Source organism: Juglans microcarpa x Juglans regia, chromosome 4D (assembly GCF_004785595.1).
Source record: "Juglans microcarpa x Juglans regia isolate MS1-56 chromosome 4D, Jm3101_v1.0, whole genome shotgun sequence".
In the NCBI taxonomy this organism is placed as follows: domain Eukaryota; kingdom Viridiplantae; phylum Streptophyta; class Magnoliopsida; order Fagales; family Juglandaceae; genus Juglans; species Juglans microcarpa x Juglans regia.
In genome coordinates, this window is record NC_054600.1 from 18,883,219 (window position 1) to 18,955,307 (window position 72,089).

The 72,089-nt window shown below is 35.8% G+C and overlaps 2 protein-coding genes and 1 long non-coding RNA gene across 5 annotated transcripts; 1 reads left to right on the forward strand and 2 right to left on the reverse strand.

The window, feature by feature from the left end:
- Window positions 1-32,245: 32,245 nt before the first annotated feature.
- On the forward strand, window positions 32,246-44,007 carry LOC121260630. Of its 2 annotated transcripts, XR_005939759.1 has the most exons (16): window positions 32,246-32,411; window positions 32,532-32,609; window positions 33,118-33,201; window positions 33,304-33,420; window positions 33,615-33,683; window positions 33,793-33,919; window positions 36,278-36,350; window positions 36,530-36,646; window positions 37,969-38,097; window positions 38,219-38,237; window positions 38,448-38,532; window positions 38,719-39,047; window positions 41,909-42,024; window positions 42,110-42,203; window positions 43,106-43,232; window positions 43,591-44,007. XR_005939759.1 is itself a non-coding variant. In XM_041162569.1 (15 exons), exons 1-15 carry the CDS (start codon window positions 32,322-32,324, stop codon window positions 43,172-43,174), a joined length of 1,596 nt encoding a protein of 531 aa, XP_041018503.1. In that variant the 5' UTR covers window positions 32,246-32,321; the 3' UTR covers window positions 43,175-43,337. The 2 variants fall into 2 exon arrangements, 1 of the variants encoding a protein (XP_041018503.1); XM_041162569.1 differs by lacking the exon at window positions 43,591-44,007 and having other exon boundaries at window positions 43,106-43,337.
- Window positions 44,008-47,806: 3,799 nt separating this feature from the next.
- LOC121260552 (protein indeterminate-domain 12-like) lies at window positions 47,807-52,197 on the reverse strand. Of its 2 annotated transcripts, none has more exons than XM_041162477.1 (3): window positions 51,005-52,197; window positions 50,520-50,925; window positions 47,807-48,865 (listed from the first exon to the last, which is right to left on the reverse strand). In XM_041162477.1, the coding sequence occupies exons 1-3, from the start codon at window positions 51,168-51,170 to the stop codon at window positions 48,034-48,036; spliced, it is 1,404 nt and encodes a 467-aa protein (XP_041018411.1). In that variant the 5' UTR covers window positions 51,171-52,197; the 3' UTR covers window positions 47,807-48,033. The 2 variants fall into 2 exon arrangements, with proteins under 2 accessions (XP_041018411.1, XP_041018412.1); XM_041162478.1 differs by having other exon boundaries at window positions 50,520-50,916; window positions 51,005-52,196.
- A 14,924-nt stretch (window positions 52,198-67,121) lies between these two features.
- LOC121259162 lies at window positions 67,122-67,688 on the reverse strand. Its single transcript, XR_005939523.1, has 3 exons — window positions 67,357-67,688; window positions 67,215-67,294; window positions 67,122-67,160 (listed from the first exon to the last, which is right to left on the reverse strand). It is a non-coding gene; the product is annotated as an uncharacterized LOC121259162 (long non-coding RNA).
- Between the last annotated feature and the right edge of the window lie 4,401 nt (window positions 67,689-72,089).

The following is a 72,089-nucleotide window of genomic DNA, read 5'->3' on the forward strand; positions in this document are numbered from 1 at the left end:
TTTCTACATCCTCATTTCTACTCCCTTCTCTTACTTGGTTAGCTAGATCAACAAACTCTTTGTTACTACCAGGATTTTGTAGAGAGGATAAATGCTTTCTTCAACTGTCTTCTAGTGTAGGACAATAGTAAAGAGCATATGCAAGATCTTCCACTCCCCCACTGCAAAATTGATATCTATCATCTGTGAGTACTTTCCTCTTCTTTAAATTGTTTTTTGTTGGTAGCCTATTTTTGCATGTTCTTCAAGCAAACACTTTTACCTTATTAGGGATCTGTGAGTACCATAGATCTTTTCATAAACATCTCTGCCTTACTGCATTAGAAGTCTCTCTCCTTCATGTTTTTGCTTCCCAATCTCTTTGAATAGTTTATAGGCACTCTTCACTTTTTTTTTGGTGCCCAAATCAGTTTATCTTCTTGTTCCCCTGGGCTAAGAATAATCTTCAATATCTCTACCGCAACTTGTGGGGGTAAGAGATTTCTAGCTCTTTCCAAATCTCACCACTTTGTGTTGTTATCAATGAGGTTGTGAACTGTTTCCTCTCTGATAATCTCTCCCTCATCATTCATGCTTTGGGTTAAATTCCTAATCCCAAGTTTCCAATAGTCAGTCCAGATGTTGATTGTAGCCCTATATTAGAACTTGCTTTGCCTCCCAAATACCTCTCCAAGCATAAGATGGGTTTTGACCCAGCCTTGTATAAAGGAAGCTTAGATGTGGGAATTATCTAGTTTTAAAAATTTTATGTAGCGGAGAGGATTCATCTTGCATAATTCTCCAATATTGTTTTGCCAGTAGAGCCAAATTAAAAGTTTTGAGATTTATGAACCGCATCCCACCTTTTGGTTTTGACTCACACATCTTCGTCCAACTTATCCACTGGATCTTATGTTGATTCTGTCTTTGTCCCCTTCAAAATCTAGCCATCATATTCTCTAGATCAGTGTAAAGATTTCCTGGCAGCTTAAATTAACTCATTGAATAAGTTGGTATTGACAGTGCAACTGCCTTGATGAGTATTTCCCTCCCCCCTGTGATAAAAATCTCTCCTCCCAACTTTGTAGCTTTTGCCATGTCTTATGTTTTATGTCAAAAAAGGCCTTGTTCTTGCTTGCCCTACCACAAGTGGCAGACTTAAGTATTTCTCATATTGTTGAAAACACTGGACTCCCCAAAAGGATAGTAGTTCCTCTTGCTGCACTGCACTAATATTCCTACTAAACACTATAGATGTTTTCTCTCTGCTGACCCTTGACCATAATCTCTTTCATACTTCTCAAGTAGTTGTTGCACCTTTACATTCTCTTGCATATCAGTCTTACAAAACAAAACACTATCATTTGCAAAAAAATATATGATTAACTCTTGGAGCTCCTCTGCATACTTTAATGCCTACGATTTGTTTCTCGGCTTCAGCTTGTTGTAAAAAAGTTATTAAACCCTTAGTGTACAATAAAAATAGGTATTGTGATAAAGGGTTGCCCTGCCTTAGTCCTCTAGATGGTGTGATTGGGCCTTTTTGGTTCTTCATTAATCAGAATTGAAAAGGAGACAGTTTTAACACATCGTGATTAGCTTCACCCACTTTGCATGAAATCCCATATTTTGCATTGTTATTTCTAAAAGAATCTCATTCAATTCTATTATACGCCTTACTCATATCAAGCTTTAGGGATATGTAACCAACTTTGCCCACTCTTTTCTACCTTAGGAAGTGAGTAATCTCATAGGCTACTAAGATATTATCTGTGATTAGTCTACCTAGGACAAAAGTACTTTGAGAACTAGAGATCACATGTGGAAGGACATGCTTGAGTCTGTTTGCCAAAACCTTTGTAATTAGCTTATAAACCACATTACAGAGGCTTGTAGGCCTAAGATCTGCAACTCTCTCAGGCTTCTTCTTTTTAGGAATTAGAGTAATGAAAGTATGATCGAGGGAACTAGGAAACATACCACTGTTTAGAGCTTGTAACACTGCATAGGTCATTGACTTACCAACAATATTCCAGTACTTTCAGAAAAATATTGGTGCCATTCCATCGGGTTCTGGGGCTTTGGTAGGATTCATCTGGTGCAAGGCCATACACACTTCTTCTTCAATGAATACCTGAGACAGATAATTATTCATGTCTTTTGTTACTCTTCCAGATAAGCCATCTAAGAAGTCCAAGCTCCCTCTTTGATTTGAGGTAGTAAAGAGATCTTGAAAGAAGCCTAGGATCACTTTATCTTTGTCTTCCCCGACCTACCACGTAAAGAGATTGAAAGAAGTCCAATCTCCCTCTTTCTCCGAGAAGTTTATTATGGAATTTTTTTGTGTTTTGGTCCCCTCTCTTAACCATAATGCTTTTGATATTCGTCTCCACATGATTATTCCCTCTCCAACCAGTTTTGTAAGTTAGCTTGAGCAGCTTGATGTTTATCAAGCCTTATGCAATAAGGATCACTAACTTGAATCTGTTGGAGCTTCTGCCTAGATTGTTGAATATTATTTTGTATTCTTCAAAATGTCTTCTTGTTAACCTCTTCTAGTCTCTAGCTGCAGCATGATATCTTATTCATCACTACCCCCAAGTCTGCACTAACTAGGCCTTCCTTCCATGAATCTGTTATAACTCTTTCACAATCAACAGCCTCCACCCACATTGCCTCAAATCGAAACAACTCTTTATCCTTCTTATTTATCTATCACGACTCAACTGCATAATAATTGGTATATGATCTAAATATGTTGCAGTGCCATGGATTACACTTGTTGTGGGAAATTGATTAAACCATTCTAAATTTGCAAAGTATTTGTCCAACCTTTCACTAAAGCTTTTATGTATTCATCTTCTATTGCACCATGTATATTGAACCCCTTCATAGTCCATATCATGCATGCAAGTTACAGTCATCCACCAAAGTTCTTAAGTCAGCCATATGCCTTTCAGGCATCTCTCCTCCACCCTCTCTTATCTTTTTTGCTCAATATTTCATTAAATCACCAAACACTAATCATGCCTAATCTCTAGCCACCTTTAAAGATCTTATGAGCCTTCAAGTCTCGTGTTTTCTTGTTGTGTCTAGATACCTATAAATACCAGTTAATTGTTACTCCCTTTCATAACCCCCATCTTCTTTTACAAAAGCATTAATATGAGAATTTGAAATTTTTTTTATGGTAAGTTGGATTTCCTTCTTCCACAACAAAGCAAGACCTCCACTCCTTCCTTCACACTCCACTGCCAAGTAACACTCAAAACCCAACTTGAGTTTTAGGGACTCCATTATCCTCACTGTCATTTTATTTCTTGTAAAAATATGATCTTGGGAACTTCCTTCCTAACTAAATCACGAAGGGCTCTAATTCTTGTGCGTTCCCAAGCCCATGAGAATTCCATCTTATGATTTTCATTGCTCTCGGTAGGGTTGGGAACGAACCTACACTGATATGATGTTAGTTGCTTCCATCTCATAACTTTTCACCTTGTTTTTCTTGTGATTCCTCTGTTGGTGTTCAAAAGGATAAACTTCCTCCCCATAGTCTTCTTTCCTATGCTTTTGAGAACCTTTCTTCTATATGTTTTGGTTTTGCCTTCTTTTCTTAGTCGTTGCCACCTCTTCCCTCGAGTGGGCTTGGATTTTGTAATAAGTTGGGTTATCGGGCCTTCGTCAAGGGCCTAATCCAAAGCTCTAGCAACACCCCTCTAACTTTTAATTCACTCTTCATTTTGTTGCACGTGATCCACCCTCTCTTTTGGGGCCAGCTTTTCCCTCTCCTCTTACATCAACACTTCCTTTCTCATTATTGATTCAGTTTCCTTATTTTTGGCAAGTTCTGATTTTTGGAATCCCCTTTGATTCTCTTGCCTTATGCTACAGGTGAGTGAGTGCCTCATTCTTCTCAAGAAACTTTCCTACCATAGCTCGTAATCCTCCCTCTATCACACCTCGGTAGTTTGCAATATTAATGTGGCAACCTGTTTCATAACTGGGTCAAATTCAAGCCTAATCCTTTGAGCAAATATATTATAAAATCTTCATCCTCCATAGGTTTCCCAACACCCTAAGGGAAAGGGCCAAGGCCTTGGCCTTGTGCAAATATTCTTCCGATGAGAAAGATCCATTGGTGAGAGCTTGAAACTCACCACAGATCTGTTGGATCTGATCTCTTGTATGTCGACCATACAGAGTCTCAAGAACCACCCATGCCTTGTGTGATGTTTCACAGTTGATCACTGGAGAAAGATGAGCATCGGTTTGGGTGGGAGTCATGTACTGGTTGGCACCCGTGTTTGGGTACCAAGATTGGTGGAGGGAGGGCAATGTACTTCATTTGTAACGTAGCCAAGAATACCATGGCCTCTAAGAACTAGAAGTACCTGGGCTTTTCAAAGGAGGTAGTTGGTGGAGGCTATTTCCATAGGAGGTTCTTGCATTCTCCCTATGATGTATGGGGCTCTATGCCTAATTCCTCTTATGATGGACTTTGTTTTTATTTAGTGATTATTGATGAACATTCTTGATTCACTTGGTTATTTCCAATTGTGATGCCCTTAAATTTTCACTCAGGATTTGGTGGACTCTAAAGCGCATGGACGTGCAACACAAGGTTACTTGCTTCCATTTATGACAAATAAAGATGCAATGCACTTAGCATGCCTTTACAATATGCAATATTCGCAGCAGAGAATTTTTTCTTTAAGAAATACTATATACTAGAAGTAACATATCCTAAAAACATAAACATACTTCGTAAAATCCACATAACAGATGTTCAAAAGTTACAATGAATGTCTAAAGATCTGTAACATCATGAGTACTGGAGACAGCGTTCCTTAAGTACATGTAATGACTACTAATATATATACTAGGCTAGTCCTTCGAGTAGCTCGCGCAACTCGGCAAAGGAAGTCAACAAACTATTGATGAAACAAAGCATCGAGGCTATAAGCTTCGTGTCATTGTGTTGACTCCTAATTGGCCTCCTCTAGTTAGGCCTATAATCATCAAGCCGAGCCAAGTCGATTTTTGGCGAGCCGAGCTCGGCTCAACTCAAAATACTCGAGCTCGAGCTCGAGTCCGAACATGAGATTTTTATTTAATATTTGTTTGAGCTCGACTTGGTAAGCTAAACTTCCAACTCGAACTCGAGTTCGTCTAAAAAACGAGCTCGAGTGGAGTAGAGCTCGAGCTCGGTTTGAATTATTTGTTTTTATTTTTTTGAATAAGATTTAATAATTAATAAATTAGATAAATAAAAAAATAAAAAATATAATATTGAATTTGTACAAGTAACAAGTAGAACCTCAATTGAATTATAAGATTTTAAAGATTTATAAATAGTTAATATCTAACTAGTTGATATTTATCCATAATAACAATATATTACATGTCTACATAAGTTATTAATACATACACATAATATGATAGCATATATATATATATATATATATTTCATATATGGTTCCTACATACTAGTATATGAAATTATTAAATCTTATCAACTAATTATTGTACAAATTATAAAATATACCTATAAACTATATTCAATATATAGACATAAGTAATTATGATACATATTATATATTTAATTATAAAAGTGTTATGCTTATATTGTTAGCTAATACATATATATATACACATAGGTGTATGTATATATTTATCAATATATAAATGAATTTTAATCGAATCGAGCTAACGAGTTGACTTGGGCGTAAATGAGTGGGTCTTAACAAGTTTTAGCCAAGTCAAGTCGAGTTTTATGGGGTATGTGTCATTTACTAATTGAGTGGGTATCTGCTTTCACGAACGAGTTTTTTTTTTTCACTAGTCGAGTTCGATTCAAATTTAATCAAGCAAGTAGTACCGAGCAGGCTATTGAACATACTGGTTCATATACAGCCCTACCTTTAGTCGACCATCGATCGCGTCTCTTGGTCCTAGCACATGATCTACCATTTCGAAAGGAATATTAGTTGGGACTACTAAGTGAGATTTGATTACAAATATTAGCAAGTTAACAAATAACTTTGACTAGTCGTGTACAGATGCATGCATAACAATAAAAACATGAATGTTGACATGAACATGAATAAACGTGATGTGTCTTGGCAAATTACGTGACATGAATTGACATAGATGAGATCTGACGTGAACTGAACTGACATGACATGAACTTGGACTATACGTAAGATGAAGTGACATGAGAACTGAACATGACGTAAACTGAAACAGAACTGATCCTGAAACTGAATATGAACTTGGAATCTTGTTCCCATAATAACTGCTTGATTGAACATGAATTGTGGATGCTACACAGGTCCCCTTGAGTGTGTGCCCTTGCCGATACCGCATTACATAACAAGTATCTACACTAGCTGTGAGTACATTAACATACGCATCACACCAAGGGTATTTGCACCAGTTGCGAGTACGTAATGTATGCATCTTGTGACAGGTATCTGTACCTGCATGAGTGTATATAATATGAATATGAACTGTGGTTGGCACCATCGGCATTGGCGCCTGACTTTGCTCTGGAAACCCGTTACTTAGGCCCAATTCGAAGCTTGTTGATGATACTTTGTCAACTCAGGAAATTTCATACAAGTTTAAACACTCTAGCATGAATAATGAAGTTACACTAGGATACTATCTCATCCCAGTACTTCGGGTCTAATAAATATAAAAAACTCAACTGACTTGAAAATACTATTTTTCATGACAAACTCCAAACTCGTAACATGACGTGGTGTGAAATGAAATGACAAATGATATAGCTTGACATGCATGTACACGAGACTAATGATATGACATAACATGATGCGTAACAGATAAACATGACATAATTATGATGTGCAACAGTTAAGCATGACATAACGTGGCACAACGTGCAACAGATAAATATGTATTGGAAATAAATCATGACATGTCATAACGTAACATGTACATATGCATAAATAATATAAATGATGGTTTTTCTTACCACCATACAAACATAAATACCATGAAAGTATGTTAAAGGCTAATTTACAGAGATTGAAATGTGACGAAATCAAGTGTGAAATAATGGAAACTATAAGGAGGCATTTCTGAAGGTTAGAAACAATTTATTAGTATACTTAGAAAAATAAAATTTCTAACTTAGAGTAAAATTACCATTTTACCCTGTACTTGTGGAAATTTGACTATTTTACCCATAACTTAAGGATTTTATATCCTAACTCCAAAACTCACCAAAATTTACATTCCTCATGTAAAGTATGTCCTAAATCCAAATATCTAATTAAAAGAAAATTAAAACACAATATAACTACAAGAACCAAGCATAGGCCGAAACACACTAAGGTTAAATCGTTGATTTTTGTTGCAATTCTTTAATATCATGCTAGGACATTAACAAAACACATATCATAAAATCCATAATTTCCTTCATGCCAAAATATCAAGTCTTTTGACCACAAAGAACAACCCTTGATGTTCTTGGTCTATCATTCTTCAAATCAACTTCAAGTACTCCAAAAGTTCAAAAACATATTCTTAACATAACCATAAATCATTTTTAACACCCCAATTAAAAATACCTTAGGCCTTGACCCTAGTAGCTTTGACCCTAGCTAAGTAGAAGCCGGGCTATTTACGAGTAGGAACATTTTTGGAGCTTGAGTTGGCAAAGAGGGCCGTATGCTTTGGGTTTAATAGAATTTTTAGAAAATTCTAGTGCAACATTAATTTTGATGAAAATGAAAGTTTTGGAACTTGATTGGTTTAGTAGTATTATTTTAGAGATTTTAGTACAATATTATTTATGTTGGTGATATAAAGCCAAGTGGTCAATGGAAGAATCACACATGGCATGGGCTAAGCAATTGGGTTAAATGTTGGATGGATTTAGAGAAGACCCTAGAGTGGTTTAATAAGGGCCCTAGTTTACTAAAATGAGATGGGCTAAGGATAAACACAAAGACCTTTGGCCTAACATGGGAGAAATAAAACTTTAGACCATACTTGATGGACATAAGACTTTAGGGCCCTAATTCACTAAGGATGTGATGGGCTAAAGATAAGATGTTAAAAAGTCTTAGACCCAACTTGAGAGATATAAAGTTTAAGCCTTTCTTGGAGGATATTAGAAAATATGCCTAATGTAAAGGACATAAAGCCATTGGACCTAACTTAGTAAGAGTGAAGGCCTTTGACCCAACCTAAAAAATACCTAAGATTAGGACCCAACCTAGTAGGCCTTTGACTCCATGTATAGGCCCCACAAATCTGGATATAAGGTCTAGATAATAACCCACTCCAAAGCCCACAACCAAGACTTGCACATTTGGCCAAACAAAAGCCCAACCCTTGAAGCCAAAGTCTTATCTTTTATTTTATTCTTCCAGTTGGAGCCCACATACACCATACCATGGGTTTTCGTTAAACTCAAGGTGAACCACACGCTCCTAGGGTTCCCTCCCAACCATGGTTAAGCTTCTAACTTGAGTTAAGAATCACTACTTATCTCACACATGAATAGTAACCCACACCATGATTTTTGCATAGTTTTCTTTAAATTATTTTTTGTTTCACATTTATGATCTGAAATCTTTGGATTTTATAATTTTTTTGAATCATTCTTAGACAACCCTTTAAGATTATAACTAACCCAAACCATGCCAATTGGAACCAAGCCTTGACAATGCCAACACAACCACCAATGGCACCCTTGGTGCAACACCATGCACACCTCATCAAACCAGCCCCAAACCCATGCCTCTTCCACAATTTTTCAAAGGGTTTTCTACACCTCTACCCGTCATGATGTCCCCTAAAATTAGAACTAATAGTTGTCAAGAAAAAATTTCACAAGCAAAGCCAAAAATCCAACTATTTCTCCTAGGAAGTGTAGTTGAATGCAAACCAGTTGCACCTTTATCTTTCATGAATTTTCTGAATCTTTTTGCCTCACTTCCCCACGCCACCACCATAGTCTTTTTTCTCCCTTAGAAGTGCTTCAAAGCACTCAAGTGCTTGCTTGACCAATTACCTTCCCAAGGCAGCCCAACCGATTGGCACAAAGAGAGACACACTTGAAACCACTTGGCTAAACCATCACCCATTTCGCCCCTTGCTTTTTTTTTCCCAAGCACCATCACTTGACAGTCACTCATGCCTCTCTTCTTCACCTGAAAAAGCCTTCAAATTATGGTCATAATTTCTCCAAATTAGACCAAGTAGATGGTACAAAAGAGGATAAAAAATCTAGACAACTTTGAAGGAACCCAAAACCTTTGGCCATGGTTTGATTTCTCTGTGGATTTTTGTTTTATTTTTCTACACCAATGCAGCCCACTGCAACTATGGCCTTCTTCTACCTACTTTCCAAGGTTTAATCATGCATCTTTAGGTCATTATTCAGATGACCAAGCCATGACATAAAGTTGAAAATGCAATCAACACACCACCTCCCACACACACCAATCACATTCACTTCCTTGGAGCCAAAACCATCGCCCCTTGCCTCTCACCCTCCATTGAGTCCTATAAATATCTCCCCTCATCCGTCACTTCTTCACACAACTCTCTCTAGCTTTCCTTTGGTATTCTTGAGAGCAAAGCATTCAAAGTGTGAGAAAATTTACAAACCGAGCTTGAGTGAGGTCTTGGAGCGAGTTGAGTTTTGAGAGATCAAGGGCCATAAATTTTGGTAAGTGATCTTGCCTTATCTATTATTGGGTGTTAGATTAACATGTTAGGCTTTGATTTAGAGCATGAGAATAAGGATTTCATTGGTTTATAAAAGGTTTTACTCAAGGTGTTGCATATCTGTTCAGATTTGATTGAATAAATTGTTTCGAGATGAAGTTTTAGTCATGACATGTCTTGATATGATTTTATATGCTTTAGTAATGTCTTGAGAGATTTATTGCAGATTTAAAATTGAAGAAAGTAGAAAGAGAAACTAGAACCATCATGCATACACATGGTTTGAAGGTTTTTGAATGAATTGGTGTTATTCAATGCGTAAGTGTTGGGATGAACTCATGTGACATTATTCTAAGTTGTAAATATGTTTCAAGATCTGTTTTATGGATTTATGTTTAATTAAATTGGATCACACATGCATGCAAAGAAACTATAGGTTTGAAATCACAAAAAAGTCACCAAATTGCATGCCACGGGTTGGATGATTTTAACATAGTAGTTGTTTGATTTTTGAAATTCTAAGATCATATATGGATTTATAATATAGAAAATATGAGGTTTGTGAAATTTGGTAAATTTTGGAGCCAAAATATAAATAGTAAAAATTTAGGATCTTAATAGCAATTTTGCAAAGTATATGGGTAGTTTTGTAAATATTGATTGATGAATCCTTTTGTTTATAAAAATCTTTCTTAATGGTGCAATTTCTAACTTGGAATAACTTTGATTACAGCCACACCAAATTCCGAAGTACCTAAGAAGTTTGCAAGTTAGTTTCTAACTTATTTTTAGATAATTTATTTATGAGTTTTGTATAAGTGTCACATTCATATTATAAATGTCATTTAGAGCATGAAACATCATTGATCATTTGATTATTTTCTTACAAGAAATGTGAAATTCTCATCATTTTTGCATACGGCATTTAAATGTCATTTTTGCATGAAGCTTACTACATATGCACATGTCATGAAATATATTTTTCAAGCATTTCATAAAAATAAATTTTGTCATGATCCCAAATGCGAGGATGATAAATTATCCTAGTAGAACTTCTCGGTTCATTCTGGAGTGAGTAAAAATGGAGTAGTAACCTCATGCGTTGACAAAGAACCGTAAATGGGTTTCGAAAGGATTCTTTTCAAAGAATGCCGGAGCGAAGTCGTATATGGAACCTAATGTTGTGGGTGCATACGTTATGATGTTATATTATGATGAAATATTATGACCAATGCATTGAATTATGAAGTCTGCAGACAAAAACATAGCTTCAATATGAGTTGTACTACAAATACCGGCAGGTACTCACAGTGCATATAGGGAAGCTATGACGATACCATACGTTATGTTATGTTAATGATGACTTTAATAACGATGAAATATTAATTTTTTGAAAGTGATGAGATATGAAATGTTCTCTTTCGAAATGTCATGTATTTTAAATGAGAAAATGAAAAATGTTTCCTGAAAGAAAATGTGCATTAAAGTTTTTTTGAAAAATGTTGAAGAATGTAGATGGGAGACAAATATGGATTTTTCTGCATAACATACATCTCATGTTTATTATTAATCATGCATATCTTATCTTTTTGCAAGTTGGTTGTTTAACTTATTGAGATTTCAAGTAAATCTCATCCTTGTGGACCCACTAGAAGTTGTGTCAGAACCAGCATTTGACAAACAAGATGAACCGTTGGGTTCAGATGGTTGAAAAGGAACTTGATTTGGAGAGGAGGCTGGACTTGATTTTAACTTTTGCATCAATGGCTCTATATACTATATAGCAGATGAAAGAGTTAGTCTGATTATGTAGATTCTATTTTATGAAGATTCGATCTCCCACATTATGTTGAACTCAAGTGGACCTCTTAAGTGAGGAAGTATCTATTTATATAAATCATTGGAATGTTCAGTTCATTCTGGCATCTATTATTTTTATCACTCTTATTTCTATTGGGATTATTGCATATTGCTAGTTGCATATTAGGATGCATTGCATATTAATTATCATGAACAGATCTATATAATCTTGTGTTGCATGTCCCGATACTCCAAGTCTCTGTTTAATCCCAAACGGAGGTTGGGTGCGTCACATCATTCATAAGAAATAGCATTTTGAACAAACAAGTCAAAAATTACAAAAATCCCAAAATGTCAATAGATAAAATCAACTTGAACATTTTCTCCAAAATCGAGTGCCACATGTTTTGGTCTTTGATCAAACCACTAGATCTATCTTTTTTCATGAAGTAAACCATCAATAAACAACATTGTATGCTTCAAATTCAAGTCTTATGATTGATCTAAGCATTAAACTCAAGATTACATGGTAAAAATTGCAAAGAAACACAACGCAGCCTGTGAGCCTCAAGTTTGTGTTTCAACTGAACCTTAACATGCATAAAAATTCATTCCCTCAAGATCACAACCATAAATTCTCAAAATAACTTCCTAACACATATCAAAGTCTCAAGAAAAACATATTGAATATCAATACCATAAGAGCATGCTTTTACAACAAAAGATCCAAACTTACTCAAAACAAAAACTATATTTACACCTCCAGTTTCCAATTTTCTCATCTCATGCAAAACTCTTACTAAAAACTCTCAATATGCAAGAAATTTAAATGAAATTTTTATGTTAATATGTTAACTCTAAACGATAATAAGATCGAACCAAGATCTTGTCAATAACATCATAAGCAAAAATGAAAGAATCACACATTGTCCAGATTATCGTCCAATATGACCTTTGCCTACTTAAAAATATTTTTCACTAAACCAAACTCTATGAAAAATCACAAAAAATATACCAATGGAAACTAGAATCAAAGAGAAACAACTTATGTGAAGAGAGTTTTGTACGAATCTATTTAAAAAGGTTTTGAGAAATTCAAGAAAGAAAGCCAGAAAAGCTATCTGAAACTTTTCCTTGAGTTCTCTCCAAGAAAGCGTTTTAAAAGTTACAAAAGCTTAAGGGACAAACGATGGAAGACTCATAGAGGAGGGGTTGAGAGGGTATGTGAGGGTTACTTTTTGGTGATGTGTTGTCAGCCAAAACCATGCCCAAAACTAGGGGCTATAGCACACAATTTTGTGCCTTGAAGCTACTGTGCGATGGGGTGGTGGTGAGGTGGCTAATTGCCTTCCCATCAACCACTATCTGAAGCTAACATAAGCCGTGAATGTATTCTCATGAAAGTGAAAAAACTTCTCCAAGAAGCCTTGGATAGGTGGAGGTTTTCGGTGGGTCTTAATTGACCTAAATCATTGGGTCTCATTTGGGGTTTCAATAAGCTTTGGTTTGGAGTTTTTATCAAGCTCAAATCTAATTTTTCTTGACCCAATGAAAATACTATGGTATAAAAGAATGGATAAGGGTGTAATGACATGAATTTGAATGGTTAATATCATGTGGAAGTGATTTAATCAAGTGATTAAACACTAAACTAAAACCAGCTTCATTTAAGATTTGAGAAACCATTTAGGGTTTCGGTTTCCACAAGGTATTTGGGGTTTCAATTGAATTCTAAATATTTGAGATTTCACTAGGGTTTAAATCCTCTTTGGTTGGTACAAAAGTGAATGATTGGATGTAATAGTGTTTGTCTTAGGTGGCATGATCACAAAGCTTGATTTTTCCTTCACATTTCCAACACATGGTTCCTCTTGGTGCAAAGAATTCGTTACTATTCACCAAGTGTAACTAAGATCTTGTCAAATATCCAAATGAAACTCTCTTAAACTGATTTGGACATTCCGCACTATGATATGAAAATGACTGGACTGTGTGCCACATGATGCTAATACATAAGTTACTATTCACTCCTAAAATGGTGAACATAACTTTGCAGCATAAAATCATAAATAATCCTACGACACTAGGAGCATACTTCATTTTGTGAATTTCAACTCCTAAGTACCTCAAACAAATCAAAATGCATTTTCAAACAACTGTTGTTTAGAAAACGAAAATCATTTTATTGTGCTGTAAAACCCTAAATACTCATTTGAGACTAATCGCATTTCTGACACTTAAGTGGGCCAGAAACTGACCATGCCGACAGATTCAATCATTTACGATTGCTCGATTTGTGAGACCTTTTCGAAAATTTCTCGATATTTCTCAAGCCTAGAAAATTCATCTATTGAGTTTCTGACAGGCTGTTACACCTATGGCTAGAGAATCGGATGCCATTCAAAATTTTTCCAAGTTTCTTAAATTGATGGCTAATCAATTTCATACCAATGTCAAAATTGTCTAAATTGATGGTGGTGGAGAATTTGTAAATCATACTCTCAAAAATGATTTTGCTTCTCAATGCATTGTTCGTCAATTGTCTTGCCCTGGGACTCCACAACAAAATGGTTGAAAGTGCTTTCACCTTAATGGCTCATTCCTCACTTCCAAATAAATTTAGGACTGCAGCCTTTCAAACAACTGATTTTCTCATAAATCGTTTGTCCACTTCCACTCTGAATGGTGCATCCTCGTACAAATTGGTTTTTCACTCCCCCCCATCTTATAATTTTTTGAAAGTATTTGGGTGTCCATGTTACCATATCTCACTCCATTTGGTTAGTCCAAGCTTAAATTTAAATCTACCTCATGTGTCTTCATTGGTTATTTTACAGATCATAAAGGCTATCGGTGCATGGCCTTGGATACAGGTTGAATATACATCTCTAGACATGTTGTCTTTAACGAAGAAAAATTGCTTTTTTCTTCTTAGCAAGTGATTTATCCATATACCTTCTAGTGGTTCAAGGCTTGCCTCTTCCAAAGGATCTTCAATATGGACCTCCTCAGAGCCTTTCAACCTCACCCAACACGGGCTCAATCTCTATTCCTGGGAATTAGAATGTCTTGGCATCATTTCCTAAGGCCCAATCTACTGAATCAACTATAGTTTTGGCTGATCTTGTCTTTGCAGTCAACATGGCCCAGTTCAGACTTACCCAATGGTGACTCGGTCACAGGATGGCATCGGGCAACCCAGAAGCTTCTTCTCAACATGCCATCCTCTACCGGTTTGTTTTGTTGTAGATTTGGCTGCCACTTCACTCGAGCCCAAGACATATAAATTGGCCCAGAAAGATAAAATATATATATTTATATATGTGGCAGCAGACTATGAAATCCGAAATAAATGCTCTCCATGCAAATTAGACATGGACTCTTGTTCCACCTTCATCCAATATGAACCTAGTCTCTAGTAAATGGGTTTTCAAAGTCAAGTCACGTGCCGTTGGTTTGTTTGCATGGTATAAAGCACATTTTGTAGCACGAGGCTTCACTCAACTTCAAGGGCTTGCTCGACTACAACAAAACATTTAGTCTTGTTGTTAAACCTGGAACAATTCGGTTGATTCTCACTTTAGCTCTATCTCACGGATGATCCTTGAAACAACTTGATGTAAGTAATGTCTTCTTACATGGAGATTTTCAAGAAAAAATGTTCTTGACTCAACCACTTGGTTTTGAAGATCCCGACCATCTCAAATATGTTTGTCATCTCCACAAAGCCCTGTGTGGTTTAAAATAGGTTCCTTGAGCATGGTATTTAAAGTTTAGCACTTACCTTCACCAACTGGGCTTTCAGCGATACCCTTACGATACTTCATTATTTTTTCGATGACAAGGGTTCGACATTCTCATCTTGCTAATTTATGTGGATGACGATATCATTCTCATGGGGAATTCAGTTTTTTCCATTACCAAACTTATCTCACATATGTTCACAATTTTTCATATGAAGGATCTCGGGGAATTACATTAGTCCCTTGGTGTCCATGTTGCTTGAGATTCAAATTCTTTAACCCTCTTTCAATCAAGGAGTCTATTATTTTTGTTGCAAAGATTCAGCTTTAAAGGGGCCAAGCCTGTTTCTACTCCTCTTGCTACTGGTGTTCAACTTCAGTTAACAAAGGCATGCCGTTGTTTCATCCCACCATCTACCAGCAGATGGTTGGCACACTACAATACTTGACATTGACATGACCTAACGTCGCATATGCAATAAATTTTGGTGCCAGTTTATGTAGACCCCTTGGGCTCCCCACCTTCTTGCTGTTAAAACAATATTTCAATACCTCAAGGGCACCTTAAATCTAGGTATTCATTTCACAAAAGCTCCCATCACTACACTTCATGTATTCTACGACGTTGACTGGGTAGGATCAAGAGACGACAAACGATCCACAACTGGCTTGTAGTTTATATGGGTATTAACTTGCTGTCTTAGGGTGCAAAGAAGCAAGCTACTGTTGCTCGCTCCACAACTGAAGCAGAATATTGAGCATTAGCCTCCACCATGGCAGAGCTAATATGGTACATGCACCTGCTTAAAAGCATTTGCTATGAACTTCCATCTCCTAGAATCCTACGTTGCATTCGGATAATATCAATGCCTTAAGCATGGCAAAGAATCCAGTTTTCCATCATTGCACCAAATACATTGAGATCGATGTACATTTTGTCCGAGAATAGGTTGCTTGTGGTCTGATTATTTTGGCGCATGTTTTTAGTCAAGACCAGGTAGCATACTTCTTCACCCAATCACTTTGTAATCCCAAGTTCACACCAAATCAAGGCAAGCTCTATGTTGATCCTATCTCACCTTGAACTTAAGGGGAATGTAGAGACAATCTCCCTTGATCATTGCTGAAATCACTCCCGTGAGTTCTTTTTTACATGATTCTTGGTTTTTGTACATTCTATACGTAGCTGTACATATTTGTTAGTGGTTGTGCTTTCCATATGTAGTTCTTAGATAGCTAACAACATAGTTGGACATAACACTTGTAAACCTCATTTATGAAAATATTCGAGTCATGCATGTTGCAGGCCATTCTTCACTTATACTTTCAATATTTTTTATGATTTATGATCTATTCTTCTATTATCAATTCTTGATTCTTTTCTTGCATTACCGATTGAGAAAAATGATTAATATCTTTTTGTGAATTTATTTCCAATGGGTGCCATAAAGTAGATTGCATATTTCGTCATTGAAGTGGTCGTGGCTTGACTCCAGCGACTTGGACTTAGTGTGGTTGAGAATAAAAGCAAGGTATGGATGAGTAGGAGAAAAACCATAATTTGAAGCTGCTATGAATTTTTCATTGCTCTTGCTCAGTGATCCCGAGCGAGGGTTGCCTTGCTCGAGAATCGTGAGCAAGACCAATGCTCTTGCTTGAGATTCTCAAGTAAGTCAGCCCTTGCTTGAGATCATCGAGCAAGGCAATGCAAGCACTTTTCCTCTCAAAGTAACTCACCGACGTCACGAGGTCTTATAGAGATCGGCCATGCTCAATGATTCCAAGTATACTTTCTTCCTACTTGGAAATCTTGAGCAAGAGCATTGGCCTTGCTCAAGATTCCTGAGTAAGAGCATTAGCCTTGCTTTGTGATCATGAGCGAGAGCATATTTTCTTCATACTCGATAATCCTGAGCAGTGTCTTGTGGAGATAGGCATTGCTTGGTGATCTTGAGTAAGGGCTGAGTTGCTCAAGAATCTCGAGCAAGAACATTAGATTTGCTCGGGAATCCCGAGCAAGAGCATTGGCCTTGATTAGGAATCCTAAGTTGGAGCATTGGCCTTGATCGGGATTCTCGAGTAAGAACATTGCCCTTGCTTGGGGTTAGGACTACCTTGCTTGAGAATCACGAGTAGTGTCTTGTGGAGATAAGCTTTGCTTGAGAATCATTTGGGGTTAGGACTACCTTGCTCGAGAATCACGAGTAGTGTCTTGTGGAGATAAGCTTTGCTTGAGAATCATGAGCAAGGGCAATGCATCTCTGAGCAAGGCCTATCTCCACAAGACAGTACTCGAGGTCACTGAGCAAGGCTAATGCTCTTGCTTGAAAATCTTGAGCAAGGCCAATGCTGTTGTTTGAGATTTTCGAACAAGGTTAATACTCATTCTTAGGATTCCCGAGCAAAGTCGATGCTCTTGCTTGGGTTTCTCGACGGGAATAAAGTATGCTCATAATCACCGAGCAAAACTAATCTCTACAAGACCTCATGACCTCAACAAGTCTTATTGAGAGGCAAAGTACTAGCCCCTAACTAGTACTGCAAGCTTAATGAGGTGCACACCACCAAGAACCCGCTTGTTGCCTATATATATATAACACTTAATGAAAAATCAAGCACTAATTTAGCAATTGCTTGATGTTTTATTTTATAATAAAAAAGCTATAGAAGTTGATGTGATTTATTATGGCATGTTAAATTATTGAGTAATGGTACATACAGTCGTGGAGTGTGCAAGTGCCATACAGTCGCTTTGAAAAAAAGTGGGGTCTACTATTAAAAAGTTAATTTCTTTTCATATAGGTCCTGTATTTATCAAAGTGATTGCACGACGCTCTTGCGCACTCACGACTGCAACTATCATTTCTCTAAATTATTTTATAGTACAGAGATTTTTTTTTGGTAATTTATTCAGTAGGCAAGCATTTTTCATATGGGTGCTGCAAGAGCACTCCCAATAGATTTTTTATCCTATCCTTTAAAATATATAACCAAAACTCACTTTTTTCTATTTTACAAACTAACTTTTACAATATGTCATCCTTCATCTTATCTATTTTTTCTCTATATCATTTAAATATTTTTTTATTCTTTTTAAATATTTCATTTCTGCCAATAAATTTACAATATCCATATATTTTTTTATATTTGTAATTTGTTTTTATATACAATGTAAAATAATTTGGTCCTATATATGTAAAACAAAAATATATAAGCCGAATAAAAATTAAAAATAAAATCAAAATATGAAAAAATTGGTTTAAAAATATTTCCAAGATATTTTTTAGAAGAAAATGAAATATTTGTGTTTTAAATGATGAACAATAAAAAGAATTTGCTTACATGATAAAAATCAAAGTAAAAGAAAATGAGGGAGTAAATAAAATATTAATAATAATAAAATTTTTATAAGATGAACAGTACCCTCTACATGTAACGAGTTACCGTAATTAATTGTATTTTACAATTCATTTTACATAATCAGATGTAACTCCTTTTTAGAGCAATTTTTTTAATTTTTTATATTTTTTGTATAATAAAAAAGAGTAATGCTACTCATCATCTCAACTTCTATCATCTTTTCATTACCCTATGATGTGGCATTAGGTGATTATAAATTATTTATTACATTTTACTTGTGAACTTATTATTTAATGCTACATCATATGATGATGGAAAGATAATGATAATTAAGATAAAAAATAGATTTTTTCAATAAAAAAACCATTGAGAATGCTTTAAGAGCATTGGGCTGGCTAAAGTTAAATTTTGGCCCATATTGGCCATTTCCCCCAAAATGTAGCAAATAATGAGCTGGGTAAATTTACTGTGTTTTCGGCATGGGGTATTTCAGATGGCCAAAGTTGGCCTAGGAATTTAGCTGGCTATCTCTTATAGTATTTTTGGCGCCAATTCTCACTCGTCTGCTCTCCCACTACTGTTGCTCTCGTTCTCTCATCTTTACTTTGTGCGTTCAGTTTGATTTCATCTCTGTTTCATGCACTTTGTTTCATTTATTGGGTTGCAGCAAATGAGATTTTCACCATTTCCAGGTGCGCTCTCTCTCTCTTAAAGAAAAAAAAAAAAAAAAAGCGTAGCATATTTGTAAACTTCAGTTTCGGAAAACTTCCTTGGTGCTCTTAGTGTGTTTTGCGTCTTCTTTTTTCTTTGATTTTGTATTTATGTGTAAGACCCTATAGAATCAGTTAAACCCCCCACTTGTAGTACTTGAACCATAAGCTAGGGTTGCAGGAGCAGGGAAATTCCTTCTTGCTGCTAAAGGGTTGGAAATTCCTTATTTCTCCATTTTTTTTCATTTTCTTGTTTCGGTCAATTAGATTGCAGGTACGAGTTTGGTATTCTGAAACCATAGCCCTCTTATTTGTGTTGGTTGGATAGTTCGATTTAAATATTAGATATCAGGCCCTCTTTGATTCATTCTTTAATGCTTAGTGTTGTATTGTAGGAAATGTAATATTTTAGCCTTTTGTTTTGTGGAGTCTCAACCCCACTCAACCAACTCTAAAGAATCTTAACCGTCTGAATTTATTTTATGAAGAAATAAAGAAGCCATTGCAATTGCCACTCGGACTTAATGCAACCTCATTTTGTTTTGCTGTATGAGTGCTTCATATTGGCATAATGCAGATCATTTCACTCGTTCTGTTTAGAAAGTGTTAAGCCGTTAAGAAACCTTGGGCGTATATAGCTGCTCACAATGACTTTGCTTTAAATTACTGCTAACACTCACATACTAAGTTAATGTTGTTTTCATTAATGTGAGAATTTTTCACATTTAGTTTAATATACTTTTTTGATAATTCAAAGACATAATGATGTATCAGAAATGAATATCTTGCAGAAACGTTTTTGAAAAAATACCTAGCTTATTAGTCATTTTGATTTCAATTATCTTATTTTGGGGTTGTAGTTGTTGGGTTAGCATAAGAGAGATGAAGAATTTCTAGAACTTGGGATTGAAATTGAGAATGAATCTAAACTAACTATTTACATTCATGTGTAGTATGCATTTTAATGTTCTTGGAAGTTGTGGGAATGTATTTAACCTCTATATTGGAAGATGATGTAGAATTAATGTTAAAACTGTATATATATTGTAATATCCCGCTCCTTCCTTCTTATGTACGCTTATTCTTTCTGAAATACGTTCCTTCTTTCTGACGTAAGCAAGTTCCGAGGATAGAAATTATGTAACCGTCTACCCCTTCTTTCTAACGACTACGAGTCTCGTCATGTGTGTCGAACCACGATGGCATGTCTCTCAAGATATTATGTGACTTCTAAAGCATGCCTAGTGTTTTAAATGTACTAGAAATATTTATAAGGAGTATTTCCAGTGTTATTGAACTAAATTTGATTTTAAATACAACAATTATAATATTCTTGAAGAGCTCCAAAAATATTATAATTGTCGGAAATCATTTTAATAATAATATTAAAATGATTTCAGTTATTTAAAATATTATGAGATTTAAATTATGTTGAAAACTTTAATTAATTAAATGGTTTTATCATTTTAAATATATTAAATAAGACTTCATCATTTATTGATGATGAAAGAATATTATTTTATAAACTAAAGTTAGTTTAAATAATATTTTACCTTAATTTCTCTAAATGCTTTTAATTAAGTTAATGTTTATGTATTTTTAAATAAGAGTTTTAATCCTTCATCGTTATATCATTTTGAAGATCTCAAGACGAAGGGACTGGGTTAAATACTCAGACCCCTCTTCCTTCTCCCTCACTTTTCCTCCAGCCCTCTCTCTCTCCTCCCTTTCCCTCGCGGATTGCACTGCACGACACCCCCAGGCCGTGCGCCGGTAGGCCTCACCTCTGCCACTGTCGGCACCTCCTCCCTCCAGTGAGTTATCCCATGCCGGCCCTCCTCTCTCACGCTCTCTCTTCCTCTCCCTCGGCAGTACACAGCCCGAATGGGCTTCACGTTGCTGTGCCGCCGAGCGCCGTTCTCCGGCGCCATCACCTCCATGGTAGCTCCTCCTCCCACCGGCCATCACCCTTCAGCGAGCTCTGCCTCCACCGTGCAGCCCTCCCTCTTTTTTAAAGGTAAGTAGCCGAAATGAGTTTTTAACCCATTTCCCCTCCTTGCGCTGCTGTGTGCGGCCACCAAGCGCCTCCATGCACTTCCCCATCCCTCCCCCTTCCTCCTCCACGGTCCCGAGGCCCATAGCCTCCCTCCATCGCAAGGGTTCTCTCCCTCCTTCACGCACGGGTTCTCCCCTTTCCACCGCCGTGCACTGCCACCCATGGTGTCTAGCCACCGTCATGAGCCTCCTCCAGCCACCACTAACATATCTCGACCACCCATGGCCCCGATTTGCTACCCATGCATGCACACTCTCCCTCACTCTCTCACAGACTCTCCCTCCTTCCCCAGCTCGATCCGCCGCCGTAGGCCACCGTGGTGCCACCAAGAGTTCCACCGCACCTCCCTCAGCTCCCCCACGGCCAGCCATGACCAGCCAAGCCCCCCTCCGATTTTCCCTATTGGAGACCCACGGCCTTAGCTCCTCCACGAGCCGCCGTGTTTCTGACGAGTGCCACCTCGGCACCACCACGACACCACCACTCCAGGGCCATGACCTGACCCTCCTACGCTTAGACCTGCACCTCTAGCCACCTCCAATGGCCAAGGCAGCCACTGTACGTGGCTAGCCGCCACTGTACACGTCTAGATACGCTGTGTACCGCCACCACGAGCCTTTCCAAGACCACACTTAGCTATCCAAACGCCCAAACAATCACCGTACGTGGGTTAGCCGCCACGTATAACCCTTCCGACATCACCGGCTGTGATGATCGGCGAGCAACGCGCGGGTTATCCCATCGATGGTATAACCCTCTATCTTTCATTATTTATGTTAGATGTTGATTAGTTGATTAGGTTGTGGACTGTGCTGTTGGTAATTGTGGAGTTCGCTGTGTTGTGGACTGTGCGGTGTAGTGTGGTTGTGGAGTATGTGCTGTATTGGTAACGTGGCATGTGGAATGGGAACAGTACACGCTGAGTGTACTTTGTGTGTGGCGTAGTGTGAAATAAGGAGAATATATGTAAAATATACCCTCTTGGCGTATTGTGAAATAAGAAGAGTACACGTGGAGTGTACCCTGTGTGGCGTGGCGTGTGTGAAGGGAGTACACGTGGAGTGTACTCCATGTGGTGGAGTGATGCACCATATGGCGGGTATGCCATAGTGGTGATGGGGCGTAGTGTATGAAGGGAGTGCACGTGAAGTGTACTCCATGTGGTGGAGTGATGCACCATATGACGGGTATGTCATAATGGTGATGTGGCATAACGTGTGTGTAGGGAGTACACATGAAGTGTACTCCATGTGGTGGGGTGATGCACCATATGGCTGGTATGCCATAGTGGTGATGTGGCGTAGTGTGTGTGAAGGGAGTACACGTGGAGTGTACTCCATGTGGTAGAATGATGCACCATATGGCGGGTATGCCATAGTGATGATGTGGCGTAGCGTGTGTGAAAGGAGTAAATGATGCACTATATGACGGGTATGCCATAGTGGTGGTGTGGCTTAGCGTGTGTGAAGGGAGTACACGTGGAAGGTACTCCATGTGGTGGAGTGATGCACCATATGGCGGGTATGCTATAATGGTGATGTGGCGTAACGTGTGTGTAAGGAGTACACGTGGAGTGTACTCCATGTGGTGGAATGATGCACCATATGGCGGGTATGCCATAGTGGTGATGTGGCGTAATGTGTGAAAAGGGAGTATACATGAAATGTACTCCACGAGGCAGCAACACTTCGTGTGGCGTGTCGTAGAGATAAGGATGGTTGTGTGATTGATGGACGTGAAACTTGATGAGTAGTGTCAGAAACTGTGGAACAGTGTCCCGAAGTAGTTATGGTGTAGCCTGTAGTCTGAGGTGACAAGTATCACTGTGATGGACTTATGGCTAGGAGTATGTATGAAGTAGTGGAACAAGTGTAAGAGTGCGCAGCGGAAGCATGATTGGGGAATGTCACGAAGTGACACGACCATTGGTAGTTGTGCTTATGATGGGTGAGGAGTTGGTGTAGAAATGGTGTAGCAGGAACGTGACGAGATGTCACGATGTGACAGGAGTACATGAGGGACCGTACTTGTGATGAGTTAGGAGTTGGCGTAGAAATGACGTAGCGGGATGTCAGGTGACGTGACAAGGTTATGGTGTAGCTTGGTTGTAGTCTCGAGCTATATGACGTGACATAAGGCGTAATGGTGAACGGAGTCTTATCATGTTAAGTGTTGGGAGGAACTGTCAAAAGGGATGGGTAGCATGAAGAGTCATGCTAGCCGGGTTAAGAGAAGGTTGGTATCGGAGTATGGTGCTTGGTTACACAAGCAGGTGATCAACGTGTTATATGTTGATCTTAGGTGATAATGGGGTAAGATATATGTGTAATCTGGTTAGACACATGTGCCGGACGGATTCACCATAGGTAATGGGTAATCTGTCATTAGCACAATTACACGGTGTTTAAGCCTCAGAATTGGCTTAGAGCCGTGTGGCTTGTATGGATGGGAATGAAGATTTAATGTGAGCTAAGGTGTATGGAGGGAGTGATGGGTGTATTATCTAGGAATGAGATGCGTGATTCCATCGGTCGGAATCATGCATCGAATGTGATTAGTAAGAAGAGTAAGACGAAGGTCTTAGTGTCTTAATCCTAAGGTGAATCATGAGTTCACTTTAGTGGATGAGCACTCGAGGCAAGACCTTGAGTTGGAAGATGTGGTGACCGTAAGTGGTCCCCGAAGGGTTTAACATAGTAAAGTACACATAAGAACATGTGATAGAAGGAGAGTGTTCCAAGTGATGTGTAGCTCTATTTCTAGTTTAAGTTGCTTATGCATTAGATAGAGAAGGACGTTAAGGTTATGTGTATGCATGTAAGTTGCCATCTGATACGCACAAATGGACTACATGATATGCAAGTAGCATGGAGTCCAGGTAAGTGTTACGTTCATACTCTTCTAGAGTCTTCTAAAATATAAAGAAACGAAAACGAAACGCTTTTCCTCACGATACTTTACGAAAAGACATGAAAGACGTTTTACGAAAGAAAATGCTAAGTGTTCAAAGGTATACGTATGTACGACCCTGCTTGGCAGCCCCTTTTTACGCAAAGAAAGTATTAGTTGTACGCATGTGAATGGATGACTATATGTTGTATCTATTGTATGTATTTTTTAAGAAAATCCATGAACTGATGAAAATGCATGAAAGGCATGAAAACGGAAGCTTTTATGGATCCCACAAATCGATACTTTTATGAGTGCCATGAGGTGATGCTCATGGATGCCATGAAAGACTACGTTTAAGCCCATGTATGTTTTTAAATGACGTTTTTCATGAATGAACTGTTAAATGAATGATAGAGCTGAAATGAACTGAAAGTTTAAACCCATGCCTTAAACGATGTTTTTCCATGAACTGAACTGTTAAATGAAAGGACTGAACTGTAAGAACTGAACTGTAAGAAATGACTGAATAAATGAATGCTTTAATGTATGAAGATACGTAACGGCCACATGAATGAATGCAAAGGGTACCAATGAATGGGCAGATTGCAATGTCGGGTATGTAGTACTGGAAGTGCACCCAGTGCTGCCTCTGACTGAAAAGGGATTCCCAACCCGTGGTCACGGGCGGATTTCGAGTCCAAAGGAAGACAGCTAACCCCAACACACGGGGCGTAATAATGTGTACTGGCCTATGAAAGTGATAAGAAAGAATGTATGAACGCACGTACGCATGAATGCACGAACTTTTAAGAAATAAAGGCACTGACGGGAGACATAATTTAAGAAAAGAAAATCCATTTTAAAAGGAAACCCCGTCCAATGATGTTTTTAAATGAACGCACGTATGCATGTACGCATGTACGTATAGTATGTATGAATGATGAATACATGAATGAAAACCTATGTTGTTATATTTTAACTATATGAAGTAATGCTTACGAGTCATCAACTCATTTTAGTTTTTATGCATGTTTCTCCCCCTCACAGGAACTGAATGATCAGGACGGACACGGCCCATAGGGAAGAGCATAGAAGTCTAGGCATGAGTTTTAATTGTACGAGAGACTCTTTTATTGTAAGATTAATATTTTCCGCTGTGAACCTCTTTTATTCTAAAAACACATTTTATTTTATAAACATAGTGTCTTGCACCCTGGGTATGCAAGTAAAAAGTTTTAAATCGAACAGTAATTTCCGTCATCCTTTCTAAAAATATTTTATAAAAAGTCTCACCACAAGGAAGGACGTTACATATATATTGTAAGAAAGGGGCACCCATAGTGGGCACCCCTTCACCTTTTCTTGGTGGTAATGAAGTGGTTCTTAAATGAGACTTGATGATTGGCCATTAAGGGCCAGTCAAGGGTTACACTTAGAGGGGCTATTTACGTAGCCCCTCTCCCATTTGTATGTGACACTTGCATCAAGAACGATCTCTCTCTCAAATGGTTCTCTCTAGTCACGGCATCTAGGCTGTGGAACATGTGAGTGTTGTTCTGGTATTACCACGTAACACACTCCACCATCGATGTGAAGATTGTGGACAAACAACGACACTGGAGAATCCGTGAAACAATCGCACTAGATCTGAGATATTTCCAACGAGGTAATATCGCTTCAGTTGTGTATTCTGATATAGTTTTTCTAACATATATATATGTATATGTATATGTATATATATCATATGTGGAGGAGATTGTATCATTGGAAATCTTTATTATCATTTGAAATAAACTATTCTATGATTTCTTCTTTTCTGGGTGGCTTCCAGATATATTTGGGTATAACTTTGCTCAATTCTTATCTCCAGACTTTCCATTGTGTTAGATAACAACATATTCAAATCTTTGGAAAGGAATATACTCTCTGCTTTTGTTGGACCTTGTGCAATATATGGACAATGAGAAGTATCGTTCTACATTTGGACTTACATGTTACTAAGGTTTTGAATTAGAGATTTTTCTTAACTTGTCGGTTTGCCTACTTCACATCTCTAATAGGAATAGATTCAAGAACTCACCAAGATGCATACTTCACAAATCTTCTAAATAAGAATGACCTTTTTATGCAATCTATAAATTAGATAAATGAACACCAAGTGTCTCCACCCTAAGTTGAGTTGTTTGAGGGAATTCACAATGAGGTTCAAACTTTAGTGTGGAGGAAGATTTGATACTTGTGGAGGGATGGCTTGAAGTTTCATTAGATACGGTGCAAGGAAAAGATCAAAAGCATGTGATGTTATGGAAAAGCATTCATGAATACTTTGAGGAAATTAAAATTTTGATTCTAGACATAACTACACATCTCTAATGAATTTGTGGTTAATGATTCAATAAACGATAAACAAGTTTTGTGGTCACTTGGCACAACTTGAAGGAATGCATCAAAGTGGTGTTAATAAGAAAGATAAGGTGTTCTCATTATATATTTTCATCAATTTCTTTGTATTATCTTCTTCAATGCTAAACAAGTTTCTAATTATTTTTGAAATTTTTTTATATTGGCAAGGCTAAGGTCATGTACCTACAATTAGAGAATAAAACTTTCCATTTCGATCACTGTTGGCGCGTGTTGAGATTCCATCCAAAGTGGGTGAAATATATGGAAATAGTAAAGTCAAAGAAAAAGTCAATGCCAAGTTCAAATACTTTAACTCCGAATTCAGTAAATTTAGGCGAGGATGAGGATTTGCATGCAATATCTAAAAATTTGGATTGACCAATAGGCTGTAAAGTTGAGAAAGAGAAAAGAAAGAAAGGAGTTGGATTCTCTCATGATACTAAATGAGATGAAGGAAGATGAAAAAAGTAAAATCGAGCTTATGTAAGAAGCATGTGATTATGACAAACATATGATTTGTCCTAGGCAAGAGGAAGTGCATATTCAGAAAGAGATAGTGCTAGTTGATAAGGAGAAAGTACAGAATGAAGAAAAGAAAGAAGAAAGAATTATGATGATTAATACAAGTTTCATATCTCCAATGCTACAAGAATACCATCTTCAATGACAAATGAAAATCCTTCCAAGTCGTGCTAGGAGAAACTAGTTGTCATGTATTTTGGGTGCTAGTTGTTTGTTGGCTTGTTTTTCTTGCGGAGCAACTTTTTAAACCATACATTTTATTTGATGTTGTAAGAGATATTTATGTTGGACATATGAGGTTGTTAATGATAGAACAAAAAAAAATGATAATTAAAAATTATTATGGTTTTGAATAATCATTAAAAAGGCCATTGCACGATTTGAGTAAATAAAAAAGAATTCATACTACATTCTTTTGCATGAGAGAAATAGTTACACATTCTTCTAAAAAAATACTCCAGGGAAATGATAGTGCAAAGAAAAAAATAAAACATTAATACAATCATACAATCATACATGATAAAATCTTATGCTTCGTTATATAGTTGTCATAAGTGGTTGACGAGGTCAGTTTGGTGTTGACAATGGGCATTCCTATCTCTAATATCATGATGGCTTTGAATGAAGTCACTAAATTCAGTTGCAGGATTGGGCGACACTTGCTCATGTGTGCTTTCTGCCAACTATTCATATTCGAACTCTTTATTATTAGCCCGTTCATCTTCAATGATATATTATGTAAAATTATGCAGGCCATCATAATATCGTTGAGCGTTTCAATGTGAAAAAATCGCATAAGTCACGAACTATAACAAATCATGCTTAAAACACACCAAAAGCATGCTCCACATCCTTCCTTGCTCGCTCTTGGGCTGCAATAAAGTATTTTTTCTTATTTTCTTGGGAGAGCTGAGATGGTTTTAACAAATGTTACCCATTGCGGATATATGTCATTATCAAGATAGTATCTCATTGCATAGTTATGACTATTAATTGTAAAATTGACAGCTGGAGTATGCCCTTGAGTAATGTCAGAAAATATAAATGATCTATCAAGCACATTTATATCATTATGAGACCGAGGTAATCCAAAAAAAGCCTGTCAAATCCATAAATTGCAAGAAGCCACTACATCTAAAACAATTGTTTGTTTGTGGATATGACCAAAGTATATACCATGCCAAGCAGTTGGATAGTTTTTTTCACTTTCAGTGCATACAATCGATGCTCCCTAGCATATCTAGAAATCCACGTTTCTCATCAACTGCGAGCAATCTAATAATGTCGTTATTGTTGGGTTTCCTTAAATACTCTTTACAAAAATTGGGTAGTCTACCCAATCTTCAAGTATTCATCTATAAAATCAGTCGTGACATCATATGCAAGCATCCAGGATACGTTTGTTTATCAAACTCATCTCAACTCATCATTACAACTTTTTTAAATTCTAACATAAAATATAATAAATAATTCAACTTTTTCAAATTCTAAAATAATAATAATATTAAAAAATGATATTCTAACAATATTTTATCATCTCAACTCAACTCAGTTCAACGTCCAAACACAGCCTAAGAGCAACTGTAATCTTTTGAAGGGAATAAAAACTAAGCCTTCCAGAATCATCCTGCCTCCAGAAAAAATAAGGTCCATGGGCTTCTATTGCAAATTGTATACAAAGAAAAAGAGAACAACTCATTCGAAACCTCATTCGAAAGTATTTGTGAGAATAGATTGGAGGATCAGCAAAATAATCAAGAAAAAGATTTTGGTGGGCTTGCAATCGATTGCACCTGATGAATCTTCGTGATTTTTTAGAACAACCACGTGAGCTTGATACTTCTTCTTCTATAACAAGTTGTATCTCAAATTTTTTGTCAGAATCTGAATCGAAAAGTGCCAGTTTTTGAAAAAGCGAACGATCTATTGGGAAAAATGAAAAGAAAAATGATTTTACAAATAAACTTGTATTGAGTGAATAAAATTCTTTAGGAAATATTCTTTTTATAGTAACAGTTGAAGAAATATATCCATTAAAAAAATATATTTGTTGAAAGAATAAGATCATTAGAAAAAAAATATAACCTTTGGAAACTATTGGAAAAGTAAGACTGTTGGAAAAATATGACCGTTAAAAAATTATATCCATTGAAATAATATGAATATTAGAAAATTAACATGTGCTTTTTAAATAAGGAATAAATATTCCAATTACTATTAGAATAAAAATGTATAAATGAAAATTACAAATAAATATTTAAATTTGTAATTTAGAGAATTTGTTATTTTGTGTTTTTGAAAAGTGAATATCTAAGCTAGAAGAAGTGAATTTTCTAATCAAATTTTGGCTAAAGAATATCTAGCCCCTCGAGTGTAACCCTAGTGCATTTGGTTTTTGTTTTTGTTTTTTTTAGAATTTAAACAAAAAATACAAACACAAATGCATTACCTGTAATTTTTTTAAATATTTTAAAAAAAGTTAAATACACCAGCTAGTACAGAGCTCTTAGCACAGTTGAGATGGCTAGATAGTATTTTCCTTCGGGTGGTGTTAGAGCCATCGATGGTCGGTACTGAATTCGGTACTGTCAGTGTAATTGTTTTTGGTTTGTTTTATTAAAGTATTTTTTATGTATTTTTTTATAAAAGAAAATACATAAAAAATATAAAAAATATAATATTAAAATATAAAAAAACACGAATCTTAAAAATAAATGGAAAAAATAAAATTGGTAGCTTTTCTATTTGGTTTGAAGTGATAGCTGCAATAGGTAGGTATCTCTGTATGAAAATGCTAAGGCCTTGTTTGTTTTCACTAGGGGTACTATACGCCCCCTACTGGGCAGCCACCCCCCCTCCCGACGCATGGGCGGGAGTGATGATTTTTTCTTCGCAATCTACCCGTCCCCTGCACGAGGTGCGGGGTGAAGCTCCATTAGTTTTTCCCTACCCTCTCATTGGGCTTAAAATGGCTCAAAAATACATTCAAACATGTTTTTAGATCATTTTAGGCCCATAATTTAACTACAAAAATAAATATATTTAAAAACTGAAAAAAAAAATTATATAGATAGAAACTAGCAACTATATACTAAGTTTCAACTAATAATATTAAGTATTAACTAACAATCATCACTAAGGCAGTAAACTATTATAATTATATAAGTTAAGAGAACTAATAAACTATTACAATATTACAAATTCAACTAAAAATAGTAAATATTACAAATTGTACTATTAACGATTGTAACAACATTACAATTAATTGTAAATTAACAAAATTATAACATTTCAAATTTGATCAATTTGGGATGGCGGTGAGTTCACTGAGCTGTGTCGACTGTTGTGAAACTGTGAGAATTGAGATCATAAAACCTGCAATATTAATAAGTTAAAAATAAAACAAATTAGAATTATAAAGTTATAAACATGAAACAAAAATTTCAAATACAAAATATTAAAATAGTAACCAAGATCAGATTGAGTCATTGGGATGAAGATGAGCATAGATCATTAGGTCTTTAAAATCAGGATTCGGCATATGTATATTGAGAATATAAAAGCTAAAAAACATACAAACAAAATAATTATATACTAAAATATTATATAAAATTATAAATGCAAAAACAATTAAGGGACAAATTGTGCAAACTATGACAATGGTGGGTCAAATACATAAAAAAATCATACTGCAATGAAGGTAGCTGTAGACGCGTCTCATGTATCACTACAATAATTAAATTTGAAATTAATACCGATTAAATGAAAATAAATAAATAAAAATAAGAAAATGAAATTCAAGTCCCACGATTACCAGATCCAGGCTGATCACTACTCTCATCCTTGACGTCGGCTTTCTCATAGTCAAGAACATTCAGAACATGAATTGGAGTCCCCGTGATCCAATTTTGCATGCAAATCAAAGCCTCTATAGTGGTAGAAGCTAATGAACTTCAGAATGAATCCAATACGCACTCTCTGGTGCTAAATGCCAACTTTAAGGCTACGGTGCTAATAGGGATGACTAAAATACTGCGGGCTATCTCTCCAAAGATGGGATACTTCACGACATTCACCTTCCATCAACCTAATATATCAAAGTCTCATGCAAATGGTTGAAGCTTCGTTGCTAAGTATCTGTCTATCTCTAACTGAGCCTATGTAGAACACTGGACTAAGGGGTTCTGCTCCAACCTCTCACCCTAGTTCAATCTATGTCTTTTCCCAACCCCGACTTCTGGAACTGGTGGGAGGTAGGTCTAGGTGTCGCAATATTACCACCAGCAAGATGGTAAACTCATCAAATAATCTAACAAGAGTTTCTCTAACCCTTGCTGCAATATGCTTCATCCATGCTTGCTCGTACATAATTCTCAATCCATATACCATGCCATCCACCTTAAACCGAAGGTCAACAACAACATTTACATATAATAAAATATCAATAGGTATATTTTTGATGCCAGAGTTTTTCCTTTTAATTAATATATATTATATATATATATATATATGGACAGCGGGGTGGGGCGGGGTATTTGCAAGATGGGGATAACCCTCATCCCACCCTCGCCTCCATTGGGGGTGCCAGATGCGGACGGGGCCACCCCCGCCCTGCATCCCGTCCGCATCTGGAGGATGGGGGGCGGGGCTACGGGCCCCGCTCACCTATAGTTTTCATAACTATTCTCAACTCATCTCATCTAATTATTACAGTTTTTTCAAATTCTCATACAAAATAAAATAAAACAATTCAAAATTTTCAAATCTCCAAACTAAAATATTATTAAAAAATATATATAACAATATTTTATTCAACTTTTAACTTTAATCTAAATTTATCTCATCTTATCTGTAAAAACAAACGAGGCCTTAAATGATCTCATGAGTTTGCTCTATTAATTCTAACGTTCATGAATTTTATTTATTTTTATTTAATAATTAAAAAATAATTATTAGTGAAATTATATATTTTTATTATTTTTTTAATAATTAAAGAGGTTAAAAATATATTTAAAAAAAATCACAAAAAACAAAAAAATTTGAAGCAGCTATACGCCCAGCGGTAAAGTCTCTGATTCGAGGTTCAACAAAAACCGAAGCCCTTGTTCGGTTGTTCCCTTGTGGGAGCTTCGTCCGTACATCACCGAGAAAATGGATGTGTCCCTTCGAGTCCAAAGACTCGAAAATCTTCCTTCATCCATTGAATTCGAGTCTCTCACCGAATCCCGAAATGTTCCTGCTGTATGATTCTCACTCCCGACTTATGATTCTCTCTTCGTTTATCAGGAAAATATTACTCACTCTCTGGTTCCTTCTCTGTCTCTCTGTCTCTGTCTCTCTCTTCAAAAAAAATATTTGAAGGTATTTACTGGATGCATCAAGGACTGGAAAGCCTTGGCTAAGTGGAATCCATCGAATGGTGGCCTCGACTATTTGCAGGTTTCTTCCAGCTCTGTTTTATTGATTGTAAGACCGGCTTGCGTAGGTGCTGTTTGATTTGGATTTTGTAAGAGATGTTCTTGCTTTTTAAAAGCTTAAATCACCGCGTTATTTTGCTTTCAGAAGCGAGAAAATTACTCTGAAAACCGAAAATTCCCTGGATTTCAAATAATTCCTTTCAAGTTATCGAAACATGTCCAATGATGGCTATAACTATATGTAATAATGCTTCGAGAACTGAGAAATTCAATAAAATAAGATTGTTGTTAACATGTGCGCTTGCGCTTGTTTGCTTGCCCACTATCTATCATTCATTGTATGAGGACAGGGGCTAACATATTTAAATGATGCCATAAAAGGTTTAGCCTTTGCATCCCATTTAAACTATGGTCATATGCTTTTGGAGTTAGCTACAAAGATCGTTCCAGACATTGCTTTTGCTGTAATTGATTTTCTGATTATATATATCGAATTAATTACTTTTTACTTTGCTTTAATGGGGATATAGGAATGGGTAGGGTCGTGTACTGTGGAGGCAATGCTAACAAGATCCGCGCCTGTCTTTTATGGTGATCTGAGAAGTCACGAGAGGGTAATCATTCTGTATAGTTTTGTAAACATTCTGGAGCTTTGAATTGCTCTCTCTTATGGCTAATACTAGCTCCAATTGCTTTCTTTCTTTTTCTTTTTCTAGGTTCCATTACCGTTTTCTACCTTCATTGATTATTGTAAGCAACGGAAGCAAAAGACAGATTGTGGTACTGACAGCGAGCCTAAAGAAGATGCTTCTGAACAAATCTATTTAGCGCAGGTTCGAAACTCAAGGCTTTAGTATAATTGATATTTCTGTTGATTTTACAATAAAATTAGTTATTTCTTTTTATATTGCTGTTGGGGCCATACCTTGGCTGTTTTTAGGTTATACTTTGCTTCCCTTGTTCAATTTTTTGATGGAGGTAATAGAATAAGAAGTATGGAATCAGTATTTGAGGACATGTAATTCAGGTACCGATTATGAATGCTGACAATGAGGAAAGGGTTCAGTTGGCATCTCTGAGGGAAGATATTGAAGTGGTTAGTATATTTCTTTCCACGGTTCTCTGTTGTCTATTTCTATTGCTCTCCCCAAAGGAGTCTTTTCACAAATTTTATTTTTCTAATTAACATTGGTGGAATTCTGCAGCCTGTATTTTTGGAGAGGAGAGTAATTGCTTCTATCAACCTGTGGATGAACAATGCTAACTCTAGATCAAGTACTCACTATGATCCTCACCACAACCTTCTATGCATAGTTGCTGGCTGCAAACAAGGTGAAGGAATTCTTTTGGTTTCCTTATTGATGTGTGCTTGCAGAGGGAATGCTGTAATTATCACTAAAAATGAAAGAGAGAGGGGGGTGGGGATTTTCTTTGCATCTTTTTACAATAAAGCTGTTTTTTTAGTTGTAAAACCATGATGGCATTAGTTTTTTTCAAAACAGAAGTTCACATTAGCTTCAACATATGTGAAACTCAACTGGTGCAGTGGTCGCAACAATTTATTCTACGCAATAGTTCAGTGTCTGTGACTCTATCTAGACAATTCTTTTTTTTTTTTGATAAGTAAACAAATTTTATTAATCAAAGAATAGGCACAGCCATATACATAGTTCTAGAACTGAAAAAATGCCTTAAGCTACGCAAGCACATTATAGACAAGAAAATCATGTAGGTCCATGCCATTGAAATCAACAACAATGGCCCAATTACAAAGTGTTCTAAAGAAAAAAACTTTGAGCTCCTCTTGCGATCTCTCCTTGTCTTCAAATGTCCTGTCATTACGTTTCTGCCATAGACACCACATAATGCATAAAGGGATCATCTTCCATATGGCTTTAATCTGTTGCATGCCTCTTAAATTTGTCCAGCTGGCCAGCAATGCCACCACTATCTCCGGCATAGCCCAAGACAAGTCTAATCTACTGAACACCTCATTCCATAATACTCGAGCGGTCTCACAATATAATAGGAGATGCTTTACAGACTCTCCCCCTTCTCTACACATGCAACACCAATCTACAATGATTATACTCCGTTTCCTCAAGTTGTAAATTGTGAGAATCTTTCCCAACAAAGCTGTCTATACAAAAAACGTTGCTTTGGGAGGCGCCTTATGTCTCCAAAGCCTTCTCCGTAGAAATTGAGTTTGGGGTTCTTGTGTGAGAGTCTTGTAAAAAGAGCGAACCGAGAATACCCCTTTACTATCTGGTATCCACCACACTAAGTCTTCCTGTTGAGTGCTTAGTAATATAGAGTACAGAAGGCTGTAAAAATCTGCAAAGCTGCTCATTTCCCAGTCTTGTGCCGCTCTACTAAAGGTGATGTTCCAACAGATTTGCTCCCCGGATATCTCCATAACTTCCGCCACTGATACATCTTTAGCACTAGCAATATTGAACAGTGAGGGGAATCTCTCTTGTAGAGTACTATTACCACACCAAATATCTCTCCAGAATTTAATCCTAGAGCCCTCTCCCAGAAGAAATCTAGTGTGTCTACTCAAGACCTCCCATCCTCTTCGAATATGTTTCCACAAACCCACACCATACGCCCCCTTACTTCGTTAGTGCACCATCCCCCTCATAAATTCCCATATTTGCACTCAATCACCAATTTCCACAGGGCTTCTATTTCCTTATGATATCTCCACAGCCATTTGCCAAGTAACGCCCGATTAAACGTCCTCATACTTCTGATGTCCAAACCACCATTAGAAATAGGGCGGCATATCGTCTCCCACTTTACTAGGTGAAACTTGAACTCCTCCCCCACTCCACTCCACAAGAAATCACGTTGAAGTTTCTCAATTCGAAACGCCACATTTGCAGGTATAGGAAACAAGGATAAAAAATATGTTGGTAAGTTAGATAAAGTACTTTTTATCAACGTAATCCTACCACCTTTGACAAATACATCATTTTCCATCCCGCCTGTCTCCGCTCTACTTTCTTAACCATTGTGTCCCATATAGAAGACGCTCTCAAAGGAGCCCCCAACGGAAGGCCCAGGTAAGTCATGGGGAGTGAGGCTATCTTACACCCCAACGTGTTGGCCAACTGTCGTAGGTTAAGAACACCTCCAATGGACACCATCTCTGATTTGTCAAAGTTCACTTTCAAACCAGATGCTGCTTTAAAACAAAAGAGCAAGGCCTTCAGTGCTCGAATCTGATTTCGATCAGCTTCTCAAAAGATAAGAGTATCATCTAGGGTCTCCTCCACCAGACAATTCTGAAGGTTGACAATAGATTTCTTTCACTTAGATGGTTCCATTTCATGTCTGGCTTTTATGGGAAGACATTTGTCAAATCTACTCAAATGCCTGTCAAAAGAAAAGAGTAGATCTGCTGGGATTTTGGTCTATCAATTATTTAATTCGATTGTGACATGTCAAGGTTTGGTGTATAATACCCAGCCAATGCTTGACCAATAACATTAAGTCTCTAGGATTAGATGAGACTGCTTTATTTATATTCAGGCTAAGACTAGAACTATATAATTTGATATTTCGCTTTTATTTCTACATGTTCTGAATGAACTTGTTCTGCATTGTATCTTGTTTGGCTGCTAGATTAGAGACTTCACTGCGTTCACGTTGTTTATATTTTTGTGGAAATTCTATGCTTTGCAGTTATCTTATGGCCTCCTTCTTCTAGCCCCATGTTATACCCAAAGCCAATATATGGGGAGGCCTCAAATCATAGGTATGCTACTTTCTATATTGGTAACGGAAAATTAATTCTTTGTTTTTTTATAAGCCTGAGATCTAAAAACATAAAATTGAAGACCTCCTTTTTCTTGATGGCATAGATGATTTTCAGATTTTAACTTTTGTGTAGTCTGGCCTATATTCTTTTTAAAAAATATTTTGTACATCTTGCAGTTCTGTTGGTTTAGAAAATCCTGATTTTTCAATTTATCCGAGAGCAAAATGCTCCATGGAGTACTCGCAGAGGGTTGTTCTTCATGCAGGTGATGCACTTTTCATTCCTGAAGGCTGGTAAGGTTTTACATTGAAATCTATCTATAATAACGCTGTCTTTGTTAGAAGCCTTCTCTCCTTTTTTCCCATCATGTATGATATCAACTCTGTTCAAGTTTAGTAGGCTGGGCTCACTCTCTCTATCCACCTCTCTTGCATGTTCTGCTTTTTTTTTTATGACTGTTTGTGTGCTTATGAGTTATTTTTTTCTCATTCCAATCATAACCTTCAAATTTGGATAGTTGTGCAATTATGCATGGTTGTTGTAAACGGAAGGAAAAATCTGAATCTTACTAGTATCTCTGTTAATGAATCATTGGGAAATGCTGCATGGCAAAATCTGACCCATGCTTGTGTCATTTACATGGATCACTCATTCATCTGCTTCTGTCACACCATGTTATCATGGGGCTCTTTCGTTGAAAACGTATTTCATTTTATTTATCTCCACCTACAACTATATTATCTTCAATTGTGATAGCATTTGATGGTGCATTCTGAACTATTGCTCTCAATGATTTTCTCTGCACGGATATAGTTTGTTCCTTGGCCGCACTATTTTTGTTCCAGTTGTTGCCTGTGCTGTCTTTATTTATGTTGGTGTTCTAACTAAATCACTAATAATTACTTTTACTACTATGTTTAAGTTTTCATTTAAATTGTCATCATCGTCATCATCTTGATTATTGTTTTTTTATGAATACTATCATGAATCCAAACAGTTCAATAAGAAAAAAAAAATAGTTCCATAGATCACAGAATGCACACTAATTCCAAAGTATTATTTCCGCCTAATATTTTGTGTTTTGTAATCAACACAGTTCAGAAATAATTTCCTAAAGAGTTTTCCATGAACATAATTAATGTTCTGAGAGCAAACTATTGGGTTGTTAAAGCCTATAGTGAACTATTTTCTTTTACAGCTCCACTGGAAAAATTGTTGCAGAGCATCATTAAAATATATCAACTAAGTATTTACTGCAACTGTATCCGTTTATATTGTTTAGTTATGCACTAAATGATGTGCTAGAAACTTTTAGGCCATCAGTGACTTATATGTAACTTTTACGCCCTAACTTGGTGATGCGGTTGAGTGAAGGCATAAATGCGATCTCGGTGTTCAATGACACAACTTTTATGTTCCTGAAATGCCTGTTTGTTTTATTCCCACTTATGGCACTTTTTGGTACATTACTAGTGTAGTTTGTTAGTTCTTTTTGTTCTTGTTCATATGTCTTATTTTAGACCATTATAGCATTTACTCATTATTATAATATATTGGTTTTTGTTTAATGTGAATCTTCAGGTTAGGTGATTTTTTTTTTTCCTGTTTGTAACAGGTTCCACCAAGTAGATAGTGATGATTTGACCATTGCTATTAACTTTTGGTGGCAGTCAAACATGATGTCTCGCATGTCAGAAGACTCAGAACATATGGATGCATATTATTTGCGCAGAATATTGAGAAGGTACTTGTAGTATAGATTCTTTCCAAATATGTCACTTAAGCAGTGCTAGTACAGTAAGCTAACTTTAGCTGTGTTGATTTCATGCGTCATTTGCTCATTGAATTAACGTTGTGAATTGAAGATTGACAGACAAAGAGATGGTGCGTACTCATTTACATATGTTATGCCGGATACATTTTGCAAATAACGTTTTTTGGAGAAGGGGGGGGGGGGGGGGGGGGGAATAAACAATCCTTTTTTCTGTCATGATTCCTCTTTTTTTTTAAATGATTTATTTTTGTTAAAAATGGTTAAAAATAAGGAGGATATTAGTGAGTGCTTATATGTTTGGTCATGTGTAATTAGGACAGGACCATGTGCTAAGTAAGATGCCTTCTACTGGAATGGGGAAAATAAAGAGGCAATTAACCAAGCTGCCCAGCAATGGAAAAGTAGGTCGGTTTCTTTTAAGCCTGTTGAATCTTTCAATATGTTTAGATTTTTTGCCCTATTTGCGTTCTAGTATTTCTTTTCTTCTTTTCCTTTTTATGTCAATAGAAGAAAGAAGGAATTTGCTATTCATTTCTATGCTGGTAGTTTTCTACTGTTACTTACATCATGGTTTTGATATTTAATAACCAGATCATCTTGAGAATGAATTGGATCAGGCGTTTGAGAAGACAATTTTGAAAGGGAAAGAACTGCAGCATGGGAATATGCTGCATGAGCTGGAACCTGTTGCTCTCCAGGTGCTTCATGAACTTGTTTCTCTGGTTCATGACCATGTTAAGGTTTCTGATCAGTGTCAACCAGCACAATCCACTTCAGTAAATGATTCTGATTCCGGAGTGAAAGGTGAAAACAAGAAAGTTGTGACAGCAAATTTATTTCATTTGGAAGATGATCGGGTTGCTAAAATTCTTTGGACCCTTGAATCAAGTGTGCTGCAGCATGTATTTCTTAATATGGCGGTGAGTTTGTACTCTTATGAAGCTTGTATTTTTTTAAAAGATCACTGGATTTCGTATTCATACGAGTTTGGCACTTAAAGGTGTCATCTTAATTAATTATACTCAATAGGTATAGGAAAGTTTTATTGAATCTAAATGGGTCCTTTTATGTAAGTTGTTGCTGGACTAGTACTAAAGAAAATTTGGTGAGCGAGTTATCTCATTCCCTTCAGTATGCCTGCCCATGTGGCAAACATAGTGTTAACGAAAGTGAGGGAATTAGGTGATTTTGCTCTCCAATTCCTTGCTTGCTTTATATTTTTGTACCCTATCATTTCTTTCTGGAAATATTTTGAAAATATTTAATTCTTAATTTTTGGACCAATGCAATTTCTATTAATCCCTAATTCCAGATGGTTTTAGGGCCTTTTTTTTCCATACATTGTTGCTTTGGGCTTCATCTATTGTATTGAATGGAACGAGTCTTAATGAATTTTATGCTACTTTCCATAGCGCCTAGTTTGTAATTAGGCTCTTTCTTGTATACTTCCTGTGTACTCGGGCATTGCCTAATTACTTGGATTAATAAAATCTCGTTTTACTTATAAAAAAAGTCCCTAACTAAAAGAAATAGCTCCAATCACTCTGCTTATCACATTGACTTTGCAATTGCTTTAAATTTGTAGTAATAGATATTACAAGTAAAGTTGGAAGGAATTTGACCCCATCACCAAAAGCAATCTTGTGAATAGATTCTTTCATTTCCTTTTGGGATAGGGGTTTTGAGTGCACATTGTTCAGCTGTCATGTGTTAAAGCTTGTCTTGGTTTCGAATTGTAAGTTGTAGGAGGGCTGCTGCTGCTGCTGCTGCTGCAGCTCTATAGTCTAATATATCATCGATTAAGGACTTCAGAGACTGCAATCCAAATAAGCTCCCTCTTATCTTGGGCCGTTTGATGATAACTATTTCTGATTAATTTTTAAAGCTTTTCTCTCCTTTTTTATTCTTGTTATGGAGACCTTTTGTCAACCGCTGCTGAGAGCTTCTGTGGGTGGCTGTTTATTTGGTTTCCAGGAGGTTTTTTTTTTTTTTGCCCGGGGGGGGGGGGGGGGGGGGGGGCATAAGGCATTATTCCAAAGGTTAATTGATTGTTTCTCATCTTTATATCTTTTATAATCATCAAGCTTGCATTAAGATCGTTTCTCATCTCTTTGTTGCAGATGATTGCATCTCTCTCTCTCTTCTCTCTCCTCTCTTTGTGATGCTTTGGCATGTTTGCATATAAGGTCTATAGATTGTCAGGTTTAAATGTTAATTTGGGATGAATGAATTAGTGCTAGTTGGGGATTGAAGTTGTGGAGTTCATAGAATTATTGTGTTGTAAGGTGGGATCTTTACAATGAGCTATTTTGGTTTTCCCTTGGTACTTTTACTATGGAATGCAGTTCGGTTTTGGAAAGAATGAAGAAAAGATTGGATAGATGAAATAAAATTAAGCTACTTAAAAGTTGACTGGCTCACACTCCCTATGAATACTTTGTGTAGTCTCCCCACTTATTTTCTCTATTCGCCATTCTTGCCCATGTTGGTAATTGGTGGAGAAGCTCCAGCAGGACCTTTTATTGTGTGTCAAATGAAGAATTAAGTTCCACTCGGTGGAATGGAATAGGGTGTACTCTTCTATGATGTATAGGGTGTTGAGTGTGAGGAAGTTGAATACTTTTAACCTAGCTCTATCGGGTAAATTGGTAATGGCACTTTAGTGTAAATAGGGAGAGGTGTGGGGTAGATATAGACTTCTCAAGAGGTTTAGAGGCCCCATGGGTATCTTTGGAGAAGTATTAACTCTAGTTAAGATAGGTTCTTTGGTTTTGTTTCTTTTAAGTTAGGAAATGGAAGGCAGATCTGGTTTTGACAAAATGTCTGATATGGGGATTGAGATTTAAAGGAACCATGCCTTGATTTGTTTTTAATTGTTGAGAATAAGGATGCTGTCCACTTTTTGGATCTGATGTGCATTATTGGGCTTTGCATTTGGAATCTCAGGTTTGTTTGAGGTTTTTATGATTTAGAGTTGGAACTTGTTGATTCTCTTTTGGTCATGTTGTATTCTAGTACTTTGTTGGCTAGTGAAGCTGATTGTATTAGATGGAAACTGAGGTGTAATAGAAAATAGCGTTCCTGGTATATATAACTGGTCAGAATTGGGAAAAGCTTATTTTGAAGCTTTAAGAGGTTCTAAATAGGGAGAAATTTCTTTAAGAGAGTATTTGGTGCAGAAAATTTTTAGGAAATTTCTTTAAAAAATTATTCCAAAATGAAATTGTTAACTAAATGTAATTATTATGATTGGTATCATTTGGGTAATCTCAAATTGAATTGTCATTACTGTAAATTGGTATTGCCTGTGGAAAAGTAAAGAGAATTTGTTGACCGTCTGTTTGTTACAATTGTCTTTAGCAAGAAAATTGTGGTCCCTTTTTCCCGTCTTTGAGGTTAAATGGTTGATGCTTAGAAAGGTGGTTCACGAATATTTTAGCTGGAAAAGATTGTTTGATTGGCATAATTATAGTTTTATTTGGATTGCTTCTCTGTGCCTTCCGTGGATTACAGGGAGAGAAGGAACTATCATACTTTTGATGGCACTAAAGAATATCATTGTTGAGATTTCATATGATTTTTTGTGATCTTTGTAAGAATGGCTAAGTGGAATTGATGGGGCTAATTGTTTTTCTTATTCTGATTTTGTAGATCCCATATGTTTTAAATTGTGATTTCTTTATGGGAATCTCTTGTATACTTGTGTACATTCAGCACTCAAAACGTTAGAGTTATTCCACCTGCAAGTACGTCAAACTAAATACATTTCATTTTTCATCAGCACAACTTCCCAAGAACTTTAGAGGCTCTAATACTTCATATGCTTTCACCGGTGGGGGCAGAAGTTCTTACACGGAAATTTGATGAGATGGATCAACAGATCTCTGAGGAAGATCGGTATTTACTAATTTCACTTACCCTGCATAAAAAATTAAAGGATTTGCGTTGGTTTTGATTGGCTATTTCATCTTTATGATCTCAGGAATAAATTCTACCAGGCCTTTTATGGTGCATTTGATGATCAGTTTACTGCAATGGACGCCATTCTAAATGGCAAAGAGTCATTTGCCCTCCAGGTAATGTTGAGCTCTTGTTTTTGTAGATTAGGATTATCCCATTTTATAATATTGTCATTTTGTTCTTTCAATTGTGATGAAATACACCTGCACATTGTTTACTCTAGCAGCGTGTCCCAATGGATGAAAACACTGTATTTTGGTGGGAATCTGGTGTTGGACATGGTTCTCCTGGAAGGTCGAAATATTTACAGTTTTGGCTGCATGCCGGAACCAAGGGTCCCTTTGTTGAGTTTATCTAGTTCAAGAAATAGGGTTCACTTGGATGAAGTAGGTAGGGAACAGTGCTGAATCTGTCTTTCACCACATGCATAGAGATTAAAAAATGTTCATTGTTTTAAATCTCTTCAAGCATTTAACATCAAGTTCCTCCCCTCAGAACTTTTCCTGGTGGGTTTTGTAGATTCTGTCTGTGACCTTTGGAGTTTAAATTGTGCTATTTTTTGTCATGTATAAATTTTCCTGTTAACTTCTTGTTGTACAGGCTCATTGTAGTTTTGTGTTCCAGTTCAACTTTGACAACATCCTCTTTACTTGAATTGAAGTCTTTATCTTTTCTGGGCACGGAATGTCTTATCCACATTACATTCTCTCTCCCTTTTGTTATTTACATTTTCCCAGTAGACAGTAGACATAGTTATCATTTCAGTGGACATGCATACCAATTGCTTTACCTGCAAAAGGATTGTCTTTAACTTTTTTTTTTCCCATTTATGAGGACCAATGCATGATGGGCAGGCTGCCTACAAGATCTTCCTGACATTGCCCATGAAATATCCAAAATTTAGAACCTAACAGCAGTTCGAATGATTGTCCAGGATATACCAAGTCTAGAGGAGCAATGATGCATTGTGATGGTTGCATTCTTTGTAAATCTTTGTTTTCGCTGTTTTATGTTGCAGGCATTCAAGAACGTGTTGGATAAATATATGGGGGTAAACTTAGATGGACCAAAGTCAGGGATTAAATGATTCTTGTAACAACTTTCCCGGCCAGTAACTCAGGAGAGCATCTCATTCATGTTCACAGGTGAAGCTTTTTGTACGAATTGGTAACTTTTGATGGGAGTAGTCCACAGTTCTGTATATTATGGACCATTACTTTGAGCAGTGCTGCGCATCTCTTGCAATGCAACTCCTTGAAATCAACAACATGGTCCATGAATACTCTACATATTTAAAGAGAAGTTCATAGTTAAAATAACTTAAGGTAATTCAGATAGAAGGCATGTGCAAATGCAAGTTGCATAAAATCTTTATTGAAATGGTGCAAACATGTTGCTGTATTTACGAACTAAATTCACACCTTTTATTGTTTATTTCAAATCCTTGGGGAGCCATAACTTGTTTGAGGGGACTTAAATTGCCTTAAACAATGGGCTTTGCAGATGTTTAAGGAGAGAAGGCTACAATGAGGAGAAATTGGTGGTGGACCCATTACACATTGCCAGTGGCCTCGTTCAAAATTAGACACCCTTGGGTTATGGCTAGAAGTATGGAGTTTGTGATGGAAAAGGCTATTAATAATTAGTAACTTTGTGAAAATCTACCTGTGTTTGTTTAATGTGTTATTATGTGGTAATCCTCTCTTGAAGTTTGTGGTAAAGGCTAAAGAGAGTTCTGTATGGGGATTTGAGACTGAAGGGGAAAAGAAAAAGGGGGAGAAAAGCATGAAAAAGAAGGTTTGGTAATTATTAGGGTTGGAAGGGAGAACGAGGCAAAAGGGAAGGTTTCATGAATTGAGATTCCCTGACGGGGAAGATGACATATGAAAGTGTTCTTGGGAGAGGAAGAGGGTGGGAGGGAAAGGGAATAGAAGAGAAGCTTTTGGTTTGTCTGGTAGTGCAGCAGAGGAAGATAAAAAGAGGCAGTCTTTTTTACTAGGCAAATGGCATGTATTGTACCTAAATCCTGCCACTTTATACTTTCTAAAAGCTTGGATATACCATAACAACCAACCTTCCTTTCATTAATCCCAAGGTCCTCTCTCTCTCTCTCTCTCTCTCTCTCTCTCTCATACTGTGAATAAACTTAGTTGTAGTGGCAAGGAACCTTGCCTGCTGCATGCCCCATTCCTTTATTTTGGATAGTCTTCAAAAGATCTAGATGTACATAAAACTACTTGAGGAATTCCTCTTTGGGTGATCACTATGTACAAAATCAGACCCTTTTAGGTTCAACTTAGGCCTAAACCTTATATGGATCTGAACCCTAATAATTGGATGTAAGAAAAAAAGCGCATAAAACAACTAATTAATGCACCTTATCTTATTCTCCATTGTGGGTTCGGTGACAGTAACTACTTTACCAACAATACAAAAAGAAAACTAAAATTTTATTGTCTCTCAAGGTCGGAGCTAGCTATGTGGGGTTCTTGTACATTGTTAAGCTGCAGCTGCCAACCAAAGGCTGAGATATGGGAACGTGCACAGAAATTTATAAAGGGCTTAGTCATCAAGGAAATTAAAAATCGTCATTCAAACTTTCAAAGTTGTATCAAGCATCTTTTTCATAACCGTTGACATTAATGTTCCCAATTATTTTCTCGTCTTTTCCCTTCTTTTCTTTCCTTTTCCCTTCTTTTCTTTTCTTTTCTTTTCTTTTCCCCCCTTTGTTTTAGCACTAGTGTGTGCCGGACCACCATCACACCCAGAGCGCAAATACACATACTCCATCGATCCATCAACTTAGTGCCTTTTCACTCACGCTTACAGCAGGTTTTACAGCCTCTACATGATCTATATATATATATATATATACCAACTCCTTTAGAAAAAGGCTAAACTTCTTTAGAATTATCCAATATCCTCTTATAGTACGTCCAAATAAAGCAGCGAGGAAAAGAATTTCTTGGAATTTGATCATTCTTTTTAGTCCTTCAATTAATCATTGTATTCAATGTGAGGAGGAATTAAAAGCATGAATTTGCTCGAAATTTCCCAAGTGACTATCGATCTACTGCATGCATGTCCTACTTTTCCACTCTCCTAGTCATCATTCTTGGTATTGAAAATGAAGGGTTTCAAGAAGATTCATTCAAAAACATTGTCTCGACCTTTTACTTTTTTCCCCGTTTGGTATTTTTGGAGGTTAATTTCAGTCTATGCATGTGTGTTAAAGCTTTTTTTTTTTTTTTTTATTATTATTTTTTAGTTCTTTTCTGGCAACTCAAGGGACCCACGTATGTAGAAAGATCATTTGGAAGTTTTTTAGACGATTTGCATTTATTCAACATGTTTCTAAATTTTCTTATCTTTCATGCCATCGTTACCCAGTGCTAGAAATTTTATTTTCAAGAGGAATGTATTAAGAGAAGTATTACAGTTACAAAGAGAATTTATAAAAATAAACTAATATACATAATTTTATATAATATATTAGATTTATTTTATAATAAAAGTTAATATACTCTTCATAGGTAAAGCATTTTGCATTAATAATAACAAAGCCCAATTAATGAAACTGAAGTTGTTCTAGATTTATGTCATTTGTTGGCGCGAAGTCAGCATTAATTTATTTTTTTATCTGGAAGACAATAATACTATTACGTGTGGAAAAAACTAACCGAACTGAGAAATATATACGCCATTCATCATGAACAATTGAATCGAATTTTCTAGCTTATAATAATTAATCAGAGGCCGAATGCATGCACCTTCATTAATTGCATGCAGTAGTAGTACTAGTCTCAGTATAATTAATTAATCAAAATTGTAGCCTAGCCTAGCCTAGCCTAGCTGTCACTTTCATTTGTTCCAGGTTTGGTTGGTTGAAGGGCATGCATTTAATTCATAAGACGATGATTATCATCATAAGACTACACTCTAAGCTGGTATGGCCCTTTACCGACTTGATCATTATCTCGATCGCACTAATTATATATATATTGCTTAATCTTTGAGGCAAAGGAAATTACTACGGAGAGAAAGTGCAACCAACATAGGGGGTTAAGAACAACGAAATTAAGCAAAAATATATGATTTAGAAATCATGGAATTAAAAAAAAAAAAAAAAATTGATTTACTCCAATTTTAGCAAGATGTCCGTCCAATTCAAGCACATACATACGAGTGTGTATATATATATATATATTATATATTCTTTGTAAGCTAGTGGCCGGTGGTGCATCATGCATCATGTCTCGTTCTGTAACGAGTCATGTATAATTAATGTTGCAATCGATCGATCATATTATAAGACGTTATAACCTCCTATTATAATAATGAGTAGCTGTGGATCATTCTCTCGTCACGTCTCTTAATTGCCATCCAACATCGAAGTTTATTTAACGAACGCCATTAATTTGTCGTACTGACAAATTAAACTTTGAATATCAATAATAGTATTAATACGTACCAGTTCCTAGTTGTAGTACTACCGAAGTCGACCTATCAAAAGGGACCGATGCATGAAAATTAAAGCTTTCTGCAGCCTCGAAAATGATGGGAAATAGTTGGGATCAACCTAATAATTCCTTCATTTGGACTGACACGTACGATATTGTCCTCACATGTATCCTGTTAATTAATTGATCATTAGGCAACGAAGGATAGTCATGATGGGCGTGCACAACTGCTAGGGCAAGTTTAATTGGTACCGATCGATTAATTTATAAGCATCAGATTAATCTAAAAAACAAACACAGTACAGTATCTTGACTATCAAGTAAATGTAGGGTGCATGGTACTGATCACCAGTACTACGTCTACCCTATTGCCAATTGGTGTATTCTTTGAATGATTTTGGCATGTTATATGAACAAGCTAGTTAGCTGCCATTAACAACACCATTATAAGTACTCATGAAGAACCAAAGAAAAAGCTGGAGGGGTGGGCGTTACAACTTTTTCTTCTTCTATAGTACTTCTTTCTTTAGGGTGGGGGCGGGGGTTTATAAAAAATTAAATTCTGAACCCAGAAAATTAAATATATATTATATATATATAGGTCGTTAGGAGAAAATGAAGTATTAAAATGTTTTAATTCGATCAAATTAAACCTCCTGATCCTGGCCTGTTGGTCTGTAACTACGTGACATTTTTCTGCAACTACGTGACAAAAAATGCATGTCCTTTTTTTTTTTTTTTATTTGAAATAAATTTCGTTTCATTCCATAAACCGAAATTACAAGTCAAACTATGCATCTACTCTAAGTACCCAGCACATAAATTTATTTATGACGATATTGTTTTAATTTCTATAAAATTCTTTCTAAACAGAGATAGCGTTTTGTAAAAAAGAACTAAATGATCATTCTTCTAAAGAAGAGAAGCACTAGCCCCTCCGTCATCCTAGATAGGAGGAATATAGAACTCTGCTACTATGGACACCAAGTCCAAAATAGCCTATTTTTTTTTTTTATTAAAAACTAAAAAACAAAAAATAGCCTGTTAGTGTGCAGCAGGGAGGCTGGACGGCAATATATATATATATATATATATATATAAGAGCCAAAAGAAAGAAAGAAAGAAAGAAAGAGACACGTATGGAACGAGTTACGAGAGTACTGGCCGGAAAGAAAATGAAAGAATCAACGTGCAGATCAGGGAAATTGCATGCTAATGGCAAAATTAGCTGACTTCAATTAATATTAATTAAAACTAATTAATGTAGAATGTTAAATTTTATATATAAGGACTAAATGGGTAGGCATACTCCGATCCTTTTAAAAAGAACAGTGCTACGAACAACAAACATTTAGGAAATGAAATGAAAACGTACGTACGTACGCATGCAAATGGGCACAAAAACGATCGAAACTGCTTGCTTTTAGGGATATGCAGAGAAATTAATTAGAGGGTGGGGGGGCTAATTTTGCAAGGGTATTTCGCCTCAACAATCCCCCCACGTTTCCGAGGCAGGCTCTGAGAATCCGAAACTTTGGAACTGATCTACACCTCTCGTGAATCTTAGCATGTCTTTAACATTAACGCTAACGTTAACATGACCACCCGGCACATGTCCGAGTACTTCAGTACCAGCAGTACCATTGCCATCTGTCAGACCCAGAAAGTCCCTTGTCAGACGACTGTCAGTCTTCTGCCACGGGGAAAGGTCTCCCGACGTGAATCCACCCATGTACTCGGTCGACATGTGACTCAGTACTGGGCTCATCTGATGAGTCGACTCTGTTCCAAACTCGCCCATGTTGTTTAAGTGAGTCATGTGGCCCACCGACTGAGCCTGTTGGGCTGCACTGGCTGCTGCACCAAAGGTTGCAGCCTTTTGGAGGAGTGCAGTAGCTGAGAGGTGGGCTGACGTGGCAGAGTTTGACGTGGTTTGGGTGGTACTAGTCACATGGAGGGTTTGGAAGGGTGAGGTTATCAAGGCCTTGTGGTGGTGGTGATGTCCCTGCTGTGATTGTGGCTCTTGGAAGAAAGTTTGCTGCGATGAGAAATGCTGTGGCATTTGGAAATAGTGAGCTTCAGGCTTGATTTGAACTGGGTTGTGGGTGGAACTGGGGTTAGGGTTTTGAGCTGGATCCCAGGGAGTGAGGGAGATGTGGGTTTGTGGTGGGGTTGGGAAGTGTTGGGACGTCGGAAAGGGGAAGATCAGAGGTTGGACTGTTGGGTTATTTGTGGTGGCTAATTGGTTTGCTGAGATTCTTGCACTTTCTTCAGCCAATGCATCACAAAACGCTCGATGGGTAATGAAGCTGTCCTTCCTGCAGTATTCACAATATGAAAATTAGAGAGAAATTCAGAAGGAAATATATATATATATGTTTATAGATGATCATAGTAAATAATTAAGAGAAACAATATTGATGTGGTGTCCTTTGAGAGCTGATCTTGAGTGGTTATGGTATTGCTGATAAGTAGAGAGTTTGATAAATCTGTTACGGATTCATATTTACGTAATTCTAAGTTATTCTATGCTTTCTTTTTCACTTTTACTCTCAAATTATCATGAACTGGAACCGAGACTGTTTTGTTTTTCTTGTTTCTTGAGTATAAAATGGAATGAAGATAGTAGGTTTTCATCTCTATGCATGGTACAATAATGTTTTTGCTTTACCGTTGACAGGTCTAAGAATGTCAATGAGAAGGAATAGCGTCTTTAGTTCCTTGTATCCTCACATGAGAAGGAATGTTGCATAATTACACCCTAACGTTGATGATGCAAATATGTCTTGTCTCTTTCCCTAGTTTATCTCCGCGGTTAAAAGAAAAATAAAAAGAAAAAGATGAGAGGCTAAGAACTCGTGCATGCGGATTGCATCTAACAAAGACTGATCACAGGTCAAAAAGCTTACAGAACATTATAAAGGAGCGAAACGATTACCTTTGAGGTCAAAGCTAGAGAGAGAGAGATGCATGACGATTGATTGATATGTTTATATATATATATATACACACACACATGCAAAATGGGCATGGATAACGCTAGGATTTGGAAAACCACGGTGGCAGAGCCGCAGAAGTGCTCTGAAACTAGAGCACATGAATGAAACAAGGATATGCAATTCATGTAGCCCCTTGTACCAAGTGATAAAAGAAAAAAAATAAGAAAGCAAATCACCAATCAGGCATTTCTGCAGATTTATCAGTCTTCATAATGACGAAAGCTCAGAGATTCAGTGTGCAGCAAGTCATTAATTGCATGCTTCATGGAAAAAAAAAATCGTCACGGATTTTCTCGGCCATGAAACCCCAAAAGTAATTAATTTTGCAACTTTTTCTCGATAAGAGAAGACCTCAATCATTATTTTTGAGACTGCAGTCACTCCGTTACAGAGTACCAAAAGTAAGTATTCACATGACCGGAAATGAATAATCCTGAGATTTTCTCTTTTCCATTACTCAAAAACAAAATTGAAGATATCATGAAATATATATATGAGAAAAAACAAAGTTTGCTATTGAATCACAGACGATACAGTATGTAAAAACAAAAGTGTTTCCATGCATTCTTCCGTTAGGTTTTACCTTTTTTTTTGTTCTTTTCATATATTAACTTAGACTTAGATTGTTCAGATTTAAAAAATATTGCTATCAGTTTCCCTTTCTAATGGTCACCAGCAACAGACACTTGTATTAAGTAGTCTCCACTTTCATGCAAGCTGCCACTGCATTTAAGCTCCACAAATATTCCCTGCAGGACTTACCATTCTAGTCTAATAAAAACAAACAAAAAAAAAACCCCTCTGAGAACTAAAATAGAATATATAGGATGAAGACTGTCCTTCAAATTGTTGATCAATTTTTGCGAGTCCTATGGCAGTCCAAAGTGATGAATGATAGATAAGAAAGCATCGATCACAGAGACCAAAAGGAAAACATCACAATGTGAGAGAGTGAAATAAATTATAAGTATACCTGGAGAAAAGGGTTCCGCAATCACATCTATATTCTCTTGTCCCACAGGTTTTAGAGTGAGCCTTCCAATCTGATTGAACTGCATAGATCTTTGAGCATTTCTCACACTTCCACTTCTTCTCCCCATGTTTCCTGCAATAGTGCTTCTTAATTCCAGTAAGATCACCGAGAGCCCTCGAAGGATGGTGGTGAACACATGAAGGCTCAGGGCAAACATAAGCTCTCTTCCTGATTTCTTTGCTGTTTCTTTGCTTTAGCTTCCATGGAAGGTTATGGCCTCTCCTGTGAAGCTGAAGGTTCTGATCCCTCTGAAAACCCTTGTTGCAGATCTCACATACAAATCTATTGGTGGCCAGTAGGGTTTTGGGGGATAACGCAATCACTTCAGCATCTGGGTCTGAAACACCTTCAAACACTTATAAGCCTAAAAGGAACATAAGACAAATCTAGTTGCAAAATTGAGGAGACATGAAAAAAGATCTTACCTGGGTTTCCAGGCAGGCTTCTCTTTTTCTTGATCTTTTGTGGCTGCTGTGGAGAAATAGTTGAAAGCACTGGATTTAACCCACCAAACTCCTGAACTCTAGTACCAGAAGAAACACTAGCTTCTTCAGACAAAGAAGTTGAATTTGACATAGCTGCGGGAAACATGTGCCTTCGACGAAAACTCCAAAAGAGAGAAACAAGAAAAATCCCGATAATCCGATCTCTTAATTTGTTTGTTTGAAAATCTTCCACTAGTTTATCCTTTCTTCCAAGTTACCCACTTTTACACCTATGAACAGACTTAAAAAGACCATCCCAGGAGTAGATAATAATCCCAGCTTTGGACATAACTAATTAAGCTCGTTGAAGAGAACATGTGGCAGTAACATATAGCCACAGAAAGGCATCATTCATTGGTTTGGCAAAAGCAAAATTACTCTCGTGAAGAGAATGATGATGTTGATGATGACGACGGGTTATTCCCCAAGTCGCTATCTAGGCCATGGATTACTTGCCTGAGTAACTCTGCAGCACCGATTCAAATATATCTCTTTCCGGTCTCACTCTCTCTATCTTAAAGCCATCAAGAGATTTTCACCATGCAGTATAACATGGGAAGAACAGACAATAAGACCGGTTTTCCTTAAAACACCTTCCCAACCCAATAGCCCAATTTCCTTATCCTTTCTCTCTCTATATATGTATATAAGAAAGGACAGAAAATGAATAGAAAAAAAATCAGTAGCTGGCCGGTGTGGTAGATGGCAGAGTACAGAGGGTGATGATTACAATGGCAGACTTAAGGTGTGGGTGGCAAATTGGAAAAAATGAAAAACGAAAAGAAATCAACCTAAGAAAAAGGATGGGAAGCCAAAAATAAAAAAGACTTGGAAAACCGTGAAGGGGAGAGAGAGAGAGATGAGGCTGCCTATAAGAAAAGACTTGGAAGAATCCCAACCCACTTGAATCAGCAAAATTTCGCCTTATTTTTCTTTTTCGATTTCTTTTCCTTTGAGACTGATGTTAGCACTTTCTGTCTTTTCTTTTGCTCCTGTAATAAAACACCCAAATCTCAAAAGGCCCTCAATTTGGATCATGGAATCATATTAAAAGGAAGGATTGCTTACAAGAAGGCTTAGGAGAGTGCGAAGCTTAAAAAGCATGCAGCATATGGGAGGCGGTAAAGGCAAAGTGTCAAGAGATAGGGCCATCTCCACCTTTTATAGAACCCCACGTTAACATAATTGATTCATTGATTGACTCTGATCTTAGCTTACATGCACAGTTCAAACTACAAAATAATACTAATGAATGAACTTACTGATCATCATGCATGCATTTTGATCATACTATCTTAATTAATTATCTCAATTAATATTCCAAATCCCCTTCGAGAAATATTTAATTTTTCCCAAATCGAGTGTTTAATTAAGCATGCTTGATAACAACCAAATTAATCCTCTTTTTTTTTTTCTGTTTAATTACCAATAGAAGCATACTCATTACTATGATTTCCATCATTATTAACATTTTTAGTTTTAAACATTGAGAAACTTTAATATTTTAATTCCCCAAATCATTTTAATTTGAATGATTATTAATTAGGTGATGATAAAAAATTAATTAAATGAAAATAGTTTTGCATGAGTACTTCTTTTCTATTATTGTGTCCTTTCAATGATTATTCGGTTAGAGATCAGGAATCTTAATTACATTCTTGTTTTTCATTATTTGGTTGAGGATTTTACTCCCCTTTCTGTCTCTCTTTCTTTTGTTGTTATTATTCTCTCACATTCTAGAGTACTGCAGTGAATTAAAGTGCTTCTTTTTTTTCTCCCTTTTTATTCTTCCTTTATTCCAAACCCAAATCTAAAGCCATATGGAGGCAGCACACGAATTCTCCATTTTGGCCCCATATATATATATATTATATACTGCAGATAAATAAATGGGCGGATTTATTTATTTATATATACAACATTCCAGGCTAGCATGCATACTGTCTTTGAAAAAAAAATAAAAAAAAAATTAAAGGGTTTCCTATATATCTTGGGTGGCCTAAAAATAGAAGCCATGAGTGGCGCCCTAATTAAACATGGGCTGAAATATATATATATATATATAGGATCCATATATATGTATGTACGCATATGCATTCATTAATCCTTTTGGTATATACAAACACACACGGCCATATCTAATATTGTGGCTGATCATCTTATTATAAAAATCCTTTTGGAATCCTATCCGTGGGTTTACTGATGATCTTTTGATCTTATAAATCTTTTGAATATGCATGCAGGCCAGCTTTTCAGTGAGATTCATGTTTCTTTTCCTTTGGGATAAGATGAGATTTAATATTGCTTCATTGATTCCGCCTTTATGGAAAAATGGATGCAAGCTGCATGCAGCTTGTCATACTAAATGAGATAATTTATTGAGTATTTAACTATTAAAGAGTAAAATATACCTACAATGATTTGGCTAAATTCTATTATCTACAGTGATTTTTAAAAAAATTTTCAAATTTAAAGGTTACTGTAGATATATCAAATACATTTTTTATCAATTATTTCTCTTTCCATTTCTTTCTCATCAACGTTCAGTACATTCCTTATCAATTTTTCTTGTATTGCTCTTTCGTTGAGATTTCTTTGTTATATAAATATCATTTAATCTGTTTCATATCTTTTTATTTTTTGAAGTAGTTTTGTATCTTTCATGATAGTTATCTGGTCCTTGGAAAACTTGAGAATAGAAAAAAAGTATTCCAAATTTGGTCTGGAAAGGAAGCAGTTTCCAGCGTGATTAACATGTTTTTTGTTCAGATTATTCATTTCTGTGAACATCCTCCATGTACGTGTTGAGCCATCAGTCATGTATAATTTGGTAAAAAGAAAAATATAGTTGGATGAGAAATATTGGATTAATTTGTAATAGTTAGAATAGTCAAATATGATAAAATAAAATAAATTAATAATTAAAAAAATAAATATTTTTTTTAATTATTAATTACTCATTACTATATAATATGAATAAATGGATAATCTAATGTGGATATTTGATGTGAATAGTCAAAACTAAATTCATCTTATATTATTTTATTATTATAGAATAAAAAAATAGTTATTCCAATGTAAAAATTTATATGAATGGAATGACTAAAAGTTAAATTCATCTTATATTCATTAAAAGTGTCATTTAACTTTGGTTGAGTCAAGTATATATAACATTTTTATGACTATACATATGGAAAAATGAAAGTATTCATCATGTATCAGATCAGGTCAATTAGCAGATTAATCAAGCTGCAATTAGTTTATATTTTAATTCATGAAGTGCTCTTATAATAAAGAGCCTGTTACCTTTGGAATTAAAGACAAGAAGCATGAATTCCAAATATGTGGTGTAATTAATGAATCCAACTAAGACGGATATTATATTTTACCTTTTCAAGCCACTGATCAAGTACGAATATATATGAAGTCATTTTGCCATCTCATCATGACAGTGGTCTTAATTTTACTCGTTGATCGATCTATTATATATATATATATATATATATATATATACACACACATACATACTGATGATCTAGCTGTGCTGCATGCAGAGATCAGGTAGGCATACTGATGAATGGGGATCGAAATAATAGCGCATGCGGGCCATACCTTATTCACGGGTTCTTCTAGTAGTACTAGATTCTCACATGCATGCAGGTTTTTTTGCCTCTAGTCTTACCTCCAAAAGGGCACTGCAATATTGCCCTTTCACGTTATTTCTATATTATTAAGACTTCTTGATCTATTAATTAGCAGTCTTATACCACACATATGTTAATTAAGTAAAAAAAATAAAAAATAAAAAACATGTGTGTAGCAAGTGTAGGCCGGCTGCTAAGTAGAATTTTTCTATTATTAATGCACCAATTTAATATTAATTTTGGACTTTTTTGTTTGTCTTTCATGCTCCTTATAAGAGAATTCATGCAGGTTATTTTTCTTTTAAATATATATATATATATATATATATCTAGCTATATATATTGGGCATGTTGTAATTTGGTCGAAAGCTTGGCACATGCAGTAAACATATACATTAGGGTTCGCCATCCCATGCAGATCATAGATAGATACTAATAAAATACATGCATTAATTAGTGAATATATATGGATTATCGAAGAGACCTAATTACCTCTACTAATATAATTAACGTCCAAAACTATATAACATTAATTCCACATGATGTCTTCTTATAATTATTTGTACCATTATATATGCAATATTAATTATGCTTATAAACCTACCCTCACTAATATATTGATCTAATTCGTTGCATGGATATTAGAATAGTGATGATGATATTCTCGATCCCACCTACTAAATTCATCAATATCTCATTATATATAGAATAACGCTACGGCCCCTGCTGCAACAGCATTCGTCATGTGCTACACACCATTGCCTTCAAGGAAGATAAGGACTTCGTATGTGCCAATATTGTTGGTGTCACCTTGGTCTCAGCTGAATCACATCATAGTTGACACTATTGGTTCTCATTACTCGGTTGGTATTAGAAGCCACCATCTGCATCGAGATGAGGTTCACAAAATGAGAGGATGATATGCTATACTAGTACTGCATGTTACCCATGCAAACTATTTTGGCATTTGAAATTGTTACTTGCCACCAGAATGGGTATTTTTTTCTGGGAGGGAAGAATAATATACATGTTGGTGAAACCTTCATTTTCTTTGTGATAGATGGTGTGTTGTTGAACTGTTGCAAGGTCATCTTCATGGCCAAAGAAGAGTAAAAATCAAATGGAAAAAAAAAAAGAGAAGAGAGATTGAAGAGAATAGAAAGGAATTTCTGTTCAGGCCACTGCAATTATGTTATGTCTCGATCGGATATCCAAGAGGTTACTTACACACCAACTGTACTGCTGCTAGCTTAGAAGCTTTTGGATCAACAATGGTAACTCAAATTGGCGGAAAGGGAGTATAGCTTTGTTGAGGGTGAACTTATTGCGAACAAAAGCTTACTGATTCAGAGAAGAAGAAGAACAAAAAAAAAAAGAAGCTGAGGTTGAGTTCGCCCATAACAGAAAAGAAAGAAGCTTTTCGGGAGAGAAGAAGAAGAAGAAAAGAAATAAAGCATTTCAGACAATTTTTTTTATTAAAATAGATGCTGACATTTGTATTTTTTTAATATTAAAATAGATGTCACGGGGGATACCACATCAAGTGGGAAAGAGAAGTGGGACTCAAGAGCGGGGTCGTAGCATTATCCTATATATATGATCTTAGCCTATCTCTCATCATTGAATCAAACTCCAAGTGATCACTTGCTAAAGTACGTAGAAACCGTATATAGATCAGGAATCCACATCAGACTAGCTAGGATTATTTTTTAAACTGTTTTTTTTTTTTTTATATATTTTTAATACCATTAATTTATTTCCATCATTTTCAATATAAGATTGAAGACCCTGTTATATATATATGGGACTGACCAGTACCATACCTCATGGTCCTTCAATCTAATATTCCCTGATTTAATAATTAAACTACTTATAATAGCTAGCCTTGAAAGCAATTTTGAAAAACAAGAAAATCTTGTTACTCGTGAGCTTCCAATTTATACATATAAATTAATACAATTACACTCCAATATTACAGTATTCATGACTAATGTTGAAAATTAGAGATCCCATAAAATTTATGGACACTTTCATTTGAGCAGTAGTAAACAGCTGGAAGCAAAAGATAAGGATTGAAGTCCCTAGCTACCCTGATCATCATACCCTTATAAATAAATCAGAACAAATCGTTCTCAAGGAAATGGCTCAAATCAGTCTCTCCATTCGCCAAAAAAAAAAAAAAAACTAATAATAATAAGTAAATGCTCATGTCTTGATCCCAATCAGATGATAGATCTAGAACAAGCTCTATTATGTCAGATGCGATGAAGCTTTCAGGGGGATTTGGGCCTGGATATAAGGCCTAGAAATTTCAAAACCATTGAGCCCGAAAGGAGTCCATGTCAACGTTAGCAAGGGGGCCACATCCTATATATATAGATAGACCCCACCCTAACATCATCATTACCTCACGAGAAAGTCGAGCAATGTGCTTTTCTCGTTTGAGTCACGAGGGCCTAAGCTGACTTGGACCCAAACCTTGACCCACGTGTCTGGTTCATGTGCCTCCATGACAGCCAAACATGCATAGCCAATTCTAATTAAAGCATTGCCAGCATTGACGGACAGAAATGCTTACCAAAGAAAAAAATAGGAAAGATAAAAAAACATATATAAAAAGGAAATCGTTGTGATTACTCTCTTTATTTTTTTGTCTTTGTATGAGTTGAATAATCCGAAAGATAAGTTAAAAACTTAAAACCAGCTTCTATTATTTAGGTCCAGTCACAAGGTCATATATATATGTATGTATGTATGTATGTATGTATGTATGAGAAAATATTCAAAATTTTAAAATATTATTGACATAAAAAAAATTGTTACATAATATCTTTTTAAGTTCATCTTTGAAACGGATGGACCGATTTCATGAGTAGCATCACAGGTGATTAAATTGAAAACAGAAGACTTTGTGCTTCGTCTTTCATCTCTTATCTCCTTTGAAAACACCTAGTTCCCACCAAACTGCCGCATGAGATATGCCATCCAAATCATCACATGCCCTCCAGACTGCCAAAGCCGTCGTCCTCCTTGTCCATTGTCATCATCATCTCTGCAATTTACTTGGTTTGGAGATCTCTGTAGATTTTGCATTTGATGAATTTCCTGTATTTCTTGAGAATATTCCTAGGGTTTTATGGAGATTATCTGTAGATAAATGTTTTCTCTGTATAATGATTTCTTGATAGAAAGATTTATAGTGTTTCTTGATGAATCTCGGTAGAATGATTCCTCTGTAGATTCATATGGAGATCTTTGTGTTTTCTGATGAATTATTTGTATTAAATCTTTGTTCTGCTCTGCCTATTATTCAATCTTTGGCTAGCATCTAAGTAACGCTAGAATTTTATCGTATTGTAAGTGATGAATTTAATCTTTGTATTGTGCTGCCAATTTTTTGAATAATTTCGTGCATTCAATTTTCATAGAAAATGCATAATATTATACATCAAACCTTAAATGTGATCAAAAGGCAGCAAAACCTTCCCAAACCGTCCAACAAGTCCTGAGCTATTCTACCATTTAGTTATAGTTTGTTTACTAACATTATCCTGTTTTTCTTGTCCTAGAACTTGGTTACTGACTTGCATTGGTAATTGATTTTGCATTGTTTAAAGACATCATGTTGTATTTCTTCATTAACTTGACAGTGTTACTATTTTTTATTTATTTGTTTGGAATTGTTTAAGGATATTATATTTTATTTCTTCATTGATTTGACATTATTTTATGTTGTAATTAAAGATCTTATTTCAGGTCTGTATGGTGATGAAGTTAAGATAATGATGCATAGAAACTGTCCAGAAATTGAAGATGAAATCTTGAGGTTGAAATTGTGAAAGAACAATGTATGTGAATACGGAAGATGGAATGACTGTGAGAGATGGAGTGAATGTGGAAGATGTATTAAATGTGATTTCTTCTTCCAGTAGTGGTCCTTTGGAGCCATTCATTGGGAAATAATTTGATGATGTAGAAGACGTTTAAGCATTTTACAAGGCGTATGCAAGACGAATATGTTTTACAATTTAGACCAACCATACTTGATTGTCAGAAGAGGAGAGAAAATTAAATGGAGTAGAGTATGTCTGCAAAAGGGAAGAAATTCGGCCTGAAAGTCACAAACACAAAGAACAAACAGTTCTTGAACTTGCAGAGACAAATATTGGATGTAAAGTATAACAATGTCAATAAAAAATGATGGTGAAATGTGGAAAGTATGCAAGTTTGTGCTTGAATACAACCATGAGCTACTCATACCAAGAAGTACTAGTTTGCTCCATTGACATAGATGAATGACACATGTAAAAAAATATTCTCACTTTGAATGAGTCTGGTGTATCGACAGGAAGATAATATCGGTGTTGAGTAAAGAATCAGACGGTGACTTTAATGCTGGTTGTATTGACAAAGAGATGAAAAACTAATTGAGAAATAAAAGAAAAAAATTATTTGAAGAGGGAGATGCACAAATGTTGTATGCCTACTTTCTTGATCGACAGTAAAGAACTTGGATTTGTGTACTTCATGCAAGTTGACTAAAATGGGTGTATAAGAAGTTTTTTTTGGGTAGATGCAAAATCAGGGGCTCCATACCAATATTTTGGAGATATTGTTACTTTTGATGTCACGTACCTGACAAATATTTCTAAGATTCATTTTGTGTCATTTTCTAGAGTTAACCATCACTGTCAAACCATAATGTTTGGTTGTGCCTTGTTAATTAATAAAATTAACAAATCGCATACATGGTTATTAAGAACATGAAAAGAGACAATGTTTGGGCGTACCCCTTCAACTATAATTACTGATGACGACAAGGGGATGACCAAGTTATTGTAGAGGTACTCCCAAATTCGACTCATAGATTGTGTTTGTGACATATTTTACAAAAAATTTCTAAATATTTGATCCATGTATATAATAAATTTCAAATTTTAAAAAAGAGTTTCATCATTGTATCCATAAGATAATGACGACTAATTAGTTTAAGCATGTATGAAGTTCAATATTAGTGAAGTATTGGCTAGTATATAATACTTGGCTGTAAAATCTTTACATTCGACGGGATAAATGGGCTCCGGCTTACTTGTGAACCACATTTTATGCTAGTATGTCAACAGTTCAAAAGAGTGAAAGTATGAATAAATATTTCAAGAATTATGTTTGTTCAAGCACTAGGGTGTGTGACTTTGTGCATCAACACGAGAAAGTATTAGATGCACATTATTTCAAAAAAAAAAAAAAAAGAAGGATGTGCAAACAAAATCTACATGTGTGATATTGAAAATATGTCACAAAATTGAAGAAAATAGGCCTTAGTCTATACAAGAAATTCTTTCATGATCTGCCAAGATGAACTATTCAATAGCCAACGGTACAAGTCAACCAAATATAACAAAGGGGGTGAAAGCAAGACACATGAAGTTGCACCTCATGGAAAAGAAATTCGTATTTATTATGTGACCTTAGGAGTGGAAAAAAGAATGAGATATGTACATGTCATAAATTTATTATATGGTCATAGGCATATCCTATGTGTCCTTGGCAAGAAATTGAAATTAGATATGTTACCATATAATTATATTCTAAATAGATGGACAATCAATCCTAAGAGTTGAGATATTCTTGACATGCCAAATTTTGATGGCCATGTAATGACACAGGATGATCCTACGATAAAAAAAGTAAGTTGATACAATTTTATGACATTGCATAACTTGGGTTACAATCAATACAGAAACTCAACCACTTGTCTCTTGCCTTACATAAGGTCCACAAAGAGTTTCTTTTAGAAGGTAGATATATGTCATTCAATGATTCTCATATGTTAAGAATTCAAGTTGTATCAATTTTTTCACAAATGGTACAGGATCCTCCACGGGTGCCAGCGAAAGGATGAGCAAAATCTTTAACAGCAAAGAACCCGGAAGAGATTTAAGCAACAAATAAAATGAATTGTAGCATTTGCAAGAATGAGAGACATGTTAGGAACAATTATCCTCAAGTGAGGTATAAAGTATAAAAATATTTTCAATTGTGTTTTATTGGTTTTAATCTAATAACTTATTATTATTTTTTTGTGGTTTTTGTATTTTATGTAGGGATCTTCGACATACAACTGACAACATATCTTAAAACTTGGATGCTTAGTTCAAACATAAGGTTGGTGTTTAAAATATTATGGACGCGATAATTTTAATCTAAAACTTTTAAAATATTTGTCCATTTTTCATGAATTTAATCGGTTTTTTTTTTTTTATGTTACGTGAATGATGTAGAATACGGTCTTAGTAGACAATTGTCTTGCGGTGATGGAACTGTTTCACGTAGTACAATGTTGTTTTTTATCATATTTTGAACTTTTGAAATTCTGGAAAGATTTTGTTCTTGTAATATACGTGGACAAATTTTGTGGTGCTTAGATCTTGAAAATATTTTGACTTGTATGTTGAGATTTAGATGTCTAGACATATTTTTCCTTTGAGTAATGCTATATACCACGCTCTCATCTTATTTTGATCATATCAAGTAGTATGCGACACATTTATCACCATTAGATGATAAAAAAAATATGCAATAAATGATCATTTAATAGTGATAAATGTGTCACATCTTACTTAATAAGATAAATGTGGGATGATCCTTTTATGTTTGAAAAAAGCTACTCAGCAGCCCATTTATGTAACCTACACAGCACACCTGACGTGTAAAATTCGGTTTAATCCAAGTCACGCTTTAGTCTCACAATTCAACTAACTCAGTCCCTCTCTCTCATATTGTCTCTCTGTTTCCTCCCTTCCGAACAGATCTCTTATGGCTTGGGGAGCTCTCATCATCAACACCTTCCATTTTTCGATTAGTCCACTTCGCATCTCTTCCCTTACTCTCAAATTTTCATCTCTCTTTTATATGACCTCTTTCTTCCCTTCTGAACTCGTCTCTTCCCTCGAAATATTCTTCATAGTTCGTCCCAATAAACTATTCTCTTCTTTCCCATTGAAGTCGATCATTTCTCTCTTACATACCTACGCACACTTGATTCCAGAGAGAGAGAGAAACATCACGGTAAGCTTCCTTCTAGCGAAATCAAACTTTATGGTTCCCTAGTACACTGATTTTGGTTGGTTAGGCGTGATTTAACCAGTGGTTTGTGTAATGTTTTGTATGGAGGTTCTTTTGTGTTAACTTTTGCTTGAATGTTTGAGTATGTTTTTTGTGCCCATCAACTGTTTGATGGAATTACTAAGCTAAAAGGGCATTGTGTGTGTGCAAAGTTTGCAGTTTGTGTATGTCCATCAACTGTTTTTTTGTTCATTATGGTTCCTTTGCATTGCTGAATTGGTAGCCCTAAGAGGGTGTTGCACTTGGTGAAGTTCTTGACTCTCTTCATGAATTGAACGTTAGTAATGATATATTAAAGCTTTCTAGCTACATATCTGGCCCCTGTGATGATTTTGAAATTAAGGTAGAAGATTTATAGTTGATTATAGAATTAATTAATTGCATGTTTTATCTTTTTATTTATTGTCCCTACTTTTGATTATACACTGCCTTCTTTTTTCAAGCCTTTCAATATGTCTATATTCACGATTACAAACGCAGGCATTGGAGGACATGAATCAAGATGCTTAACAGGTTAAGCAGGCATTGCTTCTGCACTACTACTCCTTGCCTATGGCTCATTTGTAGGCTTGGGAAATCTTGGGGATAAGTACAAAGGAACCAGACACAATGTACTACACAAAATTTCAAGTCCCTGACTTTAGCTTCTTTAGATGCTATATAACTACATAATTCTTATATATTTTTTTAAACTTTATAATACATTCTAAACATGGTTTAAACCAGGTTGGGTTCGAGCTAATTGATGCATTTGTTGAATCAAGATTCATGAACACAGTTCATTGCAAAGCTATCTTTGGGCAATGCATCCTCACTTTTTGTTCAGCTTACCCCCTTTGTATATGCTCTACATTTTTTTACCTAAATGACTTATTTATCTTGGTCAAATGCATGGATGCAATCTCTGCCAGGTTTTGTTGATGAAGTCTCTATTTTTTATTGCGAAGCCTCAAACTTACATGAATCTTGGTGGGGAATTTCTAAGTGACTAAGCTATAATATTTTCAGTGTTTGAAAAAATTTCATTGCTTGTACTTTTCAACATGAAGTTTTTCATCTTGTCACTTGTTGTTTGCTCTAGCTAATATATCCGAATTAAATCAAGTCATTTAAATAACATATGACTTATTTCTTATAAGTGGAGCGAGTACTCCATAGACTTTGTATGTTACCAATGACGATAAGTGCAATTTCTTTTGGGCTGTTTTGTTCACTATATCATGCCGACCTATCTAGTAAGACATAAGGCCTATATTAATCCTTTTTCTTGAACTTTTTAATGGTATTGTGTTGGTGATATTTCTAATGTTAATGTTTCTTTAGTTAACTGGAGACTAGACCACTTGTAGCTTATTATAAGCTACCTCTTAATATTCCACCTAGAAAAAGAACAATATAGAGTCAAGTTAAAGTTTCCATTTAACATAATTATCATAGAGTCTAATTATTCATGCCCAACAACCTTTCTCTTGTTGGAATTTCTTGTTTTCATGAATTCTAATTGTTTAATTAATACTTAATGTATGTGGCTATTCTTAAAATTCTTGCTCAGATTGTCCTACCAATTAAATAGATATTGCAATCTATGTGCTAGCTGACATGAGATTAATGTAGCAAACTGGAAAGTTCCAACAATTTAAAATAATAACCTTAGATCATTCACAATATCCATATTTTTTTATTTTCATTTTAGCCCAGTGATGCACCCATAATTCAAAGCCATTATCATTCGCAGAGGTATATGCCAAAAGTAGTGTTGACAGTAAAGTTATTTTTTTTTTTATTACTGACTCAATTTTTGTATAACATGGTAAAACTACTTTCTCATGTGAAATGTTCGTAGTGTGTGCAGGGAGATGCGATATGTAAATTTTTTGTATACTTAATTTGATAAAGGAGAACATTCAGAAAAAAGAGAATGCAATTCGGAAGAGGGAGGATGGAAGATAAATTAAGAGAGAAATGCTCAAAAGGTTGAGGTCAAACAAAATTTGCGGAGGGTCAACAATAGAAATACGAGAATATTATTGTGTTTGTACTAGATTGTATCAATTGTAATAGTTTCTACCTAGTTTGGATAAACTATAGGGTACATATAAATATGTTGATATGTTCTTTATTTTTCTTGTATGGATCAAGTGTAATGGTACTCCCCCTTGAGGCTATGAAAAATCTGCTGTTTTTTTATCACTTTTTTGAATCTACCGGATTATATACATTTTGAATCCATTTTTAAAGTTCCCTTTGAGGTTATCTAAAACATTCTTCATAACATACTGGATCAATATATTATACACACAGGATGATAAGTGGAACAAAAATCTATATATCCTATATATAGATTTTTTTTCAATCTATTATAACACGATGCTACGTGAACAAAAATTGCACAAACTATGTAGATTTTTTTCCAAACTCTTGCACGCACTGACAATACTCCATGTTCTTGATTTGGAATCAAGATTGACATTGAACTATGATTGATTTCATATACAAATACACATGGTAAGCTTTACAACAAATACTCTATGTTCCTGATTTGGAATCAAAATCTACACATCTCCATTATTAAAGGTCTTCACAACTCAAAATACACAAAATCCATACACAACAGGACACAAAACCATCTACACACATACATCCGGACACAATTCACAACATTTAAATACATGGATGGTATACACAACTTGCCACAAACATCATATGCACAATCTAGCCAGGTTTATCTACACAAGCTGCAAATATTATGTCCACAAAAAAATATGTACAAGTCCAATCACAGGATGCTGCCAAAAGATCAGTTGTTGCCTATCTAGTCACATGATACTGCCAAGAAACATGGGACAGTCCAATCAATAACATCGCACACTAATAGTTAACCAGCATAGTAATAATTAAAATTTTCATACATTAACTGAAATAAGCACCTATTTCCATGGAATTACATTGCATCGATATAGCCACATACCTGAAACAACAGAAATAATATTCAATACCACGTGCATAATAACTTTCGAAAATGAAGGTAGAAACAATTAAACAAATAAGCAAAACCTCACACCTCCGTATTGCCAAATGGCGTCAGTTGTGTGACAGTGTTAATTTGAGATTTCAGAAGGTAGCGCAATTGTGATTCATTGTCAAATATTTTTCTGCAAGTCTAAAATCACTTAGAAAAAGAGACATATATTAGAAATGAAAATACACAATAAAAACCAAAAAATGAAATATCAATGTTTCTTCTTCCTTTTCGTTGCTCATTTCTCTACGGTCGAAACCTTTTTTTTCGTCGGGGGTCTCCTTTTCCCCTGGACAACGTGAGTGCTTAATATTTTTTTACTCTTGTCTATGACAACATTTGCTTTGACCTTGGTTGAATCGAATTTTGATTCAAGTGTTAAACTTTCAATTTTTTTCTCAAAGTCATCTAAAATGTGCAAGAATGCATTGACATGATAATCACTTGGAGATACATGAGTCGCTAATTTCAAACATCTCTTCACCACAACCTCATACCTCCGTGCATCTGCATTGCTCCGCAAGTCATCATAATTACTTTTTATCAATGCATATCCCCTCTTCATGTCTTTCCTATATCGATCTAATACATATTTTTCTGGCATCAACGCAATGTTCTTCATATTACATACCCTAAATGCATGCCTACAGAGAATGCCCCTTGTCTCAAACAACTGACTCGTGCATTTAATGTCACACTATTCTTCATTATAGTAAACTGAGTATTTAAATATTTTGACATGGTCATCGATGAAAACTTGATCTAAAGCGTCTAATGTGGATATACATCCCTGTGTACTGATGTGGGTGCAATTACACATAATCATCCTCAACATCTCTTTTTGGACCTCCTTAAACTTAGCATTTGTATACCCTGTTTGAAACTGTTTCTCAATGTCGGATGAGGATACATATGTGATCATTTGGTTAAGAGAATTGAAATCAGTTGTCGCCTCGTCCTCGACCTTCTTTCTGAGAGTATTGTCAAATTGATCGACGAATTCCTTTAAAGTCATATCAAAATGCACAAATCCATCGAAAAAAATATTTATGCTTTCAGAACCCTGTGTCGTGCTTATACCAACTCAAAATATGCTCTTCAAATAAATCGGTACCCAGAAAGACCTCTCCTCGTATAACCCTTGCAACCATGCATATTCTGAAAATCGTACTTATGAAGTAGTTGCCTCCAATTGTCCTCAAATTCAACACATGTCTGTGAATCATATAATGCACTCTAAATGCTAGACTTCAACCCTGAGTTGAATTGAGAGTGAGATCACAATTTCTTTGGCAGTTTCCACATGATATGCCAGAGATAATATCTATGACGACTATCTGGAAATATAGTGACTATATCATTCTTCATTGCCCGATTTTGGTCGGTTATGATAGCTTTGGGCGACCGACCATTAATAAGCTTTAGCCATGCTCGAAACAACCTTTCAAATGTACTTGGGTCATCGCTAAAAATAAATTCAGCCTCTAACATGATTGACTGCCCATGATGGTTTACACCACCAAAGGGAGCAAAAGGCATATTATACCTATTTGTTTGGTACGTCGTGTCAAATATGATAACATCCCCGAAATACTAATATTACGCTCGACTTCGTGCGTCAACTCAAATCACATTTCGTAATCTTCCCTCATCATCGACATCCATGATAGAAACGAAATCATCATTCATCTCCCTCATTTTCTCAAAGTATTCACCAAGTGCTTGGCCACCCCTTTTATCTAACCGTAAGTGTCTGACTTTATCAATAAAATCGCGACAATCTTTCTCTTAAAAGTCAATATTCTTAAACTTCCCCCGCGTCTTGAACCAGTGCCCCAAAGTTCTTGTTCATTCAAATACCTACCTTGTCATTCAAATTGAGCATCATTTGGCTGTGTTCATCCAAACACTTGTGAGATCTAAAAAATTGAGACTTCTTTTGGCCGACTGTACTATGATTGTGAGTATTTTCAATAGTTGTCAAAATCCATACATCATTTGCAAGTTTAGCATTTACCTTAGCATTATAGCCTATTTTAGTTGTGGGTCGTGGCCTGGAGACATTACTGTGGCTAGGCACGCGCACACCCAATTGTCACATATGTCGCATTCCTATCTACGTCTCTCTTCGTCCTAAACGTCTTCACACTGAAACCCGCTTGCTTGACATATCGTTTGTAATATGCTATAAGCTTTTTCTCATTGGCAAACTCCATACCACATCTCGCTACGTCAACTCTTTCATCATCATCTGAGGCTTTCTTACTCCCCTCAACCTTTATCTCTTTAATTACTTCAGATAAAGGTTCTGAAAATACAAACAAAATGTTAATGTTAACACACACTAATCAAAATGTCATACCATTAGTCATTTCAAAGTCAACACTAGTAGGCATAGTTGATGACTTACTTGCATGTTGGGGGGGTCTTTTCAGTCGAATGCTGCAAGTAGGCACGGTGTTAGAACACTAAATGGAATATTTTAAAAAATAAAATATATCAACCTTGCCAATTTCTTGAAATCTTCTCAATTCCTCCAGATTACTCAAGTGAGGGTATGGCATACTCGGTCGAACAATTGTCATCGAGGGATGCTGGCATTAGGCACATTATTAGAAAGCCTAAAAAATTTTAAAAAATAAATAAAAAGGACATGTACTTGGCTACTCTCTTGAAATCTTCTCAAATCCTCTAGATTACTCAATGGAGGGTATGACATAGTTGGTCCAACAGTTGGCATATATGGATGCTGCAAGTTTTGACAGTGTTATAATGCCTCAAATGCAGATACGAAAATTTTTAAAAAAAATTAAAAAGGATATGTAGCTGGCTAGTCTCTTGAAATCTTCTTAACTCCTTTGGATTACGCAAAGGAGGGTATGGCATTGCACGATCCTGCAATTAGACCTTGTGTTAGAAAGCCGTAAATGCACATACGAAAAATTGAAAAAAAAAATTAAAAAGAACATCTACCTGACCAATCTTTTGAAATCTTCTCAACTCCTCCGGATTACTCAACGGAGGGTATGACATAGTCGGTCTAACAGGTGGCATTGATGGATGTTGCAATTAGGCTTTGTGTTAGAAAACATCAAATTCACATACGAAATTAAATTAAAATAAAATAAAATAAGGCATTTACCTAGCTACCCCAATAATATGGATATGGATTTGAATATGTATTTTGTGTCATAAAAAATGTTGGGTAATATAGATTTATGGGACCATGGCCCTATAATACAACAATAAAAAATACGTTAATTAAATAAAGATACCGGACATTCCGAGATATCTAAATGAACAATGTGTATCATACTTAGGTCGGTGAAATCGATGTAGAAGGCTTGGATGACCTATCATCTTCCTTTTCGCCCATCATGCTATTAGAATTAAGAATGACATATACACAAATTCAAGATCTCTTAATTGTAAGGAGCATGTGAGATATATGGATACAAAATAAAATCAAGAGGATTTCTTACCCGAAAGATGAAAATTTTAAGATGAAAAACATTAAATTTGTCTATTTTTTTTTTTTTTAGTTCTAGATATATAACAAAATCATCATTCCCTGCATTTGTATAGAATGAGTTAATCCTAATGTAGGACTATTTATATAAATAAGTGCAAAAACATAGTTTTGTTAAATAAATTGTTATTCAAACTTTATTTCTTAAAATTTAATATCTAAGTTTTACATATTTATTTTCTCTCCCTCTTGTTATAAAATAGATATCCTTTCATGACTTAATAAAAAACGAATATTCATTCATTAAAGTCTAAAATATCATTTTAATGTAATAGAAAAAAAATTAAAGGTAGGAACAAGAGAGAGTCTATATTTTCATTTAACACCTTCAGTTCATTTACACAAAAGTTAAGGCAAGTAATAGATGGGCAACAGAGGCACAGACGTCAGAGAGGATAGAAATTGGAGGTGGAAACATCTCAAGCTCCAGCTAGAAACTTTTGTGGAAACTAACATCCACTTTCAATTGGTTCCAGCTAGTTATTGTAGATGACAATTGTATACTTGTTATAGAAAAAAAAAACTTCTAGATTTGTGTAAAAAAAGAAACTCTGTAGCTTATCAATACAATTTTCATTTCACAGTTCCATTTCATAAACAACTTTAATTCATTATAGAAATCATATTACACTCAACACAATTCATTCCAATCCTTCCATTTAATTCACTATTTTCTTACATTGAGATCATTTACATAACATACTCATGTATTGGAAGTTTTACAATGACAAGCCACGGCAATGGTTCTACCTATAAAAAATCTGGAACCACTCCCCCATCCTAAAAGAACAACTACCAATCCTAATGTTCCAAAATAACACCTCGTGACACAAGAAACCTCATAAGCTTCAACTATGGAGAAACATTTCAAGCTTCGATATTCAAAATAACAACATCAACACTCATAATTATCCTAAGCTTTAATATGTACCAAACTTAGAAGTATAATTTGTAGAAACAGAAAAGAAACCCTAGTTTTCACAATGACTTGCTGGGAATCCCGAATAAGATATGAAAGATCTCACCTTTACTCATTGAGCACCATTACAAAGGTAGAGGAAGCCATTGAAAGAGAGCTTAAAGCAAAGACATTATCTTTGGGGGCATAGTTTTCATAAAAGAACAAATATTTGAAACAAAAGCTAATGAAAATAGATTTACCTTGAAAGAGAGAAAGCTAGGCAACACAATCTGAGGCTCAATTTGTAAAAAAATGAAAGCTTTGAGCTGGTTGTCGGTGGTGATGAAGCTTTCGTCGGCAGTTAAGAGAGAACGATGGAGGAGTATGTCGGCGCGGTGGAGCACACACGAAGGGTGTTGATATGCCGGAAAGTGGAGGGGGGCTAGAGAAGATTTCGAATGGGGATGCTGGAGAGCCTTTTGGCTTTTACAATCTCACCAAAATGCACGTTTTAGTAATTAGGAAAAAAAGAAAAAGAAATTCTACCTAAAGTGTGATGTTTAGGCAGACATATAGAAGTACTCCTTATGTTTCAATAGCCAATAGATTTTGGCTTGTATGTTGAGATTTAAATTTCTTGTATATTGAGATTCTAGACAGGTTTATGCACAAAGGTTGAAATTGTAGACATATTTATTTATATTCATCTCTGGAAGTTTTATATACTTTCAAATATTGACAGTGCTTGTTAAATTCGTTGGATGAATAGTTAGCATTTGATGCAACTGCTTAGCATTTCTAAAATACAAAATTTTAGATGAATAGTTATCATTTCAAAACGCAACTAGTAGCTATTTAAAAAATACAAATTGCTGGAAGAACAATTACATTCCAAAAGTACTAGTTTGGAACATTACAACATTTTGGCTTAAAACTCACAAAAGATAATTACAAACGACCAAATAACCATATGTTAGTATTGACTGACATATATTATTGTTTCTTCGATACACAATAATTATAACACAAATAATAACAAAACAAAACCATAACAATAATAAAGCACATTTCAAGGTTCCTTTATACTTCTTTGTGGCTTTAAATTTTACTTGTTCAAGTAATGATTGAACAAGTAAAATGGTGGATTCTTATCAATGGATTCAACATTTATCAAAGGGAGAGTATAGAAGCCAAAAAGCCATGAAAATTAATAGGCAACAAAGCCAACTTATCACATGCATGTCCAACTTGTCTATTGCCAAAACTATATATATGATCAAAAGAACATAGTATGTGCTCATTGGAGGTAGTGAAATCTCGGTTTAGAAATTGGTTAAATGGCAAGGAAGTAATAAACCAAATTCTAACTATATCGATCAAAGTCAACCACTTATGTAGTACAAAGAAATGCAAAGTGCTCCTAGCTATTGTCTTTTTGTACCAAGTGTAGTCTCTGTTTCTTTTCAGTAAATCTATACTTAAGGGTGTATTATCAAATCAACATTTGTTGATATTCGTAAACCTTGACTATGATTTCTTTAGCATATAAACAACATATGCAACCACCACCATCATCTTTTTTGTAGACATGAGGGACAATAGAAATCCATGTATTGCCAAAATATAAAGTTTCACTGATATTTTACAGTAACCATATAGACAAGATCCTATTACCATGATCTAAGCTTGACGTATAATCCTTCATTCTTATAAAAAATAATATTTGGAGACAGCTTACATTCTTCAAAACAATCGATATATTGCCTCCATAAATAATATTTGCTAAATCTATATTCTCCATTGTAGATAGCTTACATTGTTGAACAAATAGTTGGAAAAAGCGAGCATCACAACAAAATGTAACCGCAACACCCCCAGATTACCACATATGAATTGTATCCAAAATAGATAAAGATGTTAAGCGGAATTTCATCGTTAAAGAGATACCAAAGATCTTGTCGGCTAAGAGCATAATGGCATGAAGTCTTGTCATCAACTGAGAGGGTCACGACTTTGAGGGTTACATGATGTGTTGAGAGGGCGTCGTCGGCTGAGAGGGTCACGGATTCGAGGGTTGCGTCAGTTGAAAGGGTAACGACACCAATTACGTCCTCTGAGAGAGAGAGAGAGAGAGAGAGAGAGATAGAGAGGGGTTGGGGGAGAGGCTTGTACTCGAGGGTTTTTGGCTTTTGTTTTTGTGGTGTTGTGCGGTGATATAATTACTAAAATGGGAGGCCTACATGGAACATGCCTATTGGTGGGTGTTATTTTGGGGGGGAACAACAGGACCAGTCAGAAGTAATTCTTTATATTCTTTTTCTTCTTTTTTCTTTTTTTTTTAATCAATTATGTTATAAGTATGTCAATATCTATCACGTCAATTATATTATACGAATAATATATTTAAATTATGTTAGTTTTATCAGTTATGTGACAAGTGATTGATACATGTCTAAATAGGATTAGTTTTCCATTCTAGTCAACATTCAAATAAAATCAACAGAATCAAGCATGTCAAATGATCTTGTTTAGCCACATGCATCATGGCTCGAGATAACCCAGCAGTAAGAGTAATGATATCCTTACTACCCATCTACTACCCAAGCCCATGTGGCTTTCTTTTAGTTTTTTTCTTCTGCCATTTAACCCTGACTGAGTGGTTTGTATACCCTTATTGCTGAAATCCAAAAACCAGATTTTAGCACATCTATAATCCCCTCTCCTTCACGTCGTACCTTTACCCTCCTCAGTCCTCAATCCTTAAATTTTGGCCAGGGCTCAAGGAACCTCTACCCTCCTCCAACTCC

What these genes read in the sequence shown, in the direction of transcription:
- LOC121260630 (XM_041162569.1), top strand. Translation starts at nt 32,322, where the DNA reads ATGGATGTGTCCCTTCGAGTCCAAAGACTCGAAAATCTTCCTTCATCC. An exon ending in AATCCCGAAATGTTCCTGCT is followed by an intron (nt 32,412 to 32,531) that starts GTATGATTCTCA and finishes AAATATTTGAAG; the next exon opens with GTATTTACTGGATGCATCAA. An exon ending in GCCCAGCAATGGAAAAGTAG is followed by an intron (nt 38,533 to 38,718) that starts GTCGGTTTCTTT and finishes TTTAATAACCAG; the next exon opens with ATCATCTTGAGAATGAATTG.
- LOC121260552 (XM_041162477.1), bottom strand. Translation starts at nt 51,170, where the DNA reads ATGTTTCCCGCAGCTATGTCAAATTCAACTTCTTTGTCTGAAGAAGCT. An exon ending in AAGCCTGCCTGGAAACCCAG is followed by an intron (nt 50,926 to 51,004) that starts GTAAGATCTTTT and finishes AAGTGTTTGAAG; the next exon opens with GTGTTTCAGACCCAGATGCT. An exon ending in TGCGGAACCCTTTTCTCCAG is followed by an intron (nt 48,866 to 50,519) that starts GTATACTTATAA and finishes TGAATACTGCAG; the next exon opens with GAAGGACAGCTTCATTACCC.